The following is a 72,089-nucleotide window of genomic DNA, read 5'->3' as shown; positions in this document are numbered from 1 at the left end:
TTTCATTTTATTTCCTAAAATAAAATTTTTCGTACATACAAAATCCAGTTTGGGCTTCTTACAAATATTAAGATGACTAGAAACACATTGAATATACAGACACTGATATCCTAAACAAGAAAATATATTTAATATGTAAGTTTAATCGTAGAAATACTTTATTATCCGGAAACATTTTACAATGCAGCAAACTCAGGAATGTCCCTTTAAAATACATGTGTGTGAAAACAAACATGATCCTAGCATAAAAAAAACCCCAAAGACCCCCAAACCCACACTAAACTTACTAACAAGGAAAAAATCCATAGGTAACCATAAAAATTATGTAAAGGTGTTACTTTTTTTTTTTAAAGATAATTATTTTCACTAGTATTGTATTATTTATTTTTAGCAGACCACAATAGTATATATTTCTTTTAGCTTGTGATAATCAACAAAGGAAGCGATTGATTATGCAAATGTACTTTGCTTATAACTGAAATTCCTGTTATTCCAGGTTTTTTTTTTTTTCTTGTTTTTTACCAAGTGATTATAATCAGTCTTGGTTCAAAACCTATAGAACTTACATTCTGAATACCACAAAAGAATATTCAACTTTCAGTTTTGAAGCTCATAACTAGATAAACGGAACCCATCTATTTTTACTTCTTTATTTTGAAACTACTCCAGACAAAAGAAGCAGAAAACCTGTCATAGGAACATGCTGTTTTCTCCATGACATTGTGTTGCCAAGGGGAACACCTGCATTTTAACTACCTGGATATTGTAATCATAGAGATAATGTCACAGGTAAGAACCCGCAAGACGGGTCTCACCACAACACCCACTAAACAAGGTACAGCTAGTAATAACAAGGGAGCGACCATCACTGGCAGCCCCCCCCCCCCCCCCCCCCCGCTTGCTACCCCTACCATAAAAGCTGTTTAGGTGATACGGCCAATGCTAGTGCTAGTTCATGAATGTGATCTAAGCAAGGACATTGTGTCAGTAAATTACAGTTTAAATGAAGGTTAACCAAACACATTCAAGGGTTCACCTTCACTGCAGTGCATATTGGATGTTGTTGAGTCATTGTAAGAACATCCTTTTAAAATGATGTAATTGAACCCAACCTGCCACTCCAAGCTAATACAATTTTTTTTAATTGTATGTAACCTGATATGACCAACATGAAAAATGATCCCTTTCAGTTTATTTTTAGTATGTTTTTTTTAAATTTCTGCTTGCATTTTTTTCTGTATAATACATTTATAAAAAAAAAAAAAAAAAAAGAAGAAGGCAAGGAAAGAAGAAAAGAAAGAAATAACAACAAAATAAAAATGCGGTCAATCTAAAAAAAAAAAAAATTCCCAACTAACTAAACGAATACACCAAACCAAATATGTTTTCAAAATAACCTGTTAAATTAAAAAATAATAATTTCAGTATAATACATTATTCTTATATTATATTTACAACCTACAGTACACGAACCAACCATAGTGGCAATATAGATCGGAGATCGGTCGGCTCGGCGGTTTCGGAAAGAAAAAAAAGTAGAATGGCAAAGCGATGATAGCTTCCACATTATGTATAAATCAGTACATGTACCTTTAAGTACTGGGTAGTTTTCAGAAGGTGGATATAATATGTTAGTCTCAACTCAACACACACACACCCATAACATTTTGTAATATATTCCATAATCTACTAGTAATTCCATCTAATTATGCAGTACACCAGTAGTATTACAGAATGACATTATACTCCAACAGCTTTAATCTGTATTAACAAAATGAGATTCCTTACGTTGGTTACCAAAGACTAAGTTCTACCTTGCCTTATGATAAAGTATACAGGCATACAGAGGTGCACTTAAATTTGGTGGAATTACATGATAACAACCCAAAATAAGCTGTAGTCAGCGTAACCAATTAGTAGGTTAATTTGTATAATATGAAGCGAGTTACTTCATTTTAAAACATCAGACAAACACATCTGATGCACTACTAACAATAAATGTTACAGAAATCAAACTAAGGAACTTCACGGTCAAGTCTATTTTTGACACTATAAGTATAACAATACACAAGTGTTGTATTGTTTCTAGCCTGACTAGACTAACAAAAAAAGTCGCGGCTTATAAGCTGAAAAATACGGTACATGGTATTTCTCAGTCATAACTGATTTGATTAACACTCTTGTTTCGAAATTTCAACCAGAAGGTGAATGTATGTCAGAATGGACTGTACTAAATGCTGGACGAATGGATCAAACTAAAGAATTGTACTTCAAATAAAACTTTTGTGGTCTGTAAATTTCAGTGCATTCAGATATTTAGTAGTACCCATTTAATTTCCACAAGATAAAATCCTGCAAGATGTTAAAAGTTAAAGTTGTTTTGTTTAATGACACCACTAGAGCACATCGAATTATTAATCATCGGCTATTGAATGTCAAACATTTGGTAATTCTGACATATAGTCTTAGAGAGAAAACCTACGGTACTACATTTTTCCATTAGTAGCAAGAAATCTTTTATATGCACCATCCCACAGGCACAGACAGGATAGCACATATCACAGCCTTTGATATATACTTGTTGCATTGGTTGGAATGAGTGCAAGATGTTAATGCAATTAAGAATGTTTAGCATTATAAGAACAGGAAAACCATGCATTGTGAACAAATCTTAATCACAAACAAAAAATTTGTTACGGGAAAACACAAAGTTATAACCGATATTAGACCTGACCTATCGTTCATGACTTATTTCGAGGCTAAATATGAAAGTCATCAATAAAAAGATTCCTGAGTTATTAGCAATTTAAAAAGCCCCCATCCAACCCCCCCCCCCCCCAAAAAAAAAACCCCCCAATAAAACCCCCAACACTAAAAGACCCCCAACACTTTATAGAAGTTTAAAATGACCATGAAATTATACAGTCAGATTAAAGGCTTTAAGGTATATGCAATAAAACATCTTCAATTGCATAACACTAATATCGAATCAGAAACCCATTCTTGATAAGAATCATGATGTATAATATACATATTACATGTATGTACATGTATAAGAGCAAGAAAATTAAAACATAAAATCAAAATGACTCGTCTCAGGATGACATTCATTAGAATCAAAGGGTATACAGTTAAGACTCAAATATGAAAACCATCTACTAAAAGGATTAAGATTTAAATGTAATAAAAGAATCCTAACCAGTTTGCCAAAGACCATGCAGGGAACATTTCGTTTAGTATCACATCACAATTTGCTATGCAAGTTTCGAAGATAGCTACACAATTTTAAAACATTAAACAATAGTTGCTAATCAATTTTCAATTCACGACAAAATATCACTGATCAAGATTTTGAAACCAAAATGTTCCCTGCCATGACATTGCCCCGGGATTACATACATGGACATTCAGGTGGCTAGGGATGGACAGCTGAAAGATTCACCCCAGTGGACAATGATACAAAAGAATTAAAGGCAAATAGAGACATGTGATCTAGATAATGAAAGGAATGTTAAAAAAACCCACTGCTAACACATACTAAGTCAGCCCTACGAAATATCAGCAAGGAATCTTTTATAAGTACTTTGCTATAGACAGGATTGCACATGCCACAGCCTCAATTAAGTGATCTTAGCTGTAACCTCTACAAATTCATGCATCAATGAAAATGATTCACTGTATTTGATGCTGAATTTGTTACATCTAGCAGCCATATATCCTGAAGGACATACAATTCAATTTTACTTAAGTTTATGGTATCAATACACCCATGGGGCAACATATAACATAATACTATAAACATATTAACATGTACATGTACCAATGTCTATATACATAGAGTGACAACAATATAAATAATTTACTACGGCAATCCCATTTAATGTATGTATGCATAAGGAACTTCACGTTTCAGTTGTCATCTGTTATATACAAACTGAAGATGACAGACAAAATTTGATAATAAATTTGGCAAAAAGCAATTTTAACAACCATTTATGGTAACCTGTCTGCATTTTTCATGTTGCAATATTGTTTTTCTATAACCTCATCTCAAAGAAATGTATGAAGAGATTCAAACACTCCTTAAATATCTTCGTTAAAATTACTTCTCATTGTAGGTGAAAATGTATGCACATGAACTGATAACTATTAACCATGAATGATATTACTGTTAACTCCAATAGCCTATAGCAGAACACTATGTACGTGGAGGTGTGAATGGGATTATTTTATTACGGAAGATCTAGAAGCTAGCTCATGGATGTGTGGGTGGACATGTTAAGCAAGTTATTCCAATATCCTCCACCCAGAAAATAAATGATTTAATCTAAATTCTTTACATCTAAAATTAAAACGACATACAAAGTTTGTTTTGTTTAATAACACCACTAGAGCACATTAACCATCGGCTACTGGATGTCAAACATTTGGTAATTCTGACATATAATCTTAGAGAGGAAACCCGCTACATTTTTCCATTAGTAGCAAGGGATCTTTTATATGCACCATCCCATAGACAGGATAGCACATACAATAGCCTTTGATGTACCAGTCATGGTGCATTGGATGGAGTGAAAAATAGCCCAAAGGGCCCACTGATGGGGATCGATCCCAGACCAACCGTAAAACATAGTGATATGTATACAAAAGAGCAAAAGATAATAATAAAAACAACACCATCTACCCCTGCATATATACACACTCACTTACACACAAACATATATTATTAATCATAGGCTAGAAATTTTGTAACCTACATGTATCTTAGCACAACAATATAATAAAACAGTTGTTTTTTGTACAATATCATTGCACTAAGAAAGCTTTGTAAATTTGGACCCCAAATTTTTAAAAATCAGTCAACACCTCACCGAATGTTCATTTCTGCTACTGGAACATTTAAAATAATTTCCATTAACACACTTAACAGAAATCTCATAATTATTTCAAAGTTCATGATTTAAACATGTTTGACAATAACTTAGTAGGTGTGAAGAGGTCATGTGGATTTGGCACTAAATATAAATTTATGTAGACTCATTATGTAATTCATGAAAGGCAATAAAAAAAAGTTAAAGTTTGTTTTGTTTAACGACACCACTGGAGCATATCGATTAATTAATCATCGGCTATTGGATGTCAAATATTTGGTAATTCTGACTCGTAGTCATCAGAGGAAACCCGCTACATGTTTTCAAATGCAGCAAGGGATCTTTTATATGCACTTTCCCAAAGACAGGAGAACACATACCATGAACTTTTTTCAGTTGTAGTGCACTGGTTGGAACGAGAAAAAACCCAATCCGTTGAATGGATCCACCGAGGTGGTTCGATCCTGCGACACAAGCACCTCAAGCGAGCACTCAACCAACTGAGCTAACTCCCACCCCATACAACAAATAGTGACAGAAAACAAAATGCACATCCAGGAAATTAACCATGTTATTGGCATTCATTCCCTCACAACACCTTCATATTCAGATATTACTACAGTACACTAGCATTGAATTAAAATTTACTTTAAAATACCAAGTGTTACCAAGTGTTCGATCCTGTGATGCAAGCACCTCAAGCAAGCACTCAACCGACTGAGGTAAATCCCCCCCCCCCCCAAAAAAAAATGGCAATAAAAGACTGAAAAGCTACATCCAGTACAATTTATTATTTGGTTTTATACATGTATATACATTAATATCAATAAAAGTGCCATAAATAGATTTTATTTGGAAATAAATAATTATGTCTCTTGCATACCGTATATACATGTATGTGATCTAAAAATATTTTTCATTTTTTTTAAAAACTGATTGATTACATACATGAGTAATAGAGCATTAAATATTGCGCCAAAACCTAACAGTAGATTATTTTGATGGGTTAACTATAGTCCTTCCCACAGGGAACACTTTTTTTTCATACTATGGAATTTACTACAAGTTACATGTTTTTATTTCTGAACAGACTGTTTTTAAACTGCACAGAGAAATATATAAAAAAAAAAAAAAAAATTCCAAAACACTTTTACTTTTCTTCTTACATTAAGCCAAACTAAAATTAATCCAAAAAAATTTTAGTTGCTAATTTTTTTTCCTACAATCACTACAGGTATTAGTAGATTTAAAAAAAAAATGTTTTAACAACACTTTACTAACATTTTGTTTTCTATAAAAAAGAGAAAAAAGCAGGATACTATTAACTTGTGAAACATTTGGAAAAAGAACTTCAAATAAAAATGCAGATGAAAATTTATCAGTCCTAAGAAAAAAATGACACTGGTTAAATAAATTTACTTCACAAATTAAGAAATTTATAACAATGCCATCTCCTCTCTCCCTATCTCTCTCTATCCCACCCCACTCCTATTTTACCTTAATAATAATAATAATTTCTATTAAGTCATTTACTGAAGAACACAGTTTAATGCATTAACCTCATGTACCCATTCTTACTATACAGCCAAAGCTCCTAAAAGATCACTTAATACTCAAGTGGCTGCTTTGTGGATTTGGCAATATAACTACCCACTACCTTGCTGGCTGTTTTTTAAAACTCTTCTCCGATTTACGCTGTTTCAATAAGAATGAATAATATTTATATATTTTTAATGTAAAACATAAAAAAAAAATAAAAAAAAAAAAAAAGTCCAATATTCTTACCTGCATGTTTACTACAGGTACAGGTACATGGACCAAAAATATAGAATTTCCGTCGAGAATTATCCCTACGTCCTCCGCACGCACACAGGGACTCAAACCGGTACATCCCAGACACTGTCAGGATTCAGGTAACTGCTGACATCCCCAAATTTAACATTTATTTTGTTTAAAACCTGCAGTGCCCATCACCATCCGTAGTCCGAGAATTGAGAGCCACACTATCCCAACACCACTCCCCTCGACAAGCTATCCCAAACTAACCGGCGTACCCATATTCCACAGACAAATCAGACCGTTCCATTTCTTGGTGGGGGAAGACAGGTTATTATTTGAATTTGTGTATGCTGTGTATGTTGGATTACTTTCCATGCATGAATGAAGTCTATCTATCACAGGTGACCGACTCGTAATTCAGTTGATCATTATTAAGCTACCTGTGACGATTATGCGCGCGAAAATATGACCTACCTGTTACTAATGTTGACGGGTTATTTTGAACGTCTTGTTCCGTCACTGGGTCGGTCTTTGTCAGGGTGCTGGTGAGGTCACCTAAGGTGAAAGAAATGACATGTTAAGCAGTGTAATCGTGTTATTAATTGTGAATAATAAAAAAAATCTGATGGTAATGCAATATTGACATCCTTGCACTAAAAATAAACTGTACAAGTATAGTACTAAAAGATACAAATAAAGCCAACTGTGCTTATATTTATTTTCTTATGACAAAAAAGAAGACGTTTGTTTTGTTTAACAACACCACTAGAGCACATTGATTTATTAATCATCGGCTATTGGATGTCAAACATATGGTCATTTTGACACAGTCATAGAAAGGAAACCTACTACTATTTTCCCATTAGTAGCAAGGGATCTTTTATATGCACCATACCACGGCCTTTGATATACTTTCTTATGACAAATCAACTGTCAGTAGAATGCTTGCCTGAACCTCTTCAGCAGACCCACTGGGTTTTCCACCATCCCAACCAGAGCCCCATGACTGATATATATCAGAGGCTATGGTATGTGCTGTTCTGTCTATGAAAAAGTGCATATAAAAGATTCTGCTATCATCAGTTAGGTGTCTATTACAATTACAACACATGGTCTAGATTGTTAAGAGTAGAAACTGGCTCTTGCTCTCCTTGCCTTTCCTTAAGATCAAGTATTGAAATAAATCTATGTTAGACACAAATACCCATAGTTCAAAGTATGCCGAGGTGGTGTTTTACAAATATTCCTTGCCTTTCCTTTCCTCTACACCAAGTATTGAAGTAACTGTACATGTATGCTAGACACCAAATATCAGTGTTTTGTTTAACAACAGCATTTGGAGCTCATCGATTAATTAATCATCAGCTATTGGATGTTAAACATTTGGTAATTCTGACTCGTAGTCATCAGAGAAAACCCGCTATATTTTTTTTAAAGCAGCAAGGGATCTTTTCCCACAGACAGAAAAACACATGCCACAGCCTTTGTCCAGTCGTGGTGCACTGGTTGGAACGAGAAAAAACCCCGGTCAGCTGAATGGATCCACCGAGGTGGTTCGATCCTGCGATGCAAGCACCTCAAGCGAGCACTCAACCGACTAAGCTAAATCCCGCCCAACATATGTTACTCATTTCAATTCCCTTTTTAATAGGGGTGAGATCTAGTTCAATTGGTATAGCGCCAGTCTGAAGGGGTTGCGTCACATGATCGAACCACCTTAGTGGACTCATTGTCTAATTGGGCTTTTCCTTCATTTCAACCAGTGTACCCAACTGGTATATCAAAGACAATGGCATGTGCTGTCCTTTGTGTGCAAAAGCACATATAAAAGATCCCTTAGTGTTAATGGAAAAATATAGCAAGTTGCCTCTAAGACATCTAATAACCGTTTTTCTCATTACAACCAGTGCACCACAAAGGCTGTGGTATGTGCTCTCCTGTCTGTGGGAAAGTACAAATAAAAGATCCCTTGCTATATTAGAAAAAATGTAGCAGGTTTCCTCTGATGACTACGAGTCAGATTTACCAAATGTTTGACATCCAATAGCCAATGATTAATTAATCAATGTGCTCTAGTGGTGTCGTTAAACAAAACAAACTTTCTTTCTAATAACCGGTGATTAATAAATCAATGTGCTCTAGTGGTGTCATTAAACAAAACCAAATAGCAGTAAGTTTCTCATTAAACAAATATTTCTTTCCTTTTTCGAAAACCAAGCATTGACATAACTGCATAATATAGACACCAAATATCCAAAGTTCAAAATAAACTGGAGTGTCGTTAAACACCACACTTTTTCTCTGCTGAAAACCCTGAAGGTGATTAGGAAAGCTTTGGGTTTGTCCGCGTCTCTACTCCACCCAGCCATGTTCAAACACGGGACAAGTGCTGGTCAAACAGGAAGCTGGAGTGGCTAATGAAATCTTCAGTTTTTTTTATTTACTCGGGAATATTTTTGCTACTAAGTGCTGATAAACTGTCAACGGTTTTATTGAGTGTACCAAAAACAACACTAAGACTGTAAGGGTCGGAGGGTGTCCCAACAAAGAAATCTTTTCACTGGTTTGTTGAAGTACAACGGTGTCAACAGGTGGCGACGGATCCCTGCTGCCCTCTTTTTGCTGGGATCCATTATAAAACTTTGTATGGGCTTATGGGTGATAAAGGTGTAAGAATGCTGTGTCGGAATATGATTATATTAAGGACATTGAGTGTTTATAAATGCATCTGGATTTGAATTGGGAGCTTTACGGCCAATCCTATAATCTTGTTCAGTCATTAAGAAAATATGTACACACTAAGTGGGTATCCATATTCAAGTATTAATACACCATCAATCTCTATAAATAGGGTACATACGGTACATGTATATGTGTTAATGGGATATAAAAAAGAACCCACCAAACAAAACAAGAATGTTTGACTTGGTTCTGGCAAGATTGTTTAAACAATTTTACTATAAAGTTAAAGATTGTTTTGTTTAAAGTTAAAAGTTAAAGCCAACACTAGATGGTTTTCTGCGAAATTAATGGATACATTGTTATTATTATTTTGTTTTTAAAGAAAGATTTTAAGAGAACTGCTGCTTAAAATTTGTCGAAGTACATGAAATGCAGTGTTCAATTTCAAAAGATTTCAAACCCAAAAACACCTGGTAGGGGAACCTATGATCTGTTTTATTTTTGTTATGTATCCTCAAATTATTTTCTGGTAGAAATCAGAAATCCTAACTAGAACACATTGATTTATTAATCGGCTATTGGATGTCAAAAGTTTTGGGGGTTATCTGATTAGCAGGCTTTGAAGAAACCTGTTATATTTTTCCATTAATTAGTTGCAAGGTGTCTTTTATATGCACCATCCCAAAGACAGGATAGTACATACCACTGCCTTTGACATATCACAACTTTACTATACCAGTCATGGTGCACTAGCTAGAACGAGAAATAGCCCAATTATGGGGTGTAGAGTGCTCGCTTGATGCATGCTTGGCCTAGGATTAAAACTCATGCAAACTGACTTCCGGTTACCTAAGATTTTGAAATACTGTCCCCTGCAATTCTAACATATGGACTCTTGGTTTAAATTGTGAGAGTCCATCAGGAGTCTGCACGTTTAAATGCTGTTTATTTATGATTATATCGAGTAGTGATACAGCGCCCTCAATAGTTTAAGAAGTAGCAGGCTACAACAGTGATGATAGCAGGGGGCAAAGCGGGGGTTCTGGGGGCCCTCCCCAAGAAACATTTAAAAAATCAAATTTCGATGTGAACTAATCATGTTTCAAGACAAATAAACAACTATTTTGGCACCTTGTTTGGATCCCTTTTGTAGGAGACTTTATTAAAGAAGAGAAAGCACTTTTTTTTTACCATCAACGAAAAGTAGACGGCGGCAAAAGCTGTTTACATGCCGGGTACTTTGGAGGGCTCTGGTGATAACATCTTTTTGTATGCGAAATTTGTTTGCATTAATTATATGTACAGGTATGTAATGATCATGGATATTCCTATATCTATTAGTTTAGATGTGTGTAATGAAGGATGGTTATGTTGAGTTTTGTTATTACATTGTTTATTTTATTTTCTTACACACCCTTATTATTATTATTATTAAGGTTGATTGATCCTGTGACCCAACACACCTCAGGCAATCATCGTAACACTGAGCTACATAAAGAAAGAAAGAAATGTTTTATTTAATGATGCACTCAGCACATTTTATTTATGGTTATATGGCGTCAGACATATAGTTAAGGACCACACAGATATTCAGAGAGGAAACCCGCTGTCGCCACTTCATGGGCTACTCTTTTCGATTAGCAGTAAGGGATCTTTTATATGCACCATCCCACAGACAGGGTAGTACATACCACAGCCTTTGATATACCAGTCATGGTGCACTGGCTGGAATGAGAAATAGCCCAATAGGCCCACCGACGGGGATCAATCCCACAGCGACCGTGCAATAAGCGAGCGCTGTAACACTGGGCTACGTCTCGCCCACACTGAGCTGCATGTACATGTAAACAGCACATCTACAGATACAGGGTACACAGAGGAAGTGAGATTTACTTTCCACTGAGCTACATGTACATGTAAACAGCACATCTACAGACACAGGGTACACAAAGGAAGTGAGATTTACTTTCCACTGACATACTGACCAACATTATGTGACATTCAGGGAGAGGGGCTGGAACAAAAAACTTACTGGGGCCGGGGTCCAGGGGCCGCTCAAGGGCCCCCGAAGGAAAATTATTGTTTGCAACCCTTGGAACTGCCAAAAATTGCCAAAACTTATAATATAAGGCACACATCATAAACTTGAAACCGTGAAAATATGCAAATGAACTTTGTGTGGTCAACAGTATTGAACATCATGTTTTTTTGTTTTTTTAGATGAAATGGAAAAGTGCATTTACGCGTTTCTGCGTAGCTCTCACATGCCTGGACATTAAATACATTCTGCATAAGCCCTGCTGAAATACAGCTAAAATATGACAAAGCCGAATGGCAACTTATTTTTATGCTAATATCCAATCAAACTTCAAACACGGATCATCACACACAATGGTCAGGGCAAGAAAAACAAAATACAATGTTTTACCACATTGCTATTTTAATCACCAATCATCAGCAAGGGATCTTTTAGATAAGCCTTCCCACAGACAGGAAAGAAAGAAAGAAATGTTTTATTTAACGACGCACTCAACACATTTTATTTACGGTTATATGGCGTCAGACATATGGTTAAGGACCACACAGATTTTGAGAGGAAACCCGCTGTCGCCACTACATGGGCTACTCTTCCGATTAGCAGCAAGGGATCTTTTATTTGCGCTTGCCACAGGCAGGATAGCACAAACCATGGCCTTTGTTGAACCAGTTATGGATCACTGGTCGGTGCAAGTAGTTTACACCTATCCATTGAGCCTTGCGGAGCACTCAGTCAGGGTTTGGAGTCGGTATCTGGATTAAAAATCCCATGCCTCGACTGGGATCCGAACCCAGTACCTACCAGCCTGTAGACCGATGGCTAACCACGACACCACCGAGGCCGGTCCCACAGACAGGAAAGCACATACATACAGGTATATACCATACTAATAATAAAATATTAAATTCTAGACAGTCTAAAGACCGTAAGGCTGAAGACTTTGTTATCATAGTAATGCCATAAATACGGCACCTGTAGCAGTTTATACAGGTAAGTCTGGACTTAGAAACGGTTTTAGAAATATGGACCCAGGTAGTCCACCTTCTACTGGACCATCACACACTCCTTGAATGTATTCACCTCCACCTCACCCCTCCATTAAAGAACCACTGCTTTAAAGCAGATTACTAGCCATCAGTGAAAGATCTGGGTCCCGTTCCACGAAGCGATCTTAGCACTAAGATCAACTTAAGTGCATAGGGTAGCTATGCGCCTACAGTAATCTTAGGGCTAAGATGGTTTTGTGGAACTGGGCCCTGGACATCAACATACTGGTTGTAAGAATACATTAGGTTATTATATACAACTTGCATGTAGTATGAATGCTATGCTGTTCAGATTATTCTACTTTGTAGACAGATTAAAAGAAACATTATTTATAAAGCTCTGTGACCAAAGACAGGTGACTTTTTAAGAACATGTGAAGTTGTCAAAGGAATAATCGAAGTACATGTAGTCATATGGACAAAATAAGGATATCACTTCTTTCTTTCTTTTTTGCTACATACTGATACAAAATACTTTTTTTTTTCTTTTCTTTTTTTGAAAATTAAGAATGAATTATATCTGCTATATTCAACTTCCATTTAGTAAAATTGTTGAGTAATAGTTTAAACTGAGACTGATAATGCTTGGTGGGGGTGGGGGTTCTGGTGGGGGTGGGAGTTCTGGTTGGGGAGATGCTGGATTCAATAAATCTCAATAAAATTTTACTTTAGACTTCAATTTAAAAAGTAAAAATTATTATTTATAGAAAACATACAGTTAATACTAAAGTGTCACGTCTGTAACACAGTCATGCATGCAAAGGTGAAAGCAGTTTTATTACGGTCACAAAAACATATTTCTTCAGTGACTAATAGAAATGCCCATTATATTTTCTATATTATATACAAAAGCATATTCCACACATGCATATACAATAGAGGTGCGTTATCTTTCTAGCACAATGAAAAACATTTTAGGAAAGCATAGCTCAGTTGACTAGCATTGCACACCCACGTTACATACCTTATAGAGCACAAATGTAGCCTGAGGCAGGTGATAAAATATTTAATATATCAATGAGAATGAGTATCCATAAAAAAAAAATATATATTAAAGAGAGAGAGAGACAACTGTATATAGCTACAAAAAGAACCACTACAATGTGATATGTTTAATGTATGGAACACAACTAAACCCATTTAAAAAAGTTTGTTTTCTTTAACAACTACTAGAGCATATTGATTAATTAATCATCGGCTATTGGATGTCAAACATTTGGTAATTCTGACTCCTGCTACATCTTTCTTAATGCAGCAAGGAATCTTTTATATGCACTTTCCAACAGACAGGATAGCACATACCATGGCCTTTGAAATACCAGTCGTGGTGCACTGGCTGGAACGAAGGAAATATTTTATTTAACAACACTCAACACATTTTATTTACGGTTATATGATGTCAGACATATGCTTAGGGAACACAGATATTGAGAGGAAGCTTGCTGTTGCCACTTCATGGGCTACTCTTTTCAATCAGCAGCAAGGAATCTTTTATATGCATCATCCCACAGACAGGATAACACATACCACAGCCTTTGATATACCAGTCTAGTGCACTGGCTGGAGCGAGAAATAGCCAAATGGGCCCACCGACGGGGATCGATCCCAGATCGACCGTGCATCATGCAAGCGCTTTACCACTGGGCTACGTCCCGCTAAACAAAAAGAACTACTACAACGTGATATGTTCATTGTATGGAGCACAACTAAACCCATTAAAACCCATGTCAATCATTTGGTAATTTAGTCTTAGAGAGGAAACCTGCTACATTTTTCTATTAGTAGCAAGGGATCTTTTATATGCACCATCCCACAGACAGGATAGCACATACCACAGCCTTTGATATACTAGTACCAGTCGTGGTGCACTGGCAAGAACGAGAAATAGCCCAATGGGCCCACCAACCGGGATAGATACAAGACCGACTGCGGATCAAGCAATAGCTTTACCACTGGGCTATGTCCTGCCTTACTAAACCGATTAGGTCAAGAAGATGAACTCAGGTGTCAAAGACTTATATATATTAGACAATTATCATATAAATACGGAGACATCAGACAGATAAAATCTAGCACCCCACAGTGAGGACTGCATGGTCTGTCCACCAGGTTTTAAACAGACATTAGTTATTCAAATATTCATGACTAGGCAATTTATGTAGTAATTTAAATAAATTTGTAGGAGTGTTGACCCTTTATTAAAGGTGTGATATTTTAAAAACAGGGTACGTGGTGAACACTGTAGACTAAGTTAGTCCATTAAAACTGGTATTTAGCAGTCATCAAAGCGATGTGTTATCTGGGCAGAAATGATTGTCAGCAATATGGCAAAATATATGGATGGCATATTTTGAGTGGAAAGTTGTAGCTCATTTCGGGTTTTCTTAACCAAACAAAATGAAGGATCATTAATTACATAAAGCTCTTTGGCAAATACAACAAGAAATAAATCAAATTTGCTAATGGGAGCTTTGAATTGTATTTGGTAATTTGTATAATGAAGCATTAAAAAAAAAAAAAAAAAAAAAAAAAAATCAAATTTTCTGACACATTCCTTTAAACAAAATGTTTAAAAGAAGTAAAAGAATATTTAATTAATTAAAATTAATATTCATATAAATTAAAAAAAAAACATATTGAGATAAACATCCACAGGTACATACATGTACAATGATCCCAAGTTTCACTGATACAACATTTACGGTTGGTAATATTTGGAACCAAAGACGAAAACATAACACCAAAGTTAATTCTATCACCAACACCGGATAAATAACACATATGTGCCAGGACGGGACGTAGCTCAGTGGTAAAGCGCTCGCTTGATGTGTGATCGGTTTAGGATAGATCCCTCTTGGTGGCCCCATTGGGCTATTTCTCGTTCCAGCCAGTGCTCCACAACTGGAGTAACAAAGACCGTGGTATGTACTATCCTGTCTGTGGGATGGCGCATATAAAATATCCCTAGCTGTTAATTGAAAAAGAGTAGCCCATAAAGTGGCGATAGCAGGTTTCCTCTCTATATCTGTGTGGTCCGTAACCATATGTCTGACGCCATTAAAACCGTAAATAAAATGTGTTGAGTGTGTCATTAAATAAAACATTTCCTTCCTTCCTTCTTCCTATATGTCAGAAAGGTGAAATAAAGAAATGATATTTTATTTATTTAAATTTTTTTAATTTTTCCAGTGTAACCCTAAATGTACTGGGGTGCAGGTTTTACCCCATGTTACAAAGACACAACTGCTATTATAATTTAAATTACTAAAATATCTTCTCAGAGTTACATGGCATGTAGGCTCTACTAAACCACTTAGATGTCAAACTGTAATATTACAGTCACATGCCACATGCCATTTCAAACACTGCTCAGCCCTCACATACCTGTACAAGCCAGATTATTACCCATAAATATGTAATTAACCTTTACAAAGGTGTTGAGTGGTACATAAACTGATCGTAACACTAAGGTATACCATTGTCTGATCACCACAGAACATGAATTCTATCTACACCGGAACCCACTAACAGTGACAAAATGACAGCATTCACTGTCAGCAATCAGAAATAGTTGACTGCTAATTCTGATATAGACTGATGACTGACCCAGCTCAGTAAATGGCTATTAAATCTTTTCCTAAAGGGACAGAACCTAGTTTTTAAACACTAATAGGCATATTTTTCATTAGTAGAGCCGTTTATGATAACTGAAATCAAACTTAACTTATATTTTATTGTATAAATTATCCATTTTCGTACAATCAAAATTTTTCTGGTCATCCTGGGGTTTCTAATATAACCAAATGCATTTTTCATATTTTTAAAACCACACGTGCATCTGAGAAGTAATAGTTATGGAGTCAAGTTTTAGTCTATTTTTAACGGTATTTCACTGTTTTAACTTTACAGACTCTTGTTTTACTCTCTTGTAACGTTATCCAAATGTGTAACTACAGGTTTGTAACTTAACCAAACTTAGTGTCCATTTTTACAGGTTGAAACTAGGGTCTGCTCCTTTAACTTATCTGTGGAATAATAATAATCAAACAATCAAATATCAATGAAAATATAATTTTGCCCCCAGGAGAAAATGCAGGGTTTTATTTCTAAAATTTGACTTGACACCCATGGCTTTGACTTTGGAAATTTTCAGTTTCATTTAAAAAACATCTTGTTAAAACTGAAAAGACTAATACTATACATATACTTGTATTTATTCAAATTAATATCTAGTCTTATGTATTGTTTTCAATATATGCCTTTATATAATAAAAAATGATAATTAATTACATTGATCGGGAATTTTTTACTCCAATATTGGGAATAAAAAACGACATAGCATTCGAGAAATGGTGGGGAATGATGCCGATTATTGGAGTCTAGAAACATAGGTGATAAAACCCTGAAATGGTACAATTGCAGTTACCAATATAGTTTGTTTAACGGCACCAGTAGAGCACATTTGGCAATTATAACGTATAAAAATTAGTCTCAGAGACGAAACCTGCTACATTTTTCCATTAGTAGCAAAGGATCTTTTATATGCACCATCCCAGCCAGGAGAGCACATACCACGGCCTTTGATATACCAGTCACAGGCTTCGAAATTCACGTCTCCACGGCATTTGTCGTACTGCCATGTGCCTTTGCCGTGATGCCTCAAAAATGCCAGTTACTTTACCACTGTGAATAACAGTGCCCATTTAAATATCTGCTTTGGAGCCCCTTTTGTGTATGTGTTTAGTGTTTTAAAACTCGTAGTTTTAGAGGAAACTGGCTACATTTTTCTATTAGCAGGACAGCACATACCAATAGCCTTACTTCATACCAGTTGTGCTGCACTGGTTGGGTGGGACGGGAAAAAAAACCTAATCAGAGAATCATAACATACAAGGTAGTTCACCATTTTTAATAATGAAGTACAATTTGTATAGCGTTGCCATAATAAATTCGGACAACCCATTTTTTTTTCTGTGTGACCAATCATGACAGGGCTCGACCTTAGCGGCAGCTGAGATGCTTTGGCTACACATTTGTTGCTCGGACTACCAAATGTCTAAAACCCAGTAATCCGCCAGTCTACTAGTACTACAAGATTTTTTATTTTTTGAACATCCCATTATTCCACAATCAACAAGATGCTTAAACACCTAAAAAAAACCCTCCTAAAACAACATGTTTAAATCAAAGTAAATGATTTTGCTTTTTTCTCTCTTTTTGTAATTTATTAAAATTATGGGGCTACCAGATTTTATAACCTAGTAGTGGGCTACTACTGACAAAAAGTTACGGTCACGGAGGTCAAGTGGTCAGACTAAGCCCACAGCTAAAAGCTGATGGGGAACAGGTGTGTGGCAGATAGCCACAAGAGACAAGCACCTGTCGTGGTTGGAGAGACAAGGACTGGGATGTGGAGGTGGACAGCGAATGAAGTTGAAAGATAGGAGTTGCCAGATTGGGAAAAAATGAGATGGAATTCAAAGGAGAAAAAGGAAAGGGGGCACTGGGATAAAAAAAAAAAAAAAAAAAAAAGGTCAAAGGCAACCTATTAAAAAAATATGCATTTGAATATTTGAACATTTTAATTTTTTAACTACATGTTGTTTTTTGTTGCTGTTTTTTTTTTTTTTTTATCCCACTGATGCTTTATATTTCTTTCTCTGATTTCTTGCCAATCTCTCAACTTGTTCTATCTTCAGATTTATTTTGCTGCCACCTTCACATCTCAGTCCTTGTCTTTACAACTGTTACAGATGGTCATCTGTTTTAGCTATCTGTGCCACACTTCTGCCATTTCTCCATCAGGTTTTGCTGTTGGCCAAGTTAGACCACTTTAGAGATTTATTGACACGTCATTTCTGACATTGTTAAGAGGAACCTCCAACCACCTAACATATTCCTTACTACAAGTGACAGTTAGATAGTGCCGTAGGCCAGACCAAACAGGGGGTGAGACGTAGCCCATGGTAAGGTGCTCACCTGATAAGTGGCCGGTTTAGGATCAATACCTGTCGGTGGGCTCATTAGGCTATTTCTCATTCCAGCCAGTGCACCACAACTGGTATATCAAAGGCTGTGGTTTGTGCTATCCTGTCTGACATCCAGTAGCCGATGATTAATAAATCAATATGCTCTAGTAGTGTAATTAAACAAAACAATTTTTTTCAGACTATACAGGAACACTAACAGGATCTTTCTTGTTTAACAGACGCAGGTTTTCTTCTGACATTGTTCAAGCTTGTTTTGTTTAACAACACTACTGGAGCACATTGATTTATTATTCACCATCTATTGGACCATCTCAGAGTCGACAGAGAAAACCTGTAACATTTTCCCAGTAGCAGCAAATAATCTACATGCACCTTCCCACTAGCAGGACAACACATACCACAGCTTTTGATATATACTGGGGTACCAAAATATTGCAGTACTTAACTATTTGGAAGAAATAAAGGAATGTACTAACATATATGAAGGTAAATATACTTGGGTTGCAATTTTTGCTATATCTGCATCATGTCCATGCCACTGTGTTGACAAATAAATGCAGTTCTAACATTAAAACAGTTGATGGAAGTACACCATAGCACTGGCTTCCGTTCAAGGGAGGTTACCACGATATCCCAGTAAATCAAAATCGTTACAATACGGTGGACCGTATGGGTCAAAAATGGCTCTTTTTATAAACACATTTGTAGTAATGTCTAGTAAACAAACTTCAACACAAGAACGAAGAAAAGTCAACTTAAAACTTTTTGTTTTTCAACTGTAGTAAAATATTTACATTTTCCAATGGAAAAGTTGGTAAATAATAATTATTATTCTTTTGCAAGACAGTGTGGGCATTTTTTAAATTGTTCTTCATATTAGTAATATAACAGTTATATAATCAATATTTATCAAGTGAAACCAAGAATAGAACATATTAAAAGTTTTGTTTAAATTGCCAATAAATATAGACATGGCACTTAAATGTTTCCATACTTTTCTAGAGGTCGCGCGTTCTAAATATAGTAACACTGTGACTGTGTATAGCCTCGTTTTGATTGTCAACAACCAGACGAGTCGGGTAGCTGTCAGAGCAGAATTGTATGCTATTTATAAGCATGGGGGTGTTAGCAAAATCACACTCTGTTATTTTATGACCAAACAGTAAAACTATGAATACTTAACCAAAATTTTGACATTTCTTCAAATTTGTTAACAGGCAAAACAATGTGTTGCCTATCATCACATTTCTAATAATAAATGTGCCACTAGGGGGAGCTGCGCGTGCTAAACCACACAAATGTAAATGTGGAACCCGCGATATCATGAGCAAGGAGTATACCAGTAACGTGAGGCATATTCCTTTTCACCTGGTATGATTCTTACCTTCGAAATTCAATTGTTTTGCTTTCACATTGCTTTTGAATGATGGTGTTAACTTGCTTCTAACCAGAGATGGATTATAGGTCAATGGTGTGTGAAACACTGGCTGTAAAATAAGAAAAAAAAACAATTGCTATAAAATTGAACGTGCCCCTCCAAAAAAAACCCAAAAAACAAAACCCTGGTAAATATATATTTTTAAAACCTCAGGCCCTAATCTAGAATAGAAAAAGTAGGAGAAGTGACTTCTTCCTTTCCAGAAAGGAGAGAAGTTTTTATAAAAATAGGTGAAGTGAACATTTATCGGTATATTTCATAATGTTCTAATCGTAATAATTCAATATAACTACTTCCAATAATATAAATTTGAACAAAACAATTGTCTGTTTCATTAAAGATGATATATATTATTAAGTAGTTGATAATGTGTCATTACTGTCTTTTAAAATGAAAGTAATAATTAGTATATTTTGGCATTACAGAAATTAATGTGGCCGAATATTAACAACACTTGACTGTTCACTGCAAACGGAACGACATGTGTCGTTGTACAGTCTGGCACCAAAATAAAAACACGGACCAACAAGTTATCAATAGAGCTATGACACTAAAAAAGGTCAGGATCTTGACGTCTGTTGTGTGATTTTGTTTCTTGAAATCGGATTAGGTCCAAGTACTTCACTACTGCTAACAACTTGGCGACTTGAGTCACCTTTCGGCAAAGAAAACAATAATTTTGCCAGCTAGATTATGGCCTAATGAGTAGTGAAGACATAAACTGCTATAATGTGATTATATGATACCATGTTTTTCTATAAAATCAAGATCTGTAACAACATAAAAAGTACAGTCAGCCTGACAAAATAAAATTAATACAAATGAAACTATATACTCAGTCTGACTTGATTTTTAGCACCATACATGCAAAAATTAAATTGAGACTCAGTCTTACAAGACTTTTACAACATAAAATATATTCTGATACATGTATTTGGTATGGAGCCACTATTTGGTAGAGTTTAAAGTTTGTTTTATTTAATGACACCACTAGAGCACAGTGATTAATTAATCATCGGCTATTCAATGTCAAACATTTGGTAATTCTGATACATAGTCATCAGAGAAACCTGCTACATTTTTTTCTAATGCAGCAAAGGATCTTTTATATCCACCATCCCACAGACAGCATAGCACATACCACAACCTTGATAACCAGTCGTGGTGCACTGGCTGAAATGAGAAATAGCCCAATGGGCCCACCGATGGATCTGATAGAGATGCGCGCATAACCGATAACCGCAATATAAATTTCGAACAATACCGATTGTATGTCTGACTTGTGTTATTCACACAAATTTTATTTTCAAACAAGAACTACCTTGTTTGGAACGAATCTTGATTGACGGTGTATCATTCTATCATTTTACATGTGTGCTCCTTTGACTGTTTGTGAACAGTATATAATCCTATGTTTTAACAAATTGCAATTTCTAACATTGTCATATTTGTTTGTTTGTGGCACAACTCATTTATACTGTTCATGTATTTATGAATAAATTGATTTGATTTGATTTATTAAGTTATATAAAATGAACATGGAATTAGAGTACTTAAAGGGACACGCCCTAGTTGTTAACCATTACGCCGTTGTTTTTTGCTATTAAACCCATTTTTTAACAAATACAATTGCACTTTACTTACATTTTATTATTTAGAATATACATTTCCATTCGCCTGAAAGGTTTTTTGGTAATCCTGGTAATCCTGGTGTTTGTAATACCACAAAATGCATTTTTCGTATTTCTTCAAAACGCGTCACAGAAAAAACCGTTGAGCAGACAAGGTCTAATCTATTTTTAGAGGGGATCTTCCCGTTTCAACGTCACAGACGTTGGTATACCATGTGACTGTTATCATTTTGGTTCGGTTTGTTTTCTTGTGCACGGTTCGTGCAATCGTTAATTTGTGAGGTTTTTCTTCACAGTTCGTGAACATTTTCATTAACAATAAAGTTCAGACAAGTAAGTATCTCAATACAAAATGTTACAAACCCTTAAAACCAATAAGTCTTACGATATCTGGAGAGGACAGAACAGTTTGAACATGTCCAGGAGAGGTGAAAGGAATGCACCCCAAGTCTGTGTGCACTCTGGGAAATTTGTCGTGACATAGGCATTTCTGTGCTTCGAGCGACATCTACCGGTGATATCAGAATACTAACTTTCAAAATTATTTCAAGTTATTGGGTCACGGGGAATTCCCATGGTATTTATCGATATAAAACCTGCTTTTTCACTCTATTTTATAAAAACGTGATCTAAGTGTGTTACAGTTTTGTAGATTAACCAAAATTATAATTAATTTTCGCGGGCTGAAACTAGGGTGTGCCACTTTGGTTCTTGCAATATATCGTGGTTCATGTATCACAATATGAAAAATTTGGCAATACTCATCACTTATACAGAGAAAAACTAGTTAATGATGTCAGATATCTGCTTTATCCTGTGAAGGTAAGAATGGGAAATTTTACGAGGCTCTGTCAAGCTGAATTTCTCGTTCAACCTGAACAAGTAAAGCAGATATCCCATGTCATAAACTAGTTATCTTTATCGTGCAATTGAAGGGTAAAAGCTATTATTTCTGTTATTTCAGCCACATTGTATGATGACCTAGAGGTCAAATGAGCAATTTTGTAATGTAGGCTATGTGTATGACGTCAGAAGTCATATCCTGATAGTAGCAGGATATGACTTCGCTTTATCCGTCATCATATTCTGTCAATAGAAACTGAATTTGTTTTCTTTCAAAACATGTTAATTGAGTTGGGGTGGGTTTAAAACGTAATACTACATATTTGCAGGATAAAAAGTAATATTCCGTTAACTGAAGATAAAAAACACTAGTTACATACCTTCAGTTTCTTTGGTGTACTGCAGAGATCCACATCATTGTCAGAGCTGAAAAAGAAACACTCCATACTAAATTCAAACATTAACAACACAATCTCGATCCATGTTTTATTCATTTCAACTTATTTTTGTGCTTATATCCGATTACGGTTCAAGCACGCTGTCCTGGGAACACACGTCAGCTATCTGGGCTGCCTGTCCAGGACAGTGGGTTAGTTATTAGTTGTTAGTGAGAGAGAGTGTACTGGTCTTACACAGTGTTCGAAATAAGCACTTGTCCATTTGTCCTGACAAGCGAAAATCTGCTCGGACAAACAAAATATACCTCGGTGGTTGTCCAGTGGACAAGCAAAAATTTTCAATTAAGTTTCATTTTGAGCAATGAAAAACATCGTCCTTGTACTTTAATAAAACACACTATTTATTTAGAAAAGTACAAATATTGTCAGTTAAGTAGATTTCTAGATGTATTTGTCCGGTGGACTAGTGAAAAATTCTGCTTATTTCTTTCATTATTTACACCTACCCACTGAGTCGTTAAAACTCGCTCTGGGTGGGAGCCAGTACCGGGCTGCAAACCCTGTACCTACCAGCCTTATGTCCGATGGCTTAACCACGACACCACCGAGGCTGGTGATCCATGTTTAAATAAATGTAAGTTGCCTTTAAGGTCGCAGACCCTAGTTTTGACCCATAAATAGTGACACCAAGTTTCCTTAATCGACAAACCTGTAACACATCGGGATAAAGTTACAACAATCAAGAGTCTGTTACACTGAAATGGTGAAATACCCTTAAAATTAATCCAGAGCTCATCTCCATAACCATTACATGCATTCTGTGGTATTAAGAAACACCAGAATGACCAGAAACACTTTGGATACATGTACGGAAATGGATAATCTAAATAATAAAATCTAATAGTGAAAAATATGCTGATGTGTTTAAAAACTAGGGTATATCACTATAATCTTTTTGACACCTACATGTATGTACAACAATCATGTGTTTAAAAACTAGGGTATATCACTATAATCTTTTTGGCACCTACATGTATGTACAACAATCATGTGTTTAAAAATTAGGGTATATCACTATAATCTTTTTGGCACCTACATGTATGTACAACAATCATTTGATCTAAACATCTAATTTTATTTTTGTTCTTTTCAGATATAAGATAATGATGTATCTTTACCGGCAATATACATAAAAATACAACCTTAGGTTTACAGTCGCAAATATCTGTTTTGCTGTCTCTGCTCAGCATCACCGATAAAACTCAATTTGCAACAGTAAAACCAGCACTAACGTCCACAATTGGAAAAATACCTCTCTGTTGGTCTCTTGTGGCTCATGATGGCTGGCTCTAAATCAGTCTCATTAAAACAGGAACCAAAATAGCAGGTATTAATTCAGTTTTTTGTGCATCTAACTGGAAATAAAAGAGAAAATACTAGTAGTATGGTAACATATCAGCAACTATGTATTCATGTATTATACATGTATTTCATCTAACTCGGTAACTGGGAAAAACAAAAATAATATGCCATAATGGTAACAACAACAACATGTATGTCATTTAGAGACACTGTCGTGATTTTGCTGCTATTTAAATACGTTTTCGATTGACTGAGCATTTTTAATGACATATGAAATGCAATTTGAGTTAACTCCCTTGAATAGTGACATACATGTAATTTGTGCAATATTCTTCTATCTGCAGCTGTGTAGGGTACCCTGTCATGAACGGAGGAGCCGGCCAAGGCTGGCTCTTGTGCCCACGACAGGCGTGCTCTACAACAGCTTGTTCTGAATGTGCACGTAAAACCCTTTGACCTGACATGACGTAGGGTACGCACTGCAAATGATCTAGAATGATGTCACACATGAATAATGGTGTCATCCTTGTTTCTGAATAACATTTTGTAAGATTCTTTTCAGCACTTAAATAGGATTTCAAGAACAAGTCCAGTAGGAATAACACTTTTTACTTGTTATATCAGGGCTAGCTCAGGTAGAAGCCAAATTCGCCAATTGCATATTTTAAAAACAACTGACAAATTTTATTTTAAGTTGGCAAAATAATTTTACTAAATTTTATTAAAAAATAACCGGTTTTCTGCCATTTTTGAAGTTTAATAGATAATTTGGCGAAACTTTGTGTTAACCCAGAGCTAGCACTATATATACTGGGAATACAAATTTTACAATAAAATAGATGTAAACCATAGCTCATAGTTACGGTCAAAGAACGAAAAGGCGCAGACCCTAGTTTCAGCCCGTGAACATGGACACTAAGTTTAGTTAAATCTACAAAACTGTAACACATTTGGATATGGTTACAACAGGGTGAAACAAGAAATTTAACGATGCACTCAACACATTTTTTATTTACGGTTATATGGCGTCAAACATATGGTTAAGGACCACACAGATATTGAGAGGGGAAACCCACTCTTGCCATTTCATGGGCTACTCTTTTCGATTAGCAGCAAGGGATCTTTTATATGCACCATCCCACAGACAGGGTAGTACATACCATGGCCGAGAAATAGCCCAATGGGCAAGCGCTATATCCTGGTGAAACAAGAGTCAGTGACGTTGACAGTGAAATACCCTTAAAACAGACTAAGATTTGACTTCATAACTGTTTCTTTTCAAACGCATGTGCGGTTTGAAAAATATGAAACATGCATTTTATGATAGTAAAAACACCAGGATGACTACAAACACTTCGATGTACAGAAATGGATAACCTAAACAATTAGAGAATAATCAACAATTTAGTTACTCGGCAATACTGTTTATCTTGCACGAGTGAATTGATGTTGTCATTCCTGAGCCTTTGGTGAAGAAAGGACAACATCAATTCACTTGTGCAAGATAAACGGTATTGCTGAGTAGGGAGTTGGATATTCTATTTATTATTACCCATTTTCAATATTTATCATTTTATGGAAGATTTTCAAACAGTACTGTTGTTAAAAACCTTTTTGTAAATTGAGAACAAGAGACAGTGCTGTGTCATATCTGTGACGTACGTGACGTAGTTGTTGTTGACATGACTTCCACCATGGTAACTATTCTTATACACAATTAGCAGCCTAAAGTGAAGCACTGTTTATGACTTCAAACCGTATCTAGCAGAAGTAATGTTTTTTCTTTCCCCGTTTTTCTCTTCCCATAATTTTATGGGTAATGATAAAAGCTTAGTAATGGCTGATTTCAGTTTTCAAAAATGGCTCCAATAGTGGAAAATATGTCTAAGTGCTTATAAAAACTAGGATCTGTCACTTTAGTTACTGATTAACACTGAACACATATGCTAACTATAGTTATATAGCCTTGTAGGCTTGTACATATGGTTATGGACCACACAGAAAACCTGCCTAGGCAAAGTGAACATTTACTGATACATTTCATAACACTTCGCCAGTTTCCGCACTCAATCGGAAAAAAATTGAATTTTAGACTCTGTTCTAATCATAATATTTTGATATAAAATACTACTTCCTGTAATAAAAAATTAAACAAAACAGTTGAATTTTTTATTAAAAACTTAATTATTATTAAGTAGTTGAATATGTGCCACAATGCTAAAATTAAAGTATTAATTAGTATTTTCTGACATTACTAAAATGAATGTGGCCGAGGATTAACAACACTGGACTGGTCACAGCAAATGGCGTGACATGCATCACTTTGAAAAACAACCCGATTTATGGGTGTATCCGAAGAATGTCAATATTAGACTACGACATGTATTTTTAATCTCAGAAACTGGCATGAGTATTAAAATTTGTTGATTGATTTTGATAATAAATTGAAAAACAAACCAACAACATTAATTGTACATTACAGTGCGCAGAAACTACAGTCTGGGGCCAAAGTAAAAACACTGTCCGACATACGGCAACAAACTACCAAGTGAGCCATGACACTAAACAAGTTGGGGTCCTGATGTCTGTTGTGTGATTTTGTTTTTTTTAAATCAGATTAGGTCCAGAATATTATGGCGACTTCGACTTCTAACTACTGCTAATAACTTGACGACTTGAGTTGACTTTAGGCGGGAAAAAACCCCTGCTCATTTCGCCGGCAAGATTAGGACCCGATCCACTAGCCCTAGAACATGAATTGACCCCATCTAATGACGGCCACACATACAGCAAACGTTCACCCAACTGAGATTTGTCAAGGATGATGACAGACACTTAGTGCAGCATTGTTTGGTTTTTGTACACAGTAAATATAACATATATTATATCTTACCATAATTGTTTGATATGTTATATTTGACGAATTTCACTTTTTCTTTTCTTTCCTCTTTGTCTACAATTACATGTACATACATAAAAAATAAAAACATACTGACTGTTTCTTCAGACTGGAGGAACATTGTACCTGCACTTTAATGATATAGCTGTTTTTGTTTAATTTGAATGTCACTGTCATTATTCAAATAAATGTGAAATTGCATCTCCATGCAAAAAAATAATAAACTGACGCTTCTATTTTCAAAATGCTGGAAGGAAAAAAGATGTTTTGTTTAACAACTAGAGCACAATGATTTATCAATCATTGGCTATTGGATGTCAAACGTTTGGTAATTCTGCACCATGCTGTAGACAGGATATCACATGCCACAGCCTTTGATATACCAGTCCTGGTGCACTTTGATCCTGGTGATCTTTTATATGCAGCATCACACAGGCAGGATAGTACATACCACGGTCATTGTTACACCAGTTGGGGATCCTAGACACACTGCACATCAAGTGAGCACTTTACCACAGGGATATGGCCCACCCCCTCAGAATGCTGAAAAACTACAAAATTGCTGATAAAAAAATTATGTGCAAAGATTATTATAAAGTATCGATCTAACCATATCAAGTACAAAACAGGGAAAGACTTCCAAATGTTCCAGAATGCTAATACTATCACTAACCTTAACCCTAACCCAAAGCTTGATTATATACTGAATTCTGGAATGATCGGAAGTCTTGCCCAAAATATGGTACCGGTACCCGGTAATTAAAAAAATACCATATGCAATTATGGTAAGAACTAAGATGCTATATATACACAGAACTTCACATACACTGTTTTCGCTTCCTATTTATTGCACGAGTTTATTTTGCACAAGAATATATACCACGAGACTGCGTAGCGGTCGAGTGGTATGTTCTTTCGCAAAATAAACGAGTGCAATAAATAGGAAGCGAAAACAAACATATGTGAAGTTCTGTATTTATTACATACCTTCTTTTATGTTTTACAAAAACGGTTTTTAATTTAACGTCATAACAACACTTTGTTAAATCTATGATCAAAACTCATTTAACGTTAAGAATCATACTCTGTGGCAGCCTTGTGTAATGTTTCAAATACAATATGACATCATTTATAAATCATATATGACGTAAGTAAATAAAAGGCGCTAACTGCTGTAAAAAGCAAAAAGCAAAAGGGAATTCCCCATTTAAAAGTTCCGGTCCAGATTGCACATATGTGCGATACAGAATAAATTTATTACACGGTTTCAAAAGGCCTTTATCACTATAGACTATAGGAGAAGCCACGGTGACGTCACATGTTTTGATCACGTGGTACCGCGTGAGCGCTGGTAGGCAAGAAACCAGTTGACAATACTGGCATTAGTAGTAATGAACAATCGAATGTTTTTCCGTCAATTAAATCAGTGTAGACTAGTTTTGATGAATGGTATTTTGTCATGGTAATTTCATACGTTGTTGTTAGATGCACAAGTCACTGTAGTAAGGATTATGAAATTAGTTTCATCAAATACAGTGGAAGCGAAATGTTGAACAGTTAAAGCTGACAACAATCAACTTTGCCCATCCCACAACGGAGATCGTCATTTTATACAAGGTTTGTTGTATGTTATTCATTCGTAATACTAATACACGTCAGTATTTATTGAAATGAAAATTGAAAAGATAATAAAATAAACAATAATACCAATAAAAGCCCCCACCAAACTGACATGGAAACAAAGATGCCCTGTGAACAGTAGGCCTACCCAGTCAATCGACAAACGTTTTATGTAACTTTTTGTTTGTATTGACAGATCCATTATAGTGGGTAAAACAAAAATCTGAATATATTTTATATTGTATTATGCCATAAAATATGTAGGTGGCTGGAGTATTTATATTTTTAATTAAATAACAGGGAGCTGTGTGTGTGTGTGTGTGTGTGTGTGTGTGTGTGTGTGTGTGTGTGTGTGTGTGTGTGTGTGTGTGTGTGTGTGTGTGTGCAATTAAGCATATATATATTGTTTCATATGAAAATGGTTCTGAAATATTTCCATTTATTAATTATATTATATGTTAATTATAATGTTTTACTTTTTTTTATTGAAGAAGTGATCCACAGGTGTATTTGTAATGTGTAAGTTGATTTTTTAATAATAAAATAAAAGGTATAAACATTTCAGGGTGGGATATCAGATGTATTAAATCATTTGTTTGGGATTAAAAATAAATTAATAATAATAATAATAATAAAACTGGATATTGATCCACAAGTTGGTGATAGCCACCATATTTTATTAAAAAAGAAAAGGGGAGCTGATTGTATTTATAAGTATTATTGTCATCAGTGACAGATGTCAATATGTCTTCACAAATACATTTATGTGTATTCAAATATTTCAATAATATTCAATATATATGTCCTTGACCAACATCTTGGGCTTACATGATACAGTCAAAAAATGCTATAGTTACTAGTACTAATATGTACACAATATAAAACTTTCATACATATATATCATAGAAATTTACCAATTTTCATCTAGGTATCAGTGATCCCTGTTTATGGACAAAAAGAGAACCGGCAACTCTTGGACGAAAAATGGGCCTTTCACGATGAATTACGGGTGTTTAAGTTTCAGGGTGAATTAAGGGATGCTAAGGAGAACACTGGTATCAGATTCAGCGATTCTTTTCTACAGTATCTCATGTTTCTGTGCATAAGAAGGATACCAGAACTGTTTTCACTGACTTTCCAAACTACCATGTGCAATATTATTGGGGCTATTCAGTATGTGATGATGACATTGATAACACTTGGATTTAAGCTTCTTTTTTTACCAGGATCTCTATTTTCTAATAAAAACAGACTTTACAAAATCAATAAAATTATAATGAGAAACAACAGACAAGACATATTTATTTTTACCAGGATCTCTATTTTGTAATAAAAACAGACTTTACAAAATCAATAAAATTATAATGAGAAACAACAGACAAGACATATTTATTATTTTCTTTTTCTATTATCATTATAAACCAATGATCAAATGATATTTGCATTGTGTTAATGTGTGTCTTAATTAAAACATTGTATTGTTACCATTTACAGTAATTTGTTGTTTTAACTGGTTTATTAATCAGGTTGAAAGTGATAGCCTTCGAAACTGGGCCTCTTGTCAAAGGTAACTGACACTGTTTTAGATTTGAAAGGAAGGAATCTTTTATTTAACAATGCACTCAAGTCATTTTAATTACGGATATATAGAGTCGGACATGTTTAGGGATCACACAGATAATATTAAGGAGGAAACCTGCTGCTGTCACACAATGGATTACTCTTTCCGATTAACAATAAGGGATCTTTTATATGCATCAGCCCACAGACAGGATAATAAATAGTGTAGCCTTTGTTACACCAGTTGTAGAGCACTGGCTGGAATGAGAAATAGCCCTATAGGACCACCAACAGGAATCAATCCTAGATCGACTGCGTATTAAACTATGTCCTGGCCTGCATGGGATTAGGCGATTAAAATATTAATGGCAATTTTTATGTATATATATATATATATATAAAAAATAATGCTACAAAACGTTCTGAAGATAGAACCGCAAAGGTGAGGGACCAAGTAAATTTGAGATGTATCCGGTTTAAAAGGCTAAGTTCTGTACTAATATTTAAAAAGGGACGCTGTAGCTAGACAATGTATGTGTGGTCATGGAACATGTATGGAAATTAAATTTATGTTCCTCCATTTTAATACAATGTGTTAATATGTATCCGATATTAGCAAGTTTAAGGAATAAAAAAGGACTTGATAAAATTAATAGTTTTAAAGTTTTTGTAAAGTTTTCTAATAAGATACTTGCTTAAATTTATTGTTGATGAAAAGCCTTACAAATGAACCAGTAGACAAGTCTGATGTGTTATATATATATAACTACTGTCTATATATTGTCTACTGGTTGTTCATTTGTAATAAATGTTCATATATATATATATATATATATATATATATATATATATATATATATATATATATATATGTATGTATATGTATATGTATATGTATGTGTGTGTGTGTGTGTATGTATGTATTTATGTGTATGTGTATCTATATGTACATATATATATGTAGAATAGCGTTCCCGTGCTACAAGCGGTAATTTAAGCACGTTTTGGCCATTCTTTGCTATTCACGCTACACTAGTTCGCTTTGTTACTAATGGCCATTATGATAGACTTCTGCCTACCAGATGCGCGCGCATGCTGATACGTGACGTCACTTCCCTAAACACATGGCTTCTCCTATAGTAAGATTGAATAGGCATGTAATAATTACTGTGTACAAAACAATAACCAGTGCCGCTGCTGAGTGCAGCAAGTAAACTTTGTTGACCTGAACAATTTTATTATAAAATTTAACACCCACCCGCCTACTCACAAAAAAAAGAAAGAAAAAAAGTCAAGTTTGCTTTTTAAACCATTGTTCCAATCAATGGGCCTGGCATATGATTATGTCCTAGAAAATGGGTGGTTTGAATTGGGTCCACCTTGGACTACGTTAACCACACCACTAGTGTACACTGATTAATTACTTATTGGCCACTGGATGTCAAACAGATTATAATTTTAATCAAATGACAGCACATACCATAGGCCTACCTGCCTAAACAGCGAGATAGTGTGCAACATTGCCAGTGGAGTAAGTATTAAAATTTGTAGACTGGTATTTAGAATAATACAAAAAAAAACATTTAATTTAAAGGTACAGGCGCACCACAAAAACATAACCGGTCTTCGATAAATACAAAATCTTTACATTTTTCTTCATAAACTTGCGACAGTTTACATATGATCGTCATGATTTGATGCCACATATAATACTAATGAATTAAAACCAATTACTAACCTAACAAATAACATAATATATACCGTACTTACTTAATAACCAACGATAGTATTTACTCTGTTCTCAGTGCGTTCAAACTTTCCCGAACTTTTGGCTGAATGGACAATTTATCGTGACGTCACAGTCGTCCACTTTATAAATAACACAATGGTTAATGTGTTTGAGTATGTTTAAAGAATGGATTTTATATTTAGTAAGCACGGTGATATTTATACGTCCTATGCCTCAAAGAATTATTTCTACATCAAATAATTTTTTTTTTTAGCTGTTTGAGTAAATCAGACGAAGGGCTTGAAGTGCGCGGAACCAGAAGGGAAATAACTCTGCAGTCAGCATTGTACATGTGTTTTACGGATCGTGGATGATGGAACTTTGTAAACTTTGGATGTAGATTGTGAGTGTCGTTTTTGACACATCCGTTTCAGTTTTTACTCTCAAGAATACACTGGTGGAATCGACAATATAAACACTTTTCTCGCCAACTAAAATTAATCATTTAATGCAGTAAATGTTATTGTATCTCCTTTTTTTAATGTAGGTTAGTTTTTGTTTTTTTTGTAGTTTCGGTTTCGGTTCCTTGTATTCACTGTTATAGTCGGTCTAATTTCAAGTTAAGATTTTTTAAATATTGTCTCATTTTTATTTATAAAGCATTTGCCAGGTGTGTGTTTGGTCACAGTTCGTATATAAAAGGCTTAGTATGTTCTATCAGTTGCTAGTCACTTCGTACCATGGTCATTTCGTACTATAGACTATAGGGTGTTCGCCGAGGCAGGAAATGACGCAGTACGGCGCATGCGCGTAAAACTGGTTGGCAAGAACCATTTCTTTCATTACAGCAAATAGTAGTCGGTTCACAAAGGAATTAGTTATGAATGGCCCTCTATCACCGTATGCGAGTTCCTTGGGCAACGAAGCGAAACAACAGTATTACAAGAAGCTGCTTTATAATGGCGAAACGAAAACGTTGCCAGATCCGTACATTTTAACTGAAAAATGGAGCACGAATCCCAGCAACTGGCCAGATTTGACTTTTGGTGATATTTACCTGTATTTAATCGACACGCCGTCCATTTACAACAAAGATTCCATGAAAGCCTACAAATCGTTGGAGGTATACAAGTAAGTATTAACGTAAATATTTAATATGTCCGTTTATTAATTTGATTTTAATTATTTTTATAATTCCATTTCCATAATGTCTATTTTAAGTACTTGGTTACACAAATTATAGTAGATTTTATGCATAATTGCAGGAAAAAGATGTATATACATGTGTAACACACTTTGTTAAAGATACATAACCTCCCCCCCCACACACACACACACATTGTACTAACCTATGACCAAATCTAGCAGCCAACTTCAAATACCAAGGGCATGTGCGTTTTGAGAATTATTAAAACATGCTCTTTTTTTTGGGGGGGGGGGGGCGCGAAACTGAATATTCTAAACAATACACTATAAGTTGAGAAGTATAATAAAATGGCTCTGATCTTGAAAAGTTCTTGGTTTGCAAATATTGTATTTAATTTTATGTTTTCATTTAACTTATATTCAATTAATCGTTATATATATAATTCTTTTTATAGGTATGTTGTTAGTGGGCATGTGCAGGTTGTGCTGTCGAATCCAGTGGACGATAAATGCCCATTCATGGCAATGAAAGCAAAGGTGACTCCTTCACAAAGAGCGAGAGACAAGCCCCATGAGCCATGGGTTTACTTGGAGAAAAACAGTGGCACAGTTTACTGTGCACATTGTACCTGTATGGCCGGGTATGATCTTTGTTGTCTAAATACCATAGAAATCATATATATGTGTTCTGAATATTTTATTAACAAAATTAACAGGGTTACACAACACTATAGACCACATAAGATATTTACAGCAATGATATTGTATACATAAATCACTTAATATTACATGTAGTACATTTATTGTCAACATTGTTTTATAGTATTTTATTAAATTATAGTAAAAGTTCATTTATTCTTTTGTTAAACTTTCATTCCTAAATGGATAAAATGAGTGTCTTGCTTTTTTTAAAATAAATATCATTTGTATCTTTCCTCTTTAAAAATTTTGTTCCATATAAACTGATATATTAATAGGTATACATTTTTATGTAGCATATACATATATCGAAAGTGTTATTAGTATGCGAACAAACAAGGTTTTACATATATTTTCTTATTGTATTTTAGCTTAGGTGAAGTGTGCAGCCATGTTGGAGCACTCTTGTTTAAGATTGAGATGGGTGTCAAGATGGGTATGACTCAAACCAGCTCAACTAGTCAGGCCTGTCAGTGGAATAGTACTTTCCGAAAAGAGGTAATTTGAGCAGAAACTTTCAGGGTTGGATATTTTATATTTGACTGATTGCCCGAGGGCTGCAATGTATCTGAAATGTTATAGCCTAGCAACATGTTATGCTAATCTAAATTTTAAAGATATTCAAATTCATAGAGCACTCTTTTACCATGACCTATAGCATATGATAACCCACTGGGCTTACAACCTTTACATTAGTGTTTGCTGGGTCATATATCTGGTAGGCCCCAGGCATTTTACAAACTATGTTGTTAAGGTATATTGTAGTATTTGGTTAAAATATAGTATAATTTTTTTCTTTGATATTGGATTTACAATGTATTCCTCATGTCTTTGTGGGTCATTTATTTTCAGGTAATTCCGACGACAATCACTGACATATTTCACGACATTAAAGGCAAGAGGACAAAGGAGATCCAGACAGTTCAAGCAAGTGGATCTGCAGCTTTACCACCTTCCGAAGATCTACACAAGTTGTTTTCCCTAGTCCCAAATGCTTCTTTTTTCACATCAGTCTCCATACCCGGTCTAACAGATAAAAATCCCCCTATTGATCAGAATCCCCAAACTGCAAAATACCCTAAATTGCTAACAAGTTTCAGTGAACCAACTTCAGAAAACAATACCTGACGTCATGATCAATTGTCAGTGTTGCGGTAAAGGTACGTTGGAAATTAAATGTCCTTTCAAACACAGGGACAAGACTGTGCAGGATGCAGCAACAACCGATAAGGACTTTTGTCTAGACACCTCGCTGCACCTTAAAAGAAACCATAGGTTTTACAGTCAAGTGCAGCTTCAGATGTATATTGCTGAATGCCAGTATTGTGACTTTGTTGTTTTCCTTAAGTGTAAACCAGCTCCAAGTATGGTCATCGTAAGATTATCCATTGATGTAGACTTTTGTCAAAGCATGATTACAAAATGTGAGCAATTTGTAAAGAATTTCATAATAAACTTTATCCGATGTCCTACCCCCAAAAGCCTGTGATACATAAGAAATTGCCAACGAAATTTAATGGTGTTGTTATGTTTATAATTTGACCATGTTTGAGCCCTAGCTGTAAGTTGACCGGGTCTCTGAATAAAAACTTCAAAACAATCAATGATGCTGACACATTTTGGGTAGGTTATTTTAATAACATTAGACATGTTTCTTATGAGACTGTCTTTATCAGGCCACTGAATCAGAAATGAAAGTTTTTCTGCTAATTTTGGCAGTCCCTGGTTAAGAATGTCGGATATTGTGGTCACAGACACACTGAACCTATACGCCAAGTCCTTGTGCTGGAGATTCAACCTAAGTTTCATTATTATACACATCATTACACATGTTGGGCTTAGAACTTTGCACGCTGGAAGTGCCGGGGAGCAAAATGACAGCAGCCATACAAATAGAGCTTTTGACTGTAGACCTGTATAAAACTGAATTCTTTGATCACTGGATGTCATCTGCTCCTCAAAACTCAGTGGACTTTCATTCTGTTTTAAAATCGCATTCTCTGTTTGAAGTCTCCCTAACTCTTCATATAGCTGCTGGTTTTCTATTCGCAAGGCAGCAATTTTTTTAATACAGCCACTGTGTATGTCGACATGTGGCTGCAATTCTGAAAAAAGAAATGTATGTTAAGGGATTGATAAAAGTAATACTTCAGTATTATGCAAATCCTAAAATACACCTCAAAATACCTATTATACATTGTATATTATTCTACATTTTCACCATTTTGTTAATAAATGAACTATATACATGTTACTTACTCACAAATGTATTATCATTTTACTAAGTGTTAATTTGAAGTGTCCATAATAATTTACCAGACTAATACAAAAGCCTCTGAGGGTTAGTTATTCCAACTTTTACATATTATCACGATGTACATACATGTGTATAATTAAGATTTTTGATTCACATTATGTCTGATTTGTATGTATTTGTACGATACATTAATATTTCGCAAAGATTATGTCCAAAATATAAAACGTGTACATATGCAAATAAATGATTGTGTACCTTCAGCTTGTGTCTCAAATATATTTTCTGTGTTTGACAAATCCAGTAATGCAGAAGCTGCTTGTTTCTTGCCTTTTTCGGATTCTCTGCCCTCCAATCGACAGTGTCTAGCATGGCGCAGATCCCCACTTGGTTTAGTGTCCTTGTAGCCCATGTTCACAGAGGGAATGTACTCAGGGTTATTCTTGTCATTGCTCTTCTCTCCTGGAATGATAATTATTTTTAAATGATCTGTTTTTACTGGAAGTTTGGGAAGTAAAAAAAAAGAAATAATAATAAAACGAAAACTAATGAGATGTTTCTTGAAAACTAATCTCAGATCATATTTTTAATTAATGTGTTAAGTTGGGAAAAGTTGTGCCCGAAGTTGTGTGGGGTTTTATTTATTAAAAATAAAATTAAAATAAAACAATTCAAGAAGGGTTGGGAGGGTACTGGCGGTGATATTAACTTGCACCTATATCTCCTTAACGTGCTCATTGTTCATGTTATAAATTGAAAGATTGCTACATTTATCCAAAGCAAGCAAGTAGGCAATTAATTTACCTGTTATGAAGTGACGATAACAAACGCGATCGTAATCTGTAGGTTCCCATTGTTGACGTCCGACGATAGACACGCGCTTTATGGCTGTAATCCAAAGCTTTCTTCGGGGTTCTGGTTTCTTTGGGATGCGAAAAAAGCTCCTTGGGTTATCCTTGTCGAATCTGCTTGTGCAATCGATCACACAACAAGATACAACCATTTTGCTTTCAACGAGATTACCAGATAAAATAATAACAAAGGAATCATTCGGCCATGCGGAAGTACCGTCTTGCCAACCAGTCCAGTCACGTGATTTTTCGTGACGTCACGGCGAACATCCCTATAGTTCATAAAAATAAACTCGAATGTAAATGCACATTACTGAGTTTATAGGGCCGACAACATTTTCCATTTGCAAACACAGAGCCGTTCCGAGCAATTTTGCTTGGAACGGAATTGTGGTCAAAATAGCGACTACCACCACCTTTTTCCACCCTAATCGTGTAGTGTGATCTTTTTCGAGCATATGCAGACTAAGAAATACTTACTTTGAAACGATCTTCACTTTGAATTAAAGGAAAAACGACCGACTGTACGACTTGGGTTTAGAACATGCGGTGCATTATGGGAGGAAAATGAAACTCGGAACAATCTTGTATGTGGAAAAGGATCGGTGAAGTCATTTCTCGTTCCATAATAAATAAAACAAAAACCATAAAACTAATTAATTAAAGTTAATAAAATAACTTAAAAAGTAGAAATAAATTAAAGTTAATAAAATAAAATAAACTAAACTAAAATAAATGAAATTAAAGTTAATAAAAAAAAAAAAAACATTTATTAATTAATAGAAATGAAATAAAAATTAATTAAAGTTAATAAAATAACTTAAAAGTAAAAATAACTTTAAAGTTAATAAAATAAAATAAAATAAAAGAAATTAAAGTTAATAAAGTAAAATAAAATAACATTTATCAATTAATAGTGACAACAAACCACAGAGTTGTCATAAGTTTGTTACATGCGCACAGCTGTAACCTCACAGTGGATGGTACAGCTTTTTACTGTCACAGCTTCCAACCATGTTCATTAAACTGGGCCCAGGGGTGACGGATAAATCAAACTCCACTGAACGTATAGGGAAATTCCCACTAGGTACTGACATTAGGAGCACTTTATGCTATGCAGAGTATGACAAATATTTTGAAAAGTCACTAGCCACAGAGCTAGTGGGTTTGTGAAAACCACTAGCCCACCAAGATAAAGCACTAGCCCAAATTCCTGATCAATTATAACTGGATTTTTAGATAAATTTTGTAACATTACACATTTACGAGTATAACAGTAAAATAAAACAAACACTTAAATCATGTTGTAACGTTCAGTTTAAAACACACAAGCAAGAGCATAAAATACACAATATAAACCGTCATGAAATTTGTCCAAAAAAGTTACTAATCAAGTTCCACCAACTCCTCCACATGGCCACCACAGGAATCCACAACAGGCAGATTGTGTCCATTTACATGGCGTGTACCTTTTGCACACCCAATCCAGTGATGAATGCTTTCTTCTGGATCAAAACTTTCTATTTTAGGGCCATGATGCATAATGTACAGCAGAGACTGAAGAGTTTCCTGTGACATTTTGTTTCTCTGTAGTGTTTTCAGCTGGTTCATGTTTGCTGAAAGACCGTTGACAAGCAGCAGTTGATGGTGAAAGAACTATCATAATCTCAACCAGCTTTAAAATACTGTTGAGACCATCAGGTTTACAGTTAAGAATGCTAGCATAAACCTCACATGGCTTCAGATCTTTGTGTGCTTGCAAACAGGCTTTCAGCAACTGGTACTGACTAATCATGTCTGTTTTATCATCTGTCAAAACTGCTGAGAAATGGTCTGTTAACAGCTGGATACTTTTGTTCCCATGTAATGCCAGGTCTTTTCTGCTTTCCGGCCAGTGTTGATGACAGAATGCATTGAATGACAGCAAGGGTTGTTGCGAAAATACTTCAAACCTGAAAAAAGAGTTAAAACAATTAAGTAAAAGAAAAAATATTTTGAAAAAATATGTTTATAGAAACTATGAGTTTGTGTTGTTGTTGTTTAGTTTTTTGGGGTTTTTTTTTTGTAGCATCATCTTTAAAAATGTTACATGATACATGTGTATCACTTAATGGCTGATTTTTTTTATGATAGATACTATAGTAGCTATGTTTACCTTTTGTCGACATACTTGATAATGCCATTCACCAAATCCTGGAGGAAGCAGTCTTTCTTAAACGTGAAGTCCTCTGGACAAGCACCCAGCAGTGGAATTCCATCAAAAGATTTGGAGTCATGGCTATACTTGGACAGGAAGGAGTGCATGTTGACACCTGCTGTTACTGGCTCTGTTCGTAGCAGTTCCAACTCCATGCTTACTCTTTCTATTTCCATCCTGATGTCCGTTACCACGAGTTAATCTCTTTGGAATATCTGAATATAAATAACCACAAAATGAGGCTAGTGAAATAAATATATAAATAAATACAATGGTGACAAACATATATTTTTTCAAATATATAACAAACGGTGAAACAATTTAAAATAATTTGCAAATAATATGTACAATAACATGTATTACAAAATAATCAACAAATGACATAGGCCTATATTCACCTGTGACAATTTGGCAAGCAGTGGAAGGACATCCAACATAACATGCAACATTTTCATGAATTGAAATGTCTGAATTTCCTTGTGAAAGTTGGCAGATTTACAGGCTGCAGTTCCTGCACTCTTGTTGGCTGCTGTGGTTTCAATATGCGTACACACCGCTTTTAGGTTGCACTGAATTGATTTTATTGCCCTGGTCTTGCTGGCTAACCACCGGACCTGTAAAAAAAAAAGATTTGATTGTAATATAATTAAATTACAAAATAAACAAAAACAAATTATAGGTATGTTTATAAGAATGTAATATTACTAATAACTTTTTATTTTAAAGTAATTCAAACATATAATAAAATATCACTAACATTAGTTAATTGTTATTATATTATAAATAAATTACAAGGAAACAAAAATAAATTGTACAAGTATTTGCATTTGCAGAATGTAAAATTACTAATAACTCATTTTTATAAGTAATTTTTTTTTTTTAGTACATACCTGCTTTATACTCGACAGGTGTGTCAGCTGTTCTTCCAGGACATCTGCAATTTGTTTCAGCTCTCTTCTCATTTTTGGGCTGTAGTGATAGAACTTAAAAATTGACTTGATTTTGTCTTCAAAAGTTTGCAGGTACTGTAAATCTTTTACAGCGTCCATCACTGACAACTCCAATTTGTGTGCCACACAATGCAATGCAATTGTATGCGCTGAAGCATTTAAAAAATGCGCAACAACACCCGATTTCCTACCCTGCATTACTGAAGCCCCGTCAAAGTTTACACCTACAAGAATGGGGTATTTGTCATTGTCGTCGGTGGTCAGTCTGTCTACACTAAGGTCATATTTGTCCAGTCCTTTGTTAATTGCAGCAAAAACACCCAGGGCGTGAGCATGATCCAACTCGACCATGTCCGAAAATGCCGTTTCTGGCCGTCCGTCAGAATTGACAAATCTCACAGACACTGTCTCTTGCTCCTTTGCCGTACAGTCCGTACTTCCGTCTGCTAACACTGATAGAAACCTTGATTGCATTATTCTCTCTTTGGTGTTGGTTCTGAGAACAGATGCAATTGATGTAATAAACTGTCGAGCAGCCTTGTCATTTAAGTAATTTTTCCCCAAGTCAACATCGAGTTGTTTGGCCAAACGAGCTTGAAAATACATATCTGACAGGGGTTTGCAGTGCTTTGCTAATGAATATACTATAACAAATACCTTGCTCAGTGTTTCGTGTTGTTCTTTGAATAATTTTTGAAAAGCTACTCCAATTGTTGTCTTTACAAATGTTGTTTTTTCAGTTGGCATTTCTGTACTCTCTCTCTTTTTGGCATACGAACAGCATTCTCTGTGGGCAGTGGAGTGGTTGTGTGCTTTTAGAGTTTCTATTCTGAAGTTGTCAGTGCCATGTACCATATTGTTTTTTATGCCCTTGTTTGCCCTGGGTTCCGCGATGGATGGAAACTGTTTACAAACTGTACAATAAATTTTTACCTCGTCTTCTGAATAGTCTAGCCATGGCCACGATTGCTTCCATTGTGGCAAAAAACGTCTACGTCTTTTTGTCATGTCGTATGTTTGGTCTTTTGTCAAGTGTGGTCCATCATCATTGTCCTATTTTCGCTTTTGCCCTCCCCCCGGGGAAAAATAATTGAGCAAACTCATGGTTGGTATCTAAACCCACTTTCAAAAATAATTAAAATTAAATGACGGTACAACAGTGTGACACACGGTAATAGATGGTTCAGTGTATTTGGTAGTGGGTTATACATTTAGGACCTACTATTTATGTCGCTAGGAATGGTGATGCCAATTGCTCAAATACAGGGCATCATCCCATATCAGACCGATATCAAAAGAATAGAACGGCGACATCTAATCCATTGTTAATTGATGAACAAAAAAAGGTATTATCTTGTATCGGCAGCTGTGACGCATTATCCAAACCGCTACACATAAGGGCTAGTGGTTTTGCATTTCTCACTAGCCCGAACTTATAAACCACTAGCCACGGGCGTCAGGCTAGCGGATTTTTCGAACTCTGTGCTATGTATGTGACACACCAAATAGCCATGGTTTAAAGTGTGCCAATATGTTGTTAAACATTCCTTTCCTTTAGAATTCATGACACAGAGTTTGTTTGTTTTGATTCCTGTCCCTAGTCAGGCCCCCGATCCTATCAGAGGTCAGACTCAGGATGGGTGTGTTCGAAACCCCAGTGGTATATGAGCACGTTAAACTAGTTACCTACCTACCTGTTTGTTTTGTTTTAATGACACCACTAGAGTACACTGATTTATTAATCATCAGCTATTGAATGTTAAACATTTGGTAACTCTGACATAGAGTCTTAGAGAGGAAACCCACTTCCATTAGTAGCAAGGGATCTTTTATATACACTATCCCACAGACAGGATAGCACATACCACAGCCTTTGACCAGTTGTGATGCTCTGGTTGTAATGAGAGAAAACCCAATCAGGTGAATGGATCCATTGAGATGGTGCAATCTTGTGATCCATTGTAATAGAAAAATATAGTGGGTCTCCTCTCTCAGAACATATGTCAAAGTTACCAAATGTTTGACATTCAACAGCTGAAGATTTAAAAATCAATGTGCTTTAATGATTTCGTTGAACAAAAAAAAACTTTTTCCCCCTGGCTCTATGTACTCTTTGTAAAAGTGATTTTTTTTTTTAATTCATTCATTTCAACTTATTTTCGTGCTTATATCCAATTAAGGTTCAAGCACGCTGTCCTGGGCACACACCTCAGCTATCTGGGTTGTCTGTCCAGGACAGTGGGTTAGTTGTTAGTTGGTTAGTTGTTAGTGAGAGAGAAGAGGGTGTAGTGGCCTTACACCTACCCATTGAGCCCTTAAGAACTCGCTCTGGGTTGGAGCCGGTACCGGGCTGCGAACCCTGTACCTACCAGCCTTAATATGAATTTTTATACACTAACACATTTTAAATCAATGAAAGAAAGAAATATTTTATTTAACGAGACACTCAACACGTTTTATTTACGGTTATATGGCATCAGACGTATGGTTAAGGACCACACAGATTTTTGAGAGGAAACCCACTGTCGCCACTACATAGGCTACTCTTTCCGATTAGCAGCAAGGGATCTTTTATTTGCGCTTTCCACAGGCAGGATAGCACAAACCATGTCCTTTGTTGAACCAGTTATGGATCACTGGTCGGTGCAAGTGGTTTACACCTACCCATTGAGCCTTGCGGAGCACTCATTCAGGGTTTGGAGTCTGTATCTGGATTAAAAATCCCATGCCTCGACTGGGATCCGAACCCAGTACCTACCAGTCTGTAGACCGATGGCCTAACCACGACGCCACCGAGGCCAGTCATAAATCAATGAAGCCATCTACATGTGGTGTTTACATTTAATTTTTACTTTACTACATACTATAGGATATTATTTTTAATTAACAGGAATTTTGCAAACAGATCTTCATAGTGGATGTGCAGAAGATAAACAGAAATATTGGTTGACACGAGAAACAGAACAAAGATGGATGAGACTTTAGCTGCCACTGACAATACAGATGTAACTTCCAAGACAATCGAGGTCCGAGGTTTCAAACCTGAAATATCCAATGATACCCTTGAATTGTATTTTGAAAACAGTAGGAAAGGTGGAGGAGAAATCGCTGAATTCCAGCAGTGTGGTGATGTTATCTACATCACATTTGTTGAGTCTGAAGGTAAATATATATTATATAATATAGTTTTTAAAGTGACAGACCCTAGTTTTTAAACACTTCAGCATACCTGTCACTATTAGAGCCGTTTTTGACAATTGAATCAAGATAATACTTCAATTTTATTGTTTAGATTAGAATTTCCATACATCTGGAGTATTTCTGGTCATCCTCGTGATTCTAATACCACAAAATGCATTTTTCACATTTAAAAAAATACACTTACCTCTGAAAAGTAATGGTTGTGGAGATGCACTCTGGTTTACGTTTTAGGGTATTTCCCTGTTTTAGCTTCAGAGACTCTTGTTTCACTCTATTGTGACTTTATTCAAATGCATTACAGGTTACTAAACTTAAGTGTCCAGGGCTGTTTTACACATATTATGTATGGTTATATGGCATCAGACATATAGTGAAGAATCACACAGATACTGAGAGAGGAAACCTGCTGTTGCCACTTCATGGTCTATGCTTTTTCAATTGGCAGCAAGGGATCTTTTATATGCACCATCCCACTGTCAGGATTGTACATACCACAGCCTTTGTTACACCAGTTGTGGAGTACTGGCTGGAATGAGAAATAGCCCAATGGGCCCACCGACGGGGCCGCTATTTCTCAGAGGTACATGCATTTTTAGAATTATGAAAAATGTATTTCGGGGTATTACAAAAACCAGGACTGGCCCAGAAAAGAGAGGTGTAATCAAGCATATAAACGGTCTATTGTAAAAATCAAACTATTAAGAATAGCTGTATTACATGTATATGTTGTGACATCAAGTATGTCGATCCAAATAACATTTATTAGGCAAATCCATCTCAAATCAGGATATATTTAGGGTCATCAACGCACATCAGTCTTCAGATATTCCACATGAATAAACACAAAATTTGGGCTCTGTATTCCAAGTACTTGTTGAGAAATGGCCATTTTTGCTAACAGTGCATGCAGGTAGGTGTTATATTTAGCTCGAAAATGGCAGTCTTCACTTCCATGTTTTATTTCAAGTCCAGTTATCTCAGGAAATAATGTACATAGAAACATGAAATTGTATACAAGTACTAAAAAGATCATGAAGTTCTGATATATAGCAGGTTGGTATTTTTCAGTAGTTAAACTGAATGCATAGAGACAACTGAAGAATCCTTATTAGCTAAAATGCCATTTTAATCTACGAGCAACCATTTTTGATACACCAAAAATACTGTTTTACATTCAGTATTACACACATTTATTTTATTGTTTTTTGTTTCTCTGTCAAGTTCACCCCAATGCTTTATGAGTGCTAAAGCCATGCATAATTAAAAAGTAAATTTCCAAAGAAAAACTTCTGTAAGGATAACGAAATTTGGTACACATAAACAACATACCATTAGCTATAAAATGAGACAAGTTTCAGGATTTTGACAGTCAACCCACATTGTTTTGGTGGTTTTTCATTGAAAAGGCCCCCAAAATGATTTTTCTAATTTCAGAAGGATGTTCCTCACATAGTTGTATATTTAAGATTTATATTGCAATTTGGATGGATTTGATGGATGAAAAAGTTAAATGTGTGTTCGCATGTTTTAAGACAGTGTTTTTGTAAGATAAAATGGAATTTTAAAGAATTTTCAGTTGTCTCTTGGCATTCACCATGACTACTGAAAACTACCAGTCTCCTATATATCTGTTGTTAGACCCTTATAACCTTTATATGTAGTTCCCGTACAAAATGTCAGATTTCTATGTCCATTATTTGCTGGGATAATGAGACATAAAACATAGGATAAAAATTATGGCGGCAATTTTTGAGCTACATTTTACACAGGGCTATCATGGTTTGTAACATGACCAATTCTTAAAAACTACTTGGAATTGGAATACAGAACCCATATTTCTGATTTATCCATGTAGATGACTGAGGCATATTTGTTACAAATTTCAAGTGAATCTGAAACTGGGCCATTCCCAGTCTTTTGGTATGCTATATTATTATAATGAGAATGAAACAAAAAAAGGTGTGGTTTATATGCACAACGGGGTTACCGTAAAATTCATAAATAAAGCGCACCATTTTATAAACCGCACATTGCAATTCACAGTAAAAAAAGTAGTGGCTTATAGGCTGAAAAATGCGGTAGAAGAAAATAATCAATAACAATATTATTTGTTTATCCGGTTAAAAACATTCCATGCATTTTTGGTGACTGTCTGTTTTGTAGTTGCTAAGAAAGTTGTTGAAAGAACTAACAGGATTGGTGACTGTGATCTTCAAGTCGAGTTTTCCACCCACCCTGCCCCGACACCTCTCCCTACTTACGACGACAGGCTGCTGGTCACGGGTATCGGGAACTCCACGACGAGAGAGTGTTTGATAAACTACCTGGAGGTGATTGGTCAGTGCGAGATCAACAACAACAATGTAGTGTACGGAGACAAAGAAGGAATGGCAGTCGTCATATTTGATGAAACACCAGGTATGTTAATGTTATTTTTTTTTTTTTTTAACAACACCACTAGAGCAGGGCTAGCTCTGGGTTAGCAGAAAATTTTGCTAACTTACCTATTAAACTTTTAAGAAATGGCAAAAACCCAGTTATTTTCTAACAAAATATCATTTATTTCATGAAATTATTTCGGCAAATTCAAATAAAATTCGCCAATTGTATTTGAAATTCGCAATTGGTGAATTTGTTGAGTGCCAGAGCTAGCCCTTCTAGAACACATGGATTTTTTTAATCATCAGCTATTTTTGGATGTCAAATATTTGGTAAAATTTCTGACACGTAGTCATCAGTGGAAACTCGCCACATTTTCCCTAATGCAGCAAGGGATCTTTTATAAGCACTTTACCCACAGACAGGAAAGCACATACCACAGCCTTTGTCCAGTTGTGGTGCACTGGTTGGAACGAGAAAAAACCCAATCAGTTGAATGGATCCACCAAGGTGGTTCGATCCTGTGATGCAAACACCTGAAGCGAGCACTCAGCCGACTGAGCTAAATCCCACCCGACACCAGGTATGTATGCAGGGCTCGAAATAGCAGCCTGCAAGTAATGAAAAGCAGTCAAGTTTTAGAATGGAAATTCACCAGCTAAAATCACTATCCCTGTCTCGAGTCAAACCCCCGATCCTATCGGAGGCTGGACTCGGGATAGGCGTGTTCGAAACCCTAGTGGTATATGGACACGTTAAACCAGTTACTAAGCTGAGCTAAGCTAAAATAAAAAAATAAAAAATAAAAATCACTGGTCATTTTTCAAGAGAGTGCATCATAAAATAAAACATTTCCTTCATCAGGGTTCGTAGCGGTCTTTAAATTCCTTAAAAGTCTTTGAATTTGAAAAATGTTTTTTAGGTCTTTGAAAGTCTTTAAATTGTAATAAAAGTCTTTGAAAGTCTTTAAATTGTAATAAAAGTCTTTGAAAGTCTTTAAATTGTAATAAAAGTCTTTAAAAGTCTTTAAATTGTAATAAAAGTCTTTAAAAGTCTTTAAATTCTCGTATTGTGATCATTCTTTTATTTTATTGTTCATTTTTCTCAATCAGCATAAATACTCTGACCTTTCTGGGGGTGGGACATAGCCCAGTGTTAAAGCGTTCGCTTGATGCACGGTCGGTCCAGGATTGGTAAAGCGTTCGCTTGATGCACGGTCGGTCCAGGATCGGTCCCTGTTGATGGACCCATTGGGCTATTTCTCGTTCCAGCCAGTACTTTACAACTGTTGTAACTAAGGCCATGGTATGTACTATCCTGTCTGTGGGATGGTACATATAAAAGATCCCCTGCTGCTAATCGAAAAGTGTAGCCCATAAAGTGGCGACAGTGGGTTTCCTCTCTCAATATCTGTGTGGTCCTTAACCATATGTCTGACGCTATATCACCATAAATAAAATGTGTTGAGTGCGTCGTTAAATAAAACATTTCCTTCCTGACTTTTCTGTTGGCATAGCAACATCATAACATCATAACATCATAACATCATAACATCATAACATCATAACATCATAACACAATACTTTTACAGCTGCATGGATTTGATATTTTCCAGTTACATGGTTTAACCTGTCATGATGCATGTAAAAAAAGCCCAATTTCTTGCTATAGACTGCAACATAAACAAACTAATTTGGTATGTTTATTGCATTCTGTTGTCTTTGACCACTGTATAAAAGTCTTTGAAGTCTTTGAAAATGATAGGTAAAAGTCTTTGAAAGTCTTTGAATTTGTTTGGTCTTTACGGCTATGAACCCTGTTCCTTTTGTCAAGAGAGAGATGTTTGTTTATCTTATCTGCTTGCTGGCTCCTAATTCTCTTTTATTTTAATTCCTTAATGTTCTAAAATCCATCTCAGAGGTCACAATTTTTCACACATTATAGTCTAAACCAAACCCTCACCTCACCCCAGGCTTTTTGTTTTTTTCCCAGCAGGCCATATTTTTGTCTCAGGAGGACATTTTGTTTGACCTGCTATTGTAAATAAATAACAGCATCTCATTTTTTACTTCCCATTTTGAGCCCTGGTATGTGTCAGTGATATAAAAAATACTAAACTCTGGTATTTCTGTCCTGTCTCTCTGAAAATGCAAATCAAAGATATTATTGTATACATAGCAATGAAATATATAGATCTACGGCAACCATAAAAGTGATCTCCGGTGAAAAGTTATATTTTCACTGTATTTTAGCTACAGTGAAAATATAGAAATTGTATTTACTTTTTCAGGGCCCAAACTTAAGAATTTATCACCCATGGCAATTAAAAACACAAATTGCTGTCGGTGAAAGGGTCCACCGACGGCAATTTTGAGTATGCCAACGGCAATTTTTTTTAACTGACTTTTGCAGCAAATAAACTTGACTGAACGGTTATTTTTCTGTATGTATATATAGTTAAATTTCTTCAGTTTATGTCAATAAACTTCAATAAACAAGAATTTATTATAAATGGAATCATGTACTACTAGCATAAGTTAACATTTAATGGAACCTGGGACGAAGTTGCCCAAGTTTTCGGTGAATATCAGTATGATATGAAAAATTGTTCTATGGATGACATTAAATTGTATGCAGTGTTCTTGCTGAAAACCCCCAAAACAACAACAAAAAAACCCACTGTATATCATTGTATGTTGGTCGACTTTGTGGAAATTATACCTATCCTTATTTTGCCCCTCATTATCTGGTACTGAAAAGTTAGTACGATATACAAGCTGCCTTATATTTTGTGCACTGTTAGTTAAAATGTAGTTCAGTTAAAATGTAGTTCAGTTAAAACAGAGTGTTGTTCTGACATTCATGGGTATTCGCTTTGCTAAACCGATCAAACCTTTAATATTATTATTTTAATAAAGATTTTAAGATATCTGAAAAATAATAAAGAGATTTTTTTTAAGTGATCCCCTACTGTGGGATAACATTTTTCTGTTCTTTTATTTCCATCTTCCATCGAGTGAATCGATGGCATTGATATCGCCAGCTGATAAAAACGTAGTTTCGTTTTTGTAAAGGTGGGGTATATATTATTTGGAACCCAAGATAAATGATTTTAATAATGAACACTACCAAACGTGAAAAGGGGCGGCATAACATGAAAGCAAGGAGGCAAAATGCAGTGAGAATGTATATTACACAGGGTATACGCATGACTAGTGCGAACGAGTGGTACTAACTAAACACCCATTAACTCCAACCAAGACCCAAATGCCTGTGTTAAATACTGATAGATAATGTTCATACATGTTTATACATTTTGCCGTCGGTGAGGAGCTTTACCAACAGCAATAATTTTTATCCAGCGGCACAAAAGTACCATCGCTAATGCCCCCAACCGATGGCAGTTTATATGTCACCGATGGCAATTGCCGTCATTGCCACCGTTAAGTTCAAGCCCTGCTTTTTTGGTAAAAGTTCATGATTAAATTATTTCCCTTGATCTTGTTTTTGTGGGGTTTTTTGGAGGATCGCTTTGTCAAGTATGTTTGCACAGCAGTATTATTAAACAAATGTTAATTTAATAATTAAATAAAGATAATTGTTATTCATATTTTGTTTAAAAAGTCTATGATTAAGTAAAATTTCTGGAAAAGTTACTTCGGAAGAAATATATCATGGCGTTACGTGTGTTCGATAGGATAAGCAAACGATATTAACAAAAAGTGAAAGATATTGTCAAAAATGACGAAAGATGTATATAATATTAATAAATAGACCATTTCATGGTGTTTCTTCAAATACGATTTTATGTCAACTTGTATTTGAAAATCCCCATGAAATATCCTCTATATATTCTACTTTTTTATGAAGGAGTGACTATGAAGGATACAGTTCTCTGTAGATCACTTCTTGTGCCATACAACGTCTTCTGGAGAGTTGTTGTAGTTGTCTAGGTAGTCTCCCTCAGCTGTTGTAGGTTTATGCAGTCTTGGGTAACATGTTCGGTCGTCTGTTCTGCTTCTCCACAGGAGCACATGGAAGAAGGTACCAGCCGGAACCTCTTATGCATATGCTAGTTCAGCCTCTTATGTCCAGTCCTTAGTCAGAAAATGATGACCTGTCCCTGATGGGACAGCAGGTAATAATCATTCTCTTCCAGTCAGTGCACCATGACTGGTACATCAAAGGCCATTGGTATGTGCTATCCTGTCTATGGGATGGTGCATATAAAAGATCCCTTGCTGCTAATTAAAAAGAAATGGCGACAGCGGTGTGGTCCGGTCCTTAACCATATGTCCGGCGCCATGTAACCGTAAAAAAAAACTGCGTTGAGTGCATTGTTAAATAAACCATTTCCTTCCTTGCCTGTAGTTTAAATATGCTGAGGTGACATTAAACAAACATTCTTGTCAATTCTTTTCTTCACATAGTGAAACTTGAACCTTTTAGAGATTGTTTTGTTTGTTTTAACTTCAGACATAGAAACATTCATAGAAAGGTGTGCAAAACGATCTCTAGAAGGTTCTATGTTGACGGTCAGCAAGGTTCCCGTGAGTAATGTCATCACCGTACGAGGACTGAACTCCAGGACAGCTGAAGATACAGTCTGCGACTACTTCAAAGGGAAACGCTCTGGTAACACTGAAGGTGTCGAAGTGGAGAAAGTGTGGATGAAATCAAGTGACGGTTACTGCATGGTGCACTTCAGAGATCATACAGGTAAAATTACTTATTTACTTTTGGTACTGTCATCTAATTAGTCACAGTATTACAATTCAAGCATTCATTAGCATAACAGATGTGGGGGGTCAGGGGGGTCAACAGCCTCCACATTTGGTGTAACAAAGGCCGTGATATCTATGTATTATCCTGTCTGTGGGATTGTGCATATAAAAGATCCCTTGCTGCTAATCAAAAAGAGTAGCCCATGAAGTGGCGACAGCGGGTTTCCTCTCTCAATATCTGTGTGGTCCTTAACCATATGATCGACGCCATATAACCGTAAATAAAATGTGCTGAGTGCGTCATTAAATAAAACATTTCCTTCCTTTCTTCCTTCCTTGTCAGACAGAGTTCATGATCTCCGTTAGCTTTGACTGTCTCGTTCAGGTCAAGAGAGATGTAGCTCAGTGGCAGAGCACTCAGTACAGTGGCAGTGGATCTCAAAATCAATTGCTTTTAAAGAGTACATCAGACTTTTTCTTATCCAAGCCAGGGGCGGGACATAGCCCAGTGGTAAAGTGCTCGCTTGATGCACAGTACGTCTAGAATCGATCCCCATCATTGGGCCCATTGGGCTATTTCTCGTTCCAGCCAGTGCACCATGACTGGTATATCAAAAGCTGTGGTATGTGCTATCCTGTATGTGTGATGGTGCATATAAAAGATCCCTTGCAGCTAATCGAAAAGAGTAGCCCATGAAGTAGCGACAGTGGGTTTCCTCTCTCAATATCTGTGTGGTCCTTAACCATATGTTCGACTCCATATAACTGTGAATAAAATGTGTTGAGTGCATCGTTAAATAAAACATTTCCTTCCTTCCAAATAGCCATAGTTTAAAATGTGCTGAGATATTGTTAAAAACAATATTCCCTTCTTTTTAATTTTTTTCTCTTTTTCCAGCTGTTGAACAGATTCTTAGGGCGAGTACAGGTCATAGTCTTGATGATGCTACACTGGATGTTTCTGTCTACCATGAATGTCTTTCCTCTGGAGGAGCTTCGTTGGAGATTCCAGCCCCAGTGGAAATTAAAGATCTTGATAAACACAAATTAAAGTTTATGAAAGAGTCAGCAGCAGCACCAAAGGAAACACTTTTGAAAGATTTGGAGCTCTACTACGCTGAACTAGACTGGTCAGAGTCGGATGATTCATCGGTCACCTTGACCTGTACCCTGACAGCTGAGAAGCCGGATGCTTGTTCTGTGTCACAGACCTGGGCTACTGATGTAGAGAAAGCTTTGCTAAAATACCTGGATTTGCTGGAAGTCGAGGAAATACCTGTCATACAGGACATCTGGGATAGAGTGATGACTAAGCTGGATGCCAGGCACACTGATGATGTAAGTGTGTTTGCTTTAGAAGAAGATGTCCCATCACTGGTTGTTGTTGGATATGCGGCGGGTGTCAAGAAGATGGCAGAAGAAGTGAAGTCTTTGGTGAAGGAGATAGAGAATGCATATGAGAGAGAGAAGCAGGTTGTGTTGCAGACGGATAATGGTGTGAAGATGATTCAGCTGCGTTTACTCCTTGCCAGTGGCTTTCTGAAACAAATGGCGGACAGGTTTCCTGGATTCACAGTTGATATCAATGTACAGAAAGCTGAAGTATCTTTTCAGGGAGTTACAGAAGAAGTTTCACAGGCACAGGCTAAGATGCACAAGTTACTTAAGAATATTAAACAGTCAACATTAAGTAGTCTTACGAAGGGTCAGCTGCAGATGATTAAAAAGAAGAACGTCCAAGACTACATTGCTAAGAAAATGAAAAGCAAGAATCTGGTAGGTGCATGGGAGGTAACTGCGGATGAGGTCACTGCGGATGAGGTCACAGTAGTGGCATTCAGTGATGATGATGCTACTGATGTTGCTGAGATGATTAGTAAGTCAGTGGTTGAGAACAGATTGAAACTGGATGCTGAGGCTATGGTCTTGTTATCATCATCATACAAATGGAAATCCTTCATTGCTGAACTGTCCAGAGCCTATGGCGATGTTCTGGAAATCACTTATGAAGCTGGTAACCATGATGTTACCATTATTGCTACAGATGACAACATAGTTGCTGTTACTCAGAGAGTTGATCAGTTCATTTTGGATAACGCTGTATATACACAATCGGTCATGTTTTCATCAGGCATCAAGTGTTTCTTGCAGAAGTATTGTGAGACAGAGATCAATCAGATAATGTCTGATCAGAAAAATCTACAAGTATGCATACAGTACACTAGCAGTGAGTTTACCATAAACGCTACTAAGAAAGGAATGGATTCAGCCAAGAAAGCTTTGCAGATCTTGGCCAGTAAAATTGAACATAAGAAGTACAGACTCAAAAGGGCTGGCATACACAAGCTGATAGAGTCGCAAAGAGGACTACAGTTCATAGCTGGTTTGGAGTCCAGAGAAAGGTGCATCATTAAAACAGAACTCGATGAGGGTCAGACATTAGCTGTAGAAAGTCATCACACAATGGAATGTACAGCTTCTGCAGACTGTTTGTCCAACACTTCCACCAACCAAGGTAAAACATGTACATTTTTATTATGAATATAGAGAATAATACATGAGTGGCCGTTAGATACCATTTATTTCTCAACGAGTTGTTTTAAAATGTATCTAATGAGGGAAAACGAGTTTGATACATTTTTAAACAATGAATTGTGAGATAAATGGTATCTAACGGACACAAATGTATTATTCTATTTCTTACATATCCTCAAAAACCAGGTCAGGTTAACTATTCATCACAGTGTAATCTATTTCCACCATGTAGTTTTTCATTGGATGCATGGCACTGGTGACCTGGTCATCACCTAGGAGCAGCCAGTCATATGTCTTGAAATTGTTAACATACATATGTGTGTAAACAACCCATGTGTTATCAAACATAATGCATGATGTTCTCACCAATGGGTGTGTAAGAAATTTAATTCATATTCAGATGTTTCATGACTGTTAACTCAAATGTAGAATATTCTGGGTGGTTTTGTTTACCATAAAAAAACATTACATGAAGTATTTTTTTAACAGCATAATTTATATTTGTGTATAAGATTGTGGAAAGGGACTATCCTGTCTGAAATAAGTGGGGTGTCAGTTCAAAATAAATCAGGAAACATTTATACAGGATCGTCTCCATGTAGACAAAAAGAACACTTTGAAACAAAAAAACAAAACTTTTTTGTATTTTTCTGTGGGTGCATCTTCTTACTCCTTGCATTCACACTATGTTTTCCTCCCCCACCCTCAAGAATGCACTTATATATATTGCTACAATGTTTAAAGTTGATTTTTTTTTCTCAAAATTTTCATAATATTTATTCTGTATGTTATTCTTCATGATAGAAACATGTAAATATTTTTCTCCTTTGTTATGTGCTTTTGTTTGTTTGTTTGTTTATTTATATATTTATTGCAGGAGAATTGAGAGATGTGGATAGTCCATCTGAGATTTATTTATTTATTTATTTATTGCAGGAGAATTGAGAGATGTGGACAGTCCATTTGAGATTTCTTTCTTTCTTTTTTTCTTTCTTTCTTTATTGCAGGAGAATTGAGAGATGTGGACAGTCCATCTGAGATTTATTTATTTATTTATTTATTTATTGCAGGAGAATTGAGAGATGTGCACAGTCCATCTGAGATGTGTCTGTACTACTTCTCGGACAAACCGACACATATCATCCGGTGCATTGAGCTCACTGAATGTTTCTGTGAAGAGGAGATAATGAAGAAAAGGTTTGAAGACGAATTGCTGAAAAGTTTAAATTCAGCGCAGGTGAGATTACCGTAGATATTCTACGATACAGTTTTATTATTACAATGCTTAAATTTTGTAATTTCAGTTTTCGTTAATTATATGTAATGCTTTAAGCCCATGTACAAAGAAAAATGACAATGGTGGAAGGGATAACATGATGTGAGCGGTGTTCACAATTTTTCTGTTTTGTTTAGAAGTGTCCGTTCAGAGTTTGTAGCTGTCTTTAACTTCCTTAAAAGTCTTTGAATTTGAAACAGTAATTTTTATGTCTTTAAAAGTCTTTGAATTGTAATAAAAGTCTTTAAAAGTCTTTGAATTGTAATAAAAGTCTTTAAAAGTCTTTGAATTGTAATAAAAGTCTTTAAAAGTCTTTGAATTGTAGTAAAAGTCTTTAAAAGTCTTTGAATTGTAATAGGTCTTTGAAAGTCTTTGAATTGTAATAGGTCTTTGAAAGTCTTTGAATTGTAATAAAACTCTTTAAAAGTCTTTAAATTCTCACAAATCATAGCCAAAGCCATGATGATATCCTTTACAGCTGCATGCATTTGATATTTTCCAGTTACAAGGTTTAATCGGTCATGATGCATGTAAAAAAGCAAAATTTTTGCCATGGACAGCAATGTAACTGATTTGGTATTTTTATCGTATTCTATCATCTTTGACCGCTGTGTAAAAGTCTCTGAAAATGGCAGGTAAAAGTCTTTGAAGTCTTTGAAAATGGCAGGTAAAAGTCTTTGAAGTTTTTGAAAATGGCAGGTAAAAGTCTTTGAAGTTTTTGAAAATGGCAGGTAAAAGTCTTTGAAGTTTTTGAAAATTGCAGGTAAAAGTCTTTGAAAGTCTTTGAATTTGTTTGGTCTTTAAGGCTATGAACCCTGCCCTTTAATCTAGCCAGAGAAAACTCTATTGTTGATTTAGTTTTTACTGCTCTAGCCATCTCTCCTCCCCTCTCCCGCATCTCTGGTCTTTAGGCTAGGTATATATAGCTTTGGAACCTCTGAAAATATTGAAGCGGTCAGGCCCTTTCTAAGGGCCCTATGGGCAACCTAGGGAGACACCACAGCATCATAGAGGTCTAAATTAACGAGCTACTCTCGATTCACTAATATCAAAACCTATATTAGCTCTGCCATTTACCTTTCGACCGACCGTTCAAAAATTGTGCCAAATTTCCTCAATCAAAATTGCACACCCTTTCTCTTTGGCATTAATTGCTCCATTCAAAATTCCATAGTGTAGCCTACTCGTAAGTATTCCCCAAAAGAAACACAACAAGGCTGGGAAGGGTTCAAGGGTTTATTCTCTCTATCACACCATACGCGTGGTTCTGTAAAAATAATTACAAACGATAAATACACTGACAGTAATAATAATTAACAACTGACTGAATCATAAAAAGTAATTACAAACGATAAAAACACTAACAGTAATAATAATTAACAACCTCGACTTAATCATAAAAATAAATTACAAACGATAAATACACTGACAGTAACAATAATTAACAACCTTGACTTAATCATAAAAATAAATTACCTATGTCATATTACATAGCAATATACATATTCATTTAAACCATTATCCCACAATTATGCCAAGTTACTGGCATAATACTTTCCTTCAAAAATATACATATACGTTTCGGCGACACTAGTGCCAAAAACAATCATCAAAATAATTACATGCATTTAAGATAATTAAATGCGGTCATAATTTTTTTTTTTAAAACAGTAAAGACTTGGCAATATTACTGCCAACGTCACTCGATTACAAAACAATAACATTCGAGTTTGTATGACAAAACATTAAAATAAAAATCATTACAGAATACAAACCGGAACGTTCGATTTTCAAAAAGAAAAAATATATATACATAAAATACTCTGTTACAGTGCAGGTGAAACAAGTCACGTACGTTGGTCAAGACACACGTGAAACACCTTCGCTGCAAGAATTGCATGTAATACAGAAATAGACAATACTACTACCACACACCTTCGCTGTGGGCAATGAACCGTATAGGATGATAACACTACTACATGTACCTGGGCTTCATCCTGTGAATAAATGGGTAAAATATAAGCTAACACTCAAATGGATAATAAAACTACAGCAATTAGACATCTCTTCATCCAACACTAATCACTAATTTTGCTTATACAATTAACGTGCGCCTCTATCTATATTTATACGTTTAATGGTATATATCCAACACCTTTACTTTATTACTGTTTATAAAGTTAACCCGTCCATATATATATTTATTCGTTTAGTGTGTTTTAGTGAATTCAATATTTAAAACGTATTTACTTAGCATTAATTATGGACGTTAAAAACACTTTTTCACATTATGTATTACATTTACCTATATCTAAAATAATGAGATAAACATAATAACAATTAATACATGCATATTAGTCAAACCTGTAAGTGTCAAAAGGAAGTCTGAAGATAACGAAAGGCTCAGGAAAAGGCAAAGGCAAGTCATTGTAAGTATGTAACGTGTACTGTGACTGTCTACACACAGCGCTCCACGGACCTGACTCACGATCACGTGACACCAAATACACATAGCCATTGGATAGAATCAACCAATGACTCGTCCCTAGCCAGTATGGCGAGAAACAACCATAAAAGGCTTTGTCTAATGCACCAATATGATATTCTCAACGCAGATTGAGAATATCCTATAATAAAATCAATAGAATCCTAAAATAAATAGTAATAGATAAAATGTGTTATTTGTATACAAACGACCAAATATTTATTCCCCGTTACAATAGCACCACCACCACCCCCATCCGCCTGCTACCGACTTGATCGGGCTGCTGGTGCTCCCTTGCACCTGCCAGTGCAAGCAGTCCCTCCCCCCCCCCCCCACCTTTCCTGTCATGGATGGAGGAGCCGGACAAGGCGGGCTCTTGTGCCCATGACAGGCGTGTGCTACAACAGCTTGTTCTGAATGTGCATGTAAAACCCTATGACATGACATGACATGAAAATATTTACCAAAATCTAGCAAAGCTTGAAATTAATTTTGTGGAATGCTAAGCAATGTCTGCTTCTGACATTTTAACCAGGAAGCAAATGATAAATTTAAACTAATCAGTTTTTCTTTTCTTTTTATTACAATATCTAATTTAATATTGGCTGTTCTAATGTTGGCTTTGTTGGCACTGATTTCTTAATCTGAATTTATCCTGCAACCACTGTTTCTATCAGCTGATTATGATGACTGATTAAAACAAAGTTGTACATGTATTAATAAACGTACATGTATACTAGCAGATTATGACTTTTGACGTTACTCATGTGATGTCACACGCATAGCTGCATCACAAATCTAGATCATCGTACAATGTAGCTGAAATAACACAAATAACAGCCTTTTCCCTTAATTGTTTTGGTCTGCAGGATAAAGATAATATCTAGTTAATGACATAGGATATCGGCTTTATCCTGTTCAGGCTGAATAAGACATTTTCCATTCTTATCTTCACAGGGTAAAGCTGATATCCTACATCATTAGCTAGTTATTCTCTACATAGGGGGACGGGACGTAGCCCATTGGTACAGCGCTCGCCTGATGCGATCCATTCCCATCTGTGGGCCCATTGGGCTATTTCTTGTTCCAGCCAGTGCTCCACAGCTGGTGTAACAAAGGCCATGGTATGTACTATCCTGTCTGTGGGATGAGGCATATAAACAATCCCTTGCTGCTAATCGAAAAGAATAGCCCATGAAGAGGCGACAGCGGGTTTCCTCTCTCAATATCTGTGTGGTCCTTAACCATATGTCCGAGGCCATATAAACGTAAATACAATGTGTTAAGTATGTCGTTAAATAAAGCATTTCCTTCTTTCTCTGTATAGTTGTACCATGTTTTAACAAGGAGAGTAAAAGCTGCTTGTGAACTGGATTATCAGAAATCATATTACGTATTTTGAATGGCAGTTGGCTCCTGCTCTTTGTCAATACTGAGCCTTGTTTACAGGAATGTGAGAGCTACGCGGAAACCTGTAAATGCACTTTTCCATGTTCAGTACTGTTGACCATGCAAATTTCATTTGCATGTTTCCACGGTTTCAAGTTTATGATGTGTGCCTTATTTTATAAGTTATAACCAGTTTAGATTTGTTAGCATTGAATGCAATTTTTGCCAGTTCCAGAGGTTGCAAATTGTTTTTATTCAGGGGCCCTTCAGCGGCCCCTGGCCCCTGGCCGCAGTAAGCTTTTTTGTTCCAACCCCTCTCACATCCCTGTTGTTAATGATTAATTTTTTTAATTATTTTCTTTAAGACTGAAAAGGTGAGGACCCTTGAGAATGATTTTCAAGTGAGTGTGGCATACCAGGAAGAACTCGGGCAGCTCCAAATACAAGGACTTCAGCAAGATGTTTCTAATGCTTCCGATGCTGTACACAAGATAATCCGCGAGGTAGATTGATTTAATCTCGAATGCGAGAAGGCAGAACTATTGTTTAAAGGAAAGAGATTCTCAGCTTGAAGTAGGAATTATACCCGTAAAATTTGTGGGAAAGAGAGTTTGTGATTTTAATTTTTTTTTTAAATCTTTTAGTCTTAAATAGATGTTAAATTCTTGAAAGATGATATGGTGCATTTAACTATGATAACTCACACTTATCAGTCCTTCACCATGGCAGAATGTAGCTCGAGTCACCTCCAGTCCTCCCCATATTAGTCTTCTACTAGTCCAGCTGGAAGGGACTATAGGTTTCATCTCTGTCCTTCTGTCTGTCTGTCTGTCCCACATATAGTTTACTGATTGTTTTGTATTTTTAGAAGGCCTTGAGATATAGGAGCTGAAATTTTCTGTATAGCTTTATCATGTATTGTTACAGATCAAGGTTTACTTTCATGAAAATGTACCCATTTGTGATGGAGTTATGGCCCTTGAACTTGGGAGATATGAAAATTAGTTTTCCGGACTTATTTTTCAGAAGGCCTTGATATATTGACCCGAAATTTTGTGTATAGCTTTATGATGTACTGTTACAGATCAAGTTTGACTTTCATGGCATTTTACCCATTTGTGATGGAGCCCTGAAACTTAGGAGATATTAAAAAAATATTCCGGACTTTATTTTCAGAAGGCCTTGATATACTGAGCTGAAATTTTGTGCATAGCTTTATCATGTATTATTACATATCAAGTTTCACTTTCATGGTAATTTACCCATTTTTGATGGAGTTATAGCTCTTGAACTTAAGAGATATGAAAATTTGTTTTCCTTACTGTTTTGCGATGCCTGAAGATATTGAGATAACATTTTGCATATAGCTTTATCATATACTGTTACAAATCAAATTTAACTTTCATGGTGATTTACCCACTTTACACTGAGTTATGGCCCTTGAATTTGGGAGATACAAAAAAATGTTGGGCCCAATTATTGCATGTATTGCTTTAGCAGTACTCGCAAAATGCTTGTTAATATTGATATGTGGGGTAAGGCTAGAGGAAATTCTATGTAATGCTTTGGCAATCGTCGATCACCAAATAGTTGCAAGGTACAGTGTCTAAAATACAAAAAATTTCCTAAATCTGATACCTCAGAGCTTTAGTTTAATTATTCTCGAGTTCAGTTATAACATTAAACTTATATGTTGTTAACCAGTGCCAACGCTACACAAAGAAACCCAACGTCCCTATGCAAAACAAACCTGTGCTGTACTTTTTTGTAGTGATGTATAGGGGCGTTGGATCTTTTCATGTAGCATTGGTACTGGTAACACCATGTAAGTTTAATGTCATTACTGAACACAAGTATAGTCAAACTAAAGCTCTGTGGCATCAGATTTAGGAAAACATTTGTATTTTAAACACAATAGCTTGCAACCATTTGGTTGTCGATGATTGCCAAAGTATTACATAGAGTTTCCTCTAGCCTTCTCCTACATATCAAGATCAATAAGGAGAGCCCTGGAGGTGACTCGAGCTAGGCAGAATGTAGCTGAGTGGTAAACTCTTCTTCTCAGCTATGATGGGTCATAGGATCAATCCCCTTCAGTGGACTCATGGGAATTGTTCCTCAATCAAAGCAGTGCCTTACAGCTGATACATAAAAGCTGTAGTACATGTACATGTTGTTCTGTATATGGGAAAGCACACATATATATATAAAAGATCACTCGATGCTGTTTGTTAAAACTAGTCTATCTTGCAAGAGATGGTTTCCCCTCCAGAGCAAGTGCTAGAAAACAAAACGACCATACATGTATGTTGGCACCAAATAGCTATTGTTTAAAAAGTGTTTATGTGAACTTTCCTTTCCTTTACCTTTTCTTATTCCAAACTGAGCCCAAAGACAAGAATATCAAAGGCTATAGTATATATGCCATCCTGTCTTAAGAAAGTGCATATAAAAGATCTCACTTTTTTCAGAGTTTAGAAGAGAAACACAGGCTCTACTGCTCTCAGCTGGAAAGACAACTTGCTGAACTGAAGACAAAGTTACAACGTATGGAGGAACAGCAGCAGGGTAAGCTAAAACAAAATTAATAACTAATGAGCTACGAAGATTTACAAATTATCTGTTCCGAGTGAATAAATATTGTAAACCCGAGCATTTGGGTAATAAAATTCACTCTGCATTTACAAAGAAATTTGACTGGCTAATCAAATCTATTTGGGACAGTAAAACCAGCATTCAAGAGCCTATTTACATATTCATATGCTACATCTCACTGTTCAGTTGGACATACGTACTTTTAAAATATCACCGTTGAATCTTTTCTGAAGCAAAATGTGTGTTTCTCTAACTTTTATGACGTAAAATGCTGTTTATAAATGTTTATTTGACATCATGTTTGTGATGCTAACAGAAATTCCAAAGTAAGTAATGGCAACTATGCCGAATTATGAGTCTTTGTTATCAAGAACCAGTTGTAAGTAAGAGAATATTCCAGGCATAAAATACCCTGGCTGTATTGAAATACTGGGTCCGAATTTAGTATTAACTTCAAACATTAGGGTAGTGTTGGGTTAGAGTTAGTGTTTGTTTTAGACTTAGAATAAACATTTTGGAGAACCTTGTGTTCTTGTATTTAATGTGTAGCAGAATATGTTTACAGGTGAACTCAGTATACTCTGATAAGATTTAATGAAAATGGTTACAAAAATGTATCTATTTATTTATTAGTTTGTTAGTTCAGTTTTGACATTAGGGTTAGCATTAGGACATGTAAAATAATCATTCCGGATGACCTTATATTCTTGAATGCAATGTTTAGCGGAACATATCTTCAGGCAGACTTGTATGCCATGACAACATTTCAACAAAATTAAAAAAAAAAAAAAAAAAACCTTTTAAAAATGTATATTATATTTTAGTTTTTAAAAATACTTTGCTTCTCCATTTTCATCAACAGGAAATGAATCAAAGACTAACACACTGGAGATTGAATCTACTCGTTTCGAAGCAGTGGAAGTCTCGGGTGGAGAGCAGCTGGTTAAGACTTCCATTGAATCACCTGTACGTGCAAGTGATAATATTCAGTGTCGAGATTCAGTGGCTGAAGCTGAAGAAATCCACAGCAGCATTCAGGCAATCGCCAGAGAAGACACGATCATGTATCAAGCCATAACCTCAGATCTGCAGATGATTGACTCGGATGTAAAGGATGTTGTCAATGTTTATGGTGAAGACAACATTAAAGAAGATGTTGTGAAACAAAGAGTTGAAAAAGTCTTAAAGAAAGTAATCAAAGAACCTAAGAAGAAGAAAGCTCTTTCTTCCACCATGAAAATGATGGACTCTCGACCAAATGTGGGCTTTTACTCAGTCCCTCGAAAGCAGACCAAGTCGACTTCGGACACAAGCGGACCCCAGCCGGTTGTCAGAGGGAAACTGCTTGATGTCATGGTGTACAAGGGTGACATCATTCAGCTGTCGGTGGATGCAGTTGTAACTGCTGCTAATACTAAACTAACTGCTACCGTTGGTATAGCTAAAGCTATAGCTGAAGCAGCTGGAGACACCTTGGTTAAGGAAGGACGCAGGTATGTCCAAGTCCACGGTGAACTGAAAGTGTCTGGAGTGGTTGCCACGACAGCAGGGCGTCTGCCGTACAAGAAGGTGCTACATGCGGTTGGACCGGCGTATTCTGATTACACAGACAAGGCGAAGTGTTTGGAAGATCTCTGTAAGACCATTCTCAGGTGTCTGTGCGAGGCGAGAAAACTGAATGTCACTTCGGTTGCAATTCCGTCTATTAGTTCAGGTAATTACAATGGGTTTTTTTAATGGGACATTCCTGAGTTTGCTACAATTTTTAAGATGTTATCGATTAACAGAGACTTTTTAACGATTGTAATTACATATCAAATATATTTTTTTGCATAAAATTTTAGTGGATGTGAATTAAATGTATTTCTGATCGTTCTAATATTTCTATTGTTTTTTCGTGCGTACGAAATTATTTGAAGACAAAATCCAGTTTGGGCTTCTTACAAATATTAAGATGACCAGAAACACATTGAATATACATACACTGATATTCTAAACAAGAAAATATATTTAATATGCAAGTTTAATCGTAGAAATATTTTGTTAGTCGGAAACATCTTACAATGCAACAAACTCAGGAATGTCTCTTTAAAGAAAATATGTAGATAATAACTGATTACTGCCTTACAGTTACAGGGAACATTTCAGTATCGCGTCGCAATTTGCTACACAATTTTAAAACATCAAACAGTAGTTGCTAATCAATTTTAAATTGACGAGAAATACCGCTAATCAAGATTTTAAAAACAAAATGTTCCTTGAGTTATCAACATTTTCCTGATTGTACAAACTGACACTGTATGTTAGGAGGAAGGTAAAGTAATCATAGAAGAGATTTAAATACAAAGATTCAATTTTCATTATTTACAATGCATGTTTATTAAAGATAGCAACCCCCCCCCCAAAAAAAAACCCCCACCCAAAACCCCCCACCTGTGCAATAATGTTGTTAAGAAGGGTGATATAATTATTTCAACTCATGTTATTAGTCCTCTACTGGTCCAACCAGATGGGACTCTAGGTTTCATCTCCATCCTTCTGTCTGTCCATCCATCCGTCTGTCTGTCCCACATATAGTTTTCCGGATGTTTTTTTTAGAATGCCTAAAGATATTGAGCTGAAATTTTTATCATGTACTGTTTTAGATCAAGTTCGACTTTCATGGTGATTTACCCATTTGTGACGGAGTTATGGCTCTTGAACTTAAGAGATATGAAAATTTGTTTTCCGGACTTTGTTTTCAGAAGACCTTGAGATATTGAGCTGAATTTTTTTATATAGCTTTACCATGTACTGTTACAGATCAAGTTTAACTTTCATAGTAATTTACCCATTTTTGACAGAGTTATGGCCCTTGAACTTAGGAGATATGAGAAAAAAAAATCCTGAAGATAATGTCAGAAGATAATGAAATGAAATTGTCTATGTAGCTTTATCATGTACTGTTATAGATCCATCAAGTTTAACTTTCATGGTGATTTACTACCTTTTCACAGAAGTATGTCCCTTGAATTTAGGGGGGTACAAAATATTGTTAGGCCCAATAGGGGACATGTATTGCTTTAGCAGTACTCTCAGAATGCTTGTTAATATTATTGTTTTAGTAAATGTTTTATCATCTCCAAATCAGTGGGACCTAGACAAATGTGTGAATTAAATAAGCTTGATTGAATTCTAAATTTTGTAATTGACAATAAGAACTGTGGACCCCAAGACAAAACTAAAAAACCCATTCTGGCCAAACTTCTGGTCTGAGTGTAGTACTGTTTTTATGATCATATTAATTAAAACAAGCGCTAGCTGAGCCATCTGGTTCCTATGTTGTATCACACATAATAATATTTTACTTGGTATGAATATTAAACCATCAAGATTAAGTCTGAGAGAGATGAAAAAAAGTATTTAACAAATACAGTAACAAAATATTTGCTTAATTTTTAAATGCTAATATGTATGGTAAATTAAAACACTAAGTTGGAAAGTAACTTTCATATCCTTTCCAAATCTAATGTCTCTAATTTTTGTTTTTATAACCTGTTATGTTGTAGGCCTAACCTTTTGTAATCTGTGGTGTAGTGATTAAGTTTGAGAAAGAAAAAAAAAAGTCTTTCACAAATATATTAATAAAATATATGTTTAAATTTTAAATGCTAGTACATGTATGTATGGTTACATTAAAACACTTGGCTGGAAAGTAACCATTTCATATCATTTCCAAATCTAATGTGTCTCCAGTGTTTTGCTTTTATAATGCATGCATGCATGTCTTCATCATTCTTTTGATAAGATGTGGGGCGGGACGTGGCCCAGTGGTAAAGTGCTCACTTAATGCGCGGTCGGTATTGGATCGATACCCGTCAATGGGCCCATTGAGCCATTTCTTGTTCAGCCAGTGCACCACGACTGGTATATCAAAGGCTGTGGTATGTGCTATCCTGTCTGCGGGATAGTGCATAGAAAGATTTCCTTGTTACTAATGGAAAAAATGTAACGGGTTTCCTCTCTATGACTGTGTCAAAATCACCATATGTTTGACATCCAATAGCCGATGATTAATAAGTCAATGTGCTCTAGTGGTGTCATTAAACAAAACAAAAAATGTTTTCTTTTTTTAAGGTGTTATGTTGTAACCTTTCATAATCCTTCGTATTGTAAGTACTTTAAGACCTTATTATTGAGGACTCTTTATTTATTTTCTAGGTATATATAAAGTGCCAAAGCCATCTTGTGCTGAGATGTACGTGAGAGCCGTGAAATCCTTTGATAATGTTGTCACTGGTGGATCTTTGAAACAAGTTCACTTTGTGGACATTGATGATGCCATGTCGCAGCTGATTAGTCAAGAGTTTGTCAGTAAATGGAGCGCGAAGGTGGATGACACGGTCTTAAGTCTTGACAGTAAATTCATCAAGCAGTGTCTTCCAGATGATTCTAGACGATCATCCTCAACTGGAGACAACATCTTCTCATTTGGAGTAGCTGCAGTAGCAGCAGCTATAACACCGTTCACCCTACCATTTTCTCCCTTAGTAGCAGTAGCAGCGGCAATTAAAACAGTTTACTTTCCATCGAAACCATCAACACATGGTGGAATTCAAGTGTTTGTATACAAGGAAGACATTTTGAATGTGGTTTCTCAAGCTGTTGTTTGCTGGAAGCATCCCAACCCCACTGGAAACGATCAAGACATAGCTCAGAAGATCCTTGACAGAGCTGGAGAAAAATACCAAAACCAGCTGAATGAAATTAAGAGGAAGCATGAAAATAAGTTCCCTAGTGGTCTGGTATTCACCGCTGACTGTGCAAATATGCACCAGAGTCTGGTCTGTCACGGGGTCATCAGTCCGTCTGAAGGTAGAAGTAGTCTGAATATGATCCCAGAAGTTATTGCTCAAGTTGATCAAAATAAGATGACATCTGTTGTTATTCCTCTTACCCAAGGCTTATCATCAGGTTTGTTTCTTTTGTTTTGTTCTAATGACTCATTGTTGCCTCGGCTTTTAAGAAGTAAAAAGGGTGAGAGTTAGGTATTACTTAAATCTTTTCTCACTGGCGTAGGAAGTGGGGGGAGGAGGGCAAGGGAGGCATGTGCCCACCCACTTTTCGGATATTTTGCTTTATATTTGCTTTATAATAGTGTAAAAATGTGTAAGTATAAGAGTGTGCGCCCCCCCTCCACCCCACACACACACACACTTTTGTGCCCCTTTCTACGCCACTGTTTCTGATGGTGACGGTGAGGACAACAGCTTTTGCATTTAATATTTAATGTTAAAGTTTTGCATTTACATCCATTTCTTACAAACTACAAGTCATATAGGTCATTAAAACAAATTGGTTTATAGTTGTACAGGTCTATGGATGTTCATCACAGAAACAGTTTCAGCCATAAGTACCCTGCATAGAGGTTTATTAAACTTGCTACTATGAGTGAAATTACTTTTCTTTGTCATTCGGGACTTAAAATTGATAATACATAGTAGCGGGTTTAATATTCTATTTATTACCCCAGCCTGAATGTGTTTATTCAGCTCCCCATTTACTATCTATGGGCTACTCTTTTCGATTGGCAGCAAGGGATCTTTTATATGCACCATCCCACAGACAGGGTAGTACATACCACAGCCTTTGATATACCAGTCGTGGTGCACTAGCTGGAACGAGAAATAGCCCAATGGGCCCACCGACGGGGATCGATCCCACCGACGGGGATCGATCCCACCGACGGGGATCGATCCCACACCGACCGTGCATCGAGCAAGTGCTGTACAACTGGGCTACGTCCCACCCCCACCCACAACCACAACCACAACTACCACTACAACCACCACTACAACCACAACCACCACCACAACCACCACTACCACTACAACCACCACCACCATTACAACCACAACCACCACCACTACAACCACCACCACCACTACAACTACAACCACCACTACCACCACCACTACCACCACAACCACCACCACAACCACAACCACAACCATAAATAATATCATGCACGTGATGGCACACTGCATGCCGCTTTTACTACATGTATACCTACTATAGCTGCCACTGTCTATTGGTAAACACCCCCAATAGTATAATGTATACTACTCAAAACAATTTAAGGGTCAAAAATGTATAACCAAATAAGTTTCAGAGTGTATTAGATTGATGATGTAAACTACACCAAAAATTTAATTTATTGTTCCATATTTACAAAAAAACACAAATAAACGTCACTGTATACAAGAAAGTCACATGACATGCTGTCAAAGTTGAAGGTTGTCAAACATGGATTTTACACATTAGAACATTCGTTTAATAGTGTGTGAATCCACCCCTGGTGCGAATACACTCGACACATCGTTGCCTCATGCTGTTGATCAGACGTCTGAAGAACTCTTGGGGAATGGCCTGCCACTCTGCCATAAGAAGTTGACCCAGATCATGAAGGTTGGCCGGAGGGGCATGGTTATCCCAAACTCTCCTGCCTAATTCGTCCCAGGCGTGCTCTATTGGGGCCAAGTCAGGCGAATATGCTAGCCAATCCATCCTGGCGATACCTTGTTGTCTGAGAAAGTCCGTTACCACCCTGGCGCGGTGGGGTCTGGCATTGTCATCCTGCAGAACTGCCCCGCCGCCAATCTGCTGAAGGCCTGGGAGAACCAATGGCCGGATAATCTCATTCAGATAGCGGATTTCATTCAGATTGCCATCCACCACATAGAGGGGGGTCCTGTTGTGGATAGAGATGCCGCCCCACACCATGACGCTGCCACCACCGAACCGGTGACGTTGTCTAACGTTAACGTCAGCGAAGCGCTCCCCAGGACGTCTGTAGACACGAACCCAACCGTCGTTGAACTGGAGACTAAACCTGGACTCATCAGTGAACATCACTCGACCCCACTGAACACGTTGCCACCGCAGATGAAGCGTGCACCAGTGACGTCTGGCTGTTCTGTGACGTGGTAGGAGTGGTGGTCGAACAGCCTGGCGACGGCAGCGTAGATTATTGGCTCTCAGACGATTGCGTATGGTTTGATCAGACACTCGAGTTCCAGTCGCAGTCCGCAGATTGTCACGTAATCGGCATGCAGTGGTTGTGCGTTGACGTAGAGCCATATTGGTGATGTAGCGGTCCTCTCTATTTGTAGTGCTTCGGGGTCTTCCCGAACGTGGACGATTTCGAACAGAATTCGTTGCTTGGTACCGTTGCCACAGTCGGCCAACGACACTCTGACTGACACCAAGTCTCAGAGCAACATCCTGAAGCCAAGCAATAGCCCTTCCTCGATCTTCGATAGTCAGTTGACGTCGTACCATTGTCGAATTTGGAGTGTGCACCGTACACGAACGCAAGCTTCAATTATACGGAAATTCAGCATTGGGAACATGGAATACACATGCAAAGCGTGCAAATGAATCACTTTGTGAAAAAGCAAGTTATGGGCACTTAGCAGACCTTTCGCTTTCGCCCTAATTTACGTGCAAATGTAAGCATGTTTTCGCCATTAGAACTAGTCGACAGTGTCAATGACAGTGGATTTTAATTCATTTATGGGTTGCTTAGACCCACTTTCGTCAAAATGGAACAATACCATGCGTGACATTATGCTCTAGCTAATATAATTGACATTCAGAAAATAATGTCGAAAATATCGTCTGACCCTTAAATTCTTTTGAGTAGTATATATACACCATGATGTAATTAGTTTATGTATGACATATTTATAGATGTACTCCTGTTATAAGTGAGGAATTTACCACAAAAAAATAGCAATGGGGGTCTTTTCTATCTAGACCATTTCACTGACCAAAGTGTTGGTAAGTACTGTGTCTAAAATACACACAGTATCCTAGCTCTGATGCCATATTGATATACCTATAGTTGGATGTTTTAGTGCACTAATGAGATTAAACTTATAGGTCAATGACTAGTACAAATGCTACAAGAACAAATTTGAAAGCTAATCAGTCTTTCAGATAGGTGCATCAGGTTACTTCCTGTAGCAATTGTACTAGTCAACATCGTATATGTATATGGGTGTCTTCCTGTAGCATTTGTACCAGTCGACATCGTATATGGGTTTCTTCCTGTAGCGTTTGTACCAGTCGACATCGTATATGGGTTTCTTCCTGTAGCGTTTGTACCAGTCGACATCGTATATGGGTTTCTTCCTGTAGCGTTTGTACCAGTCGACATCGTATATGGGTTTCTTCCTGTAGCGTTTGTACCAGTCGACATCGTATATGGGTTTCTTCCTGTAGCGTTTGTACCAGTCGACATCGTATATGGGTTTCTTCCTGTAGCGTTTGTACCAGTCGACATCGTATATGGGTTTCTTCCTGTAGCGTTTGTACCAGTCGACATCGTATATGGGTTTCTTCCTGTAGCGTTTGTACCAGTCGACATCGTATATGGGTTTCTTCCTGTAGCGTTTGTACCAGTCGACATTGTATATGGGTTTCTTCCTGTAGCGTTTGTACCAGTCGACATCGTATATGGGTGTCTTCCTGTAGCGTTTGTACCAGTCGACATCGTATATGGGTGTCTTCCTGTAGCGTTTGTACCAGTCGACATCGTATATGGGTTTCTTCCTGTAGCGTTTGTACCAGTCGACATCGTATATGGGTTTCTTCCTGTAGCGTTTGTACCAGTCGACATCGTATATGGGTGTCTTCCTGTAGCGTTTGTACCAGTCGACATCGTATATGGGTGTCTTCCTGTAGCGTTTGTACCAGTCGACATCGTATATGGGTGTCTTCCTGTAGCGTTTGTACCAGTCAACATCGTATATGGGTGTCTTCCCGTAGCGTTTGTACCAGTCAACATCGTATATGGGTGTCTTCCCGTAGCGTTTGTACCAGTCAACATCGTATATGGGTGTCTTCCCGTAGCGTTTGTACCAGTCAACATCGTATATGGGTGTCTTCCCGTAGCGTTTGTACCAGTCAACATCGTATATGGGTGTCTTCCTGTAGCGTTTGTACCAGTCAACATCGTATATGGGTGTCTTCCCGTAGCGTTTGTACCAGTCAACATCGTATATGGGTGTCTTCCCGTAGCGTTTGTACCAGTCAACATCGTATATGGGTGTCTTCCCGTAGCGTTTGTACCAGTCAACATCGTATATGGGTGTCTTCCCGTAGCGTTTGTACCAGTCAACATCGTATATGGGTGTCTTCCCGTAGCGTTTGTACCAGTCAACATCATATATGGGTGTCTTCCCGTAGCGTTTGTACCAGTCAACATCATATATGGGTGTCTTCCCGTAGCGTTTGTACCAGTCAACATCATATATGGGTGTCTTCCTGTAGCGTTTGTACCAGTCAACATCATATATGGGTGTCTTCCTGTAGCGTTTGTACCAGTCAACATCATATATGGGTGTCTTCCTGTAGCGTTTGTACCAGTCAACATCATATATGGGTGTCTTCCTGTAGCGTTTGTACCAGTCAACATCATATATGGGTGTCTTCCCGTAGTGTTTGTACCAGTCAACATCGTATATGGGTGTCTTCCAGTAGCGTTTGTACCAGTCAACATCATATATGGGTTTCTTCCTGTAGCGTTTGTACCAGTCAACATCATATATGGGTGTCTTCCCGTAGCGTTTGTACCAGTCAACATCATATATGGGTGTCTTCCAGTAGCGTTTGTACCAGTCAACATCGTATATGGGTGTCTTCCAGTAGCGTTTGTACTAGTCAACATCATATAAGTTTTATATATATAATTTCCTCTCTTTATGGGCTATAAAGAAATTAGATGATAATAGCATGCCATATAACAACGTAAATAAAATAACCTTGCTTCATGATGTCATAAGGCTCAGTCTATTACGTCATTCGAGCACAGACACGAAAAGGTTAACCATATGTCTATATAACCGTAATTAAAATGTGTTGAATGCGGTGCATTGTTAAATAAAATGTTCCTTCCTTCCTTCCACTAATCAAGGTCAGTGTACATGTATGTTGCATCTGATTTAGTATGTACCTGTTCATTGGTCACAATTAAACTGAAGTACTCAATCAAATGACTGGTTGAACGAATGCATGATAAAAAAAAAAAAATTGTGTGCCCACTGGGGTAATAAAATGTTGTAAGTCCAGACCTACTGTAGACATTTAAACAGGTTAAATATATAATTAAGTTTTAATTTAACAAATATATTATACTGGAAATGTATCTAAATAATATTAGTCCAGCCAGTGCTCCACAACTGGTGTAACAAAGGCTGTGGTATGTATTATCCATTAATCATATGTCTGATGCCATATAACTGTAAATAAAATGTGTTGAGTGTATCATTAAATAAAACATTTCCTTCCTAAATAATATTACATGCTGAAAGTTTAACTAATTGTGTTTAACTAATTGTGTTTAACTAATTGTGTTTAACTAATTGTGTTTTTCTTTATTACAGATGGTGTGAAGGTTTTCACTGAAATACTTTGCAAGGCTATCAAAGATTTTTCACAGCAAAACCCACAGTCTGCCCTAAAGGAGATCCATGTGGTTGACACTGACCAGAAAATGGTTGATGTCATCGGTGAAATTGTTGAAAAGAGAGGAATCCGTAGCGATCTTAAAAAAGGAAACTGACACCTTCCGAGATCCAGGGCAGGATTTAGCTCAGTCGGTTGAGTGCTCGCTTGAGGTGCTTGCATCGCAGGATCGAACCATATTGAAGGATCCATTCAACAGATTGGTTTTTTTTTCGTTCCATCCAGTGCACCACAACTGGACAAAGGCCGTGGTATGTGCTTTCCTGTCTGTGGAAAAGTACATATAAAAGATCCCTTGCAGTGTTAGGAAAAATGTATCAGGTTTCCTTTGATGACTACGAATCAGAATTACCAAATGTTTGACATCCAATAGCCAAAGTTTAATTGCTCAATGCGCTCTAGTGGTATCGTTAAACAAAACAAACAAACCTTCAGAGATCCATTATCACAAGACTGCTCTTGTCTACAGGACTGTATTAGTGAGCTTTTGCACGGCACTAGTTTTAGAGAATAATTAACAAGCTACAAAGAATTGTGAATTATTAGTCCCTAGTGAATGTTGTAAACCTGAGCCTACCTGAGCCTTTGTCGAGGGTTTTACAGCATTCATTCACAAGGGACAGATCTATAATTTGTAACTGCTCTTAGCCAGTTGGTTATTCTCTTTATTACCCATTGTCAATTTTAATTGATTTTTAAAGTAAAAATTCCTCTGCAGTCTCCAACAAAGCCATCAGCCATTGCATCATATAATCTCACGTGAATTCATGATGTAATGTAAATGATGTCATGGCATAACGGCCTTCTTTTTACATCTAAATGTTTACAGTATATTGTCATGGTTGTCCCAACAATTTTTGTAACTGTGCTGTGACGTGGACCTTTCTCAAGTAATTTTAATATTGGACAAAACAAAATATTTATTTTTACATTTAGTACTAATTATTTGCATATTTGCTTGTATTCTGTAATGTCTGGAACTATGCCATTTATTATAGTTATTGTTTAATGAA

General features: G+C 36.3%; 3 protein-coding genes across 3 annotated transcripts; 2 read left to right on the top strand and 1 right to left on the bottom strand.

Moving 5' to 3' along the window:
* Positions 1-32,219: 32,219 nt before the first annotated feature.
* On the top strand, positions 32,220-36,248 carry LOC121388489. Its single transcript, XM_041519843.1, has 4 exons — positions 32,220-33,017; positions 33,488-33,673; positions 34,103-34,229; positions 34,584-36,248. Exons 1-4 carry the CDS (start codon positions 32,767-32,769, stop codon positions 34,857-34,859), a joined length of 840 nt encoding a protein of 279 aa, XP_041375777.1. The 5' UTR covers positions 32,220-32,766; the 3' UTR covers positions 34,860-36,248.
* LOC121388488 lies at positions 35,136-36,407 on the bottom strand. The gene is made up of 2 exons (XM_041519842.1): positions 36,244-36,407; positions 35,136-35,836 (listed from the first exon to the last, which is right to left on the bottom strand). The coding sequence occupies exons 1-2, from the start codon at positions 36,395-36,397 to the stop codon at positions 35,136-35,138; spliced, it is 855 nt and encodes a 284-aa protein (XP_041375776.1). The 5' UTR covers positions 36,398-36,407.
* A 6,530-nt stretch (positions 36,408-42,937) lies between these two features.
* On the top strand, positions 42,938-71,353 carry LOC121389146 (protein mono-ADP-ribosyltransferase PARP14-like). Its single transcript, XM_041520756.1, has 10 exons — positions 42,938-43,145; positions 45,348-45,602; positions 50,040-50,282; positions 51,186-52,802; positions 53,893-54,059; positions 58,338-58,475; positions 60,444-60,540; positions 61,430-62,281; positions 64,768-65,520; positions 70,995-71,353. Exons 1-10 carry the CDS (start codon positions 42,953-42,955, stop codon positions 71,171-71,173), a joined length of 4,494 nt encoding a protein of 1,497 aa, XP_041376690.1. The 5' UTR covers positions 42,938-42,952; the 3' UTR covers positions 71,174-71,353.
* Positions 71,354-72,089: the final 736 nt, after the last annotated feature.

Source organism: Gigantopelta aegis, chromosome 14 (genome assembly GCF_016097555.1).
Source record: "Gigantopelta aegis isolate Gae_Host chromosome 14, Gae_host_genome, whole genome shotgun sequence".
Lineage (NCBI taxonomy): Eukaryota > Metazoa > Mollusca > Gastropoda > Neomphalida > Peltospiridae > Gigantopelta > Gigantopelta aegis.
Note: the sequence above shows the minus strand (reverse complement) of the source record. Positions and strands in the feature narration are given on the sequence as shown.

What these genes read in the sequence shown, in the direction of transcription:
- LOC121389146 (XM_041520756.1), top strand. Translation starts at nt 42,953, where the DNA reads ATGGATGAGACTTTAGCTGCCACTGACAATACAGATGTAACTTCCAAG. An exon ending in CATATTTGATGAAACACCAG is followed by an intron (nt 45,603 to 50,039) that starts GTATGTTAATGT and finishes TTTTAACTTCAG; the next exon opens with ACATAGAAACATTCATAGAA. An exon ending in TACACAAGATAATCCGCGAG is followed by an intron (nt 58,476 to 60,443) that starts GTAGATTGATTT and finishes CACTTTTTTCAG; the next exon opens with AGTTTAGAAGAGAAACACAG.
- LOC121388488 (XM_041519842.1), bottom strand. Translation starts at nt 36,397, where the DNA reads ATGGGCTACAAGGACACTAAACCAAGTGGGGATCTGCGCCATGCTAGA. An exon ending in ATTTGAGACACAAGCTGAAG is followed by an intron (nt 35,837 to 36,243) that starts GTACACAATCAT and finishes TTCTTTTTTCAG; the next exon opens with AATTGCAGCCACATGTCGAC.
- LOC121388489 (XM_041519843.1), top strand. Translation starts at nt 32,767, where the DNA reads ATGAATGGCCCTCTATCACCGTATGCGAGTTCCTTGGGCAACGAAGCG. An exon ending in AAATCGTTGGAGGTATACAA is followed by an intron (nt 33,018 to 33,487) that starts GTAAGTATTAAC and finishes TTCTTTTTATAG; the next exon opens with GTATGTTGTTAGTGGGCATG. An exon ending in ATAGTACTTTCCGAAAAGAG is followed by an intron (nt 34,230 to 34,583) that starts GTAATTTGAGCA and finishes ATTTATTTTCAG; the next exon opens with GTAATTCCGACGACAATCAC.